The following is a 72,089-nucleotide window of genomic DNA, read 5'->3' as shown; positions in this document are numbered from 1 at the left end:
GCTGCACAATATTGAAAACTCTGCAATGTGCGAATCTTTTTCTTATAGGAAGGTTACATAACAAGGCAGTACAAAATTCTTTGCAAGTTGACATACGGACATGAATAAACTGCTTAAAAGCCAATCTGGTTAGATATTTTCAGATTAAACAAGGCATTACGAAAATATATGTGGAATAAAATCAGGGCATGAATTTACTTCTCAATACCAGATCTGGTAAAATATTTTCAGGTGAAACTGAGGTTATGCAAGTGGAATTGTACACATTATGATATATGGGTACACTTTTGTATTATGATATTCTTGATGAACCCATCCGTATAGGTACACAGTCACTGTGAACGTCAGCACTTTTGTGTGATTAAGTTTTTGCTCTGAGCAGCTCAAAAACATATTCACACGTTGTTAAATTCGTGCTGTGCAATTGTCAACCCAGAAGTAGCGCAAAATACACCAAAATTAATGTACCGCGAAAATTTCTGCGTTTGCAGTAGTTCGGCTGTATAACAGTACACCATTGAGTTCTTCAGTCATGAGGGCATTCAGCCTATTGCCATATGTTTGATTTGCAGTGCAAGTTTCTCCCTGCCTCTTGAATCTGCGAAATCTGGTCACGAGGAAGAGGGATCAGTATGCCACCAACATCATGCGCAAGATGCTGATCCACGACACCACCTTCAATGCCAAGGCGCCCCAGTCGTCATGGAAGCCCAGGGGCCTTCTTGTTGCTCATCTACATGAACACAAAGGAGCTGTGAACAGGTCTGTTATTAATATCACTGTTTCATCATCACTATATTTATTGTCAGCGGCATCATTATCATCATCAACATCATCACCATTGTTGTTATCATCATTAGTTTTGATAGTAACATTAGTGAGAATATCAATGTTAGTTTTATCGTTAGTATATTGCTTCTATTACTGCAACTTCTACTTCCGCTTGCTAATTCAGCTTCTGTAATCTCCATGGTCATAAACCAGGAAAGGTCTTGATCATGTTTGCTTTAATTCTGTCCAACTCTTATCAACTTGTCTGCACTTATTTACTCTACGACCAGAAACATTCATGTGCACGAAAATTTCATGTATTGGAGCCGACAGCCTTTTTCGTGACATGAAGCTTTCACATGTTGATACTAGCAATCAATGCGTTTTGTGGGGAAAACATTTTGCATGCATTTTCCTTTTGCAAACCTTGGCTCTTCGTGAAATTTGCGTAAGTTTCATGCCTGTGAAAATTTGGGGTTTTACAGTAACTGTTGTTCACAGTTGGTTGTACAGACATCTTATCTTCTATAACGTCCATTGTCACAGATTGCAGGTAAGCCACGACCACACCCTCTTCACCACCTGCTCCGACGATGGCACCGTCAAGGTGTGGGACTGCACGAAGCTGCTCGGTAAGGCCAACACCAACAAGTCCCGGCAGACCTACAACCGGCAGGTGGGGAAGATCAAGACCCTGACCTTCTGCCAGTCCAAGCACAGCATTGCTTCTGGGTCAGATGATGGGTCAATACATGTCAACAGGTGATGCACACATATTACCTCTCGTTCCCCAACCAACCCCATGTTTCAAGCATTAGTACATCAGTGGCTTTTACAAGTGTTCCTTCTTGGATGTATGCTTTGGTCCTAATTTACTTGAATTGCAGACCACCTGTATGAGAAACTTTTATGTCAAATGGAGGCCATTTGCTATTTGACTGCAATTGTTGTTTTGTGTGGCCTAGGATGGGGCATTTTCTTTTTTTGTTGTTGTTCATTTATCTATTCTCCACTCATGGAAATGATTGTCCCTTCCGCCATACCTAGGGCTGATTTTCAAAGGGTCCTTATTATAGTAGACATTTGTTATGAAGATGACCTTACAGTCGTGATGTGTTTGTCTTTCAAGAACCAATTTGTCTTTGTGTAATATTCGAAAAATTATCCATGATTACTGCTTCCAAATGAGAAAATTTCTAGTTTGATATGCCAGTATGTCAGATTGACATGCTTGGCTTCATGGATTTCTGTTTTTCTATGTGCTGTGTGACAAAAGTAAATTACTGTGTGTTTGATGAAAGTGTGTTTTTTTCTTAGAAAGGGACACATCAAGAACAACAGTTTGATGAAGTAAATACCAAATGGTACTGCTTCACTGTGCAATGGAAATCACAAATAAAATAAAAAGAAAGGCCCAGGATAATCTAGAGCATAGTTTTTATCAAAATTGAAGTGAGGCGAGATTCATGAAATTAAAATGCACGCAAAAGTTCTTGTCTACTCTATATGCATTGAATGCCATTGGCAATTCGCGAAAATTTCATACCACAAAAATATTGTGCTTTTAACCCTGTAGTTCCAACTCTAAAATCCTTTTAATATACACTGTACAATAATATTTAGAGTTACCAATGAAATGCGGACAAAATTATTTGCTTCGATTTTTGCTGCAAAATTACCTCAGGACCAAAAACCCTCTCAAGCCTGTTCAGGTTTATCAGATATTCAATGCTCTGCCACCAGGTAGGTGAACATCTGCACGTTGTTAACAGACTTGGGATTAATTCCTTTAAATCAATTTTCTTTCCTTGAAACAGGATAGAGTCATCGCCTCATCGCTTTATGCCGCTGGACAAGCGAGAACTTGATATCGCAAAGGAAGGGGTGCCGGTTGACCTTGCCCATTTTGACACAGGTCCGCAGTCCGTCCTAGTCTATGCCACATCCCAGGGCTACCTCGTCGGATGGGATCTTCGCTCGCCGAACGAAGCCTTCCGATTACGTAATGAGCAGAGGCATGGTAAGCTTGACTGCTGATGTAATTAGTTTAAACTAAGATGTGTGCATTGTAGGTGGTTGTAATTCTGCTTTGTGCTTTGGGAGCAAGTTTATATACTTTTTGAAGAAGTCCTCCTTCTGTGCTTGGTACCATTTCTATGCTATGAATTCCAAATAAATCCAATCGGTTCAGTCACATGTAGCACTTATAATCAGCATGACATTATTATTGTGTAAATGTACAGAGCAATTCTCTTTAAATCATCCCAAATCAAGTTCACCAAGTCTCTATGTCTTGATCTTAAATCAAACTCCAGACCTTTGTATTGATCCTTAATTTTTGTTGCATGTCCGCTTATTCTGTTTGACAAATAATCTGTGCATCCCCTTAACTTATGTCGATGCAAAATGACTCAGTCCAGTCCATTCAAATCAAATTAAATCATCTCTTTACAGGTCTGATCACTTCCTTTGTGGTGGACCCCCAGCAGTGCTGGATGGCAGTGGGTACCACCAATGGAAGTCACGTCTGTTGGGACATGAGGTTCCAGCTACCGATCACCACGGTGCAGCACCCATCAGGTGAGTGGGCGTGTCCTTGCTAGGCCTTGATTGTAAAGTGGGAGCGGTGTGGTATAATGAATAAGACTCCCGACTCTCAATTGGAGGACCCGAGTTTGATCCCCGCCCAGTGCTTACATCCTTGGACAAGACGTTTTTACCCACAATGTCCCTCTCGACCCAGGTGTATAAATGGGTACCCGACAACTAGGATAATAATAATGGCAGGGCTTCTGGTAGAGCAGTGGCAACACTGAAGAGGCTACCCTGGATAAAGAAGATGTCATCGTTGTTGTTGTTTGTGGCAATATGTGGCAGGATATTGGTCAATGCGGTAAATGCATGAAATGAGTAACAAAACTTTCAACGTATTTAAAATTTTGGCACAACCAAATTTTGGGTAACTTTTGTGCACCCTCTATGAACAGTGCACAGTTTATGTGCCAACTATTTGTTTGTGTATTATTCAACATCCGGTTGGTCGATTGCCCATCATGTGACATTCAGTTAAAAGTATCATCACACGCTGTGGTGCTATGACCTTTATACATAATGCTTCTTGGTTCAGTCGGTCGCTAGTATTATGTACATGGCATGCTTGATTTCGCATGTGGCATTATTATGTCAGTTGTTCCACAATACAGCCACTGTTGTCCAAATATAAGGTGAAAACACAATTTCTTATCCCTCTTAAAATAGGTGTATCTTGGAAATAATGCTGCGATATCGTCCTTAAAGTGATGTTGCCGCATGTCCTTGTTTGAGTTAATTCTGTGTGTGCCACATTCCCATGCCAGATTCAGTCGATGGCTTGCCATTTTTACTCATATGCACAACCATGTGCAAACTGATCATTAAATCGCAATATGCCACAGTACATTGAAAGCATCATAGTCACATCTTTGTCATGAAATGAACATCACAGCAAAATCTGCAATTTTCTCCACGACTTTGCTATGCTGCATTTCCAGCATAAATGCTTCTATAAAAAGTTACATGACTTTGAAAAACAGAATGTTTTCCAAAAGCACTCATGCATTGCAGCCGCAAAATAATGTGGCACACAGGGGGTTTCAATGGCATGCAAAGAGTTCATGGTGTCAACTGTATCTCGTAACTCTTTGCGTACAGGTGCGTTGGTGAGGAGAGTACGTCTACACCCCAGCCAGCAGTCCTGGGTCATCTCAGCAGTGCAAGGAAACAATGAGGTCTCCATGTGGGATATGGAAACAGGAGCGCGTCAGTTCACCCTCTGGGCCAGCCCACACCCACCCCTGTCTCAGACACAGGTACATACATACAAACACACACACATTCACGCACCCACACACACACATCATACATATCCAATTATGCATGTATGCATACATTTATAAATATACAGTGTGTATTTATTTTCATCAGCACATGCACATATACATTATACACAAAAACATTCATATATACCGTACATACATAAGTATAGACATACATAAATGCATGCACTTATTAATGCACATCTACTTGCAATTTTACTGAGGACCCCCTCATTTCGGAGGTGCAACTGACAGCTAATGAACCAAAGTAAGAAAAAATGTAGATTCTGCTCAATTGTTGGCATTTTCCACTATAGTAGAAACAATCAAGAAGCTAACAATAGTTTACAATTTTTACAGTAGGATTATTATGCCCATCTACTCCGACAGAATTTGTGTAGGCCTACATCATGTTCTTAATGAATTCTTTTGCAGTCTTTGAATAATGCTGAATAATGCTCCCCACGCCAGATATGTTGCTCTGTAGAATTTGTGTGCATGAATGAGATATGAGAACCACCACGAGATGTTTGTTGGTTTTTATACTTTTCAACTTTTCTCTCTCCAAAAAACCCACTCCAGACCTCTCAGCAGGCGATCCATGCCCTCTACTGCATTCCCTCCATCGAATTCCAGCCGTGCTTCTTGACGGCTGGCTCAGACCAGAGGATCAGATACTGGAATCCCAGCAACCCTCAGCAGTCAGGCATCATTGCTGGTTCAATCAACGACCCTGTCACTCAGCCTGTCATCTCATACAAGTAAGACCTCTGTTATAGAGTACCAAAGTGTGATGTCATAGACATTCATCGCCATGGAAACAATTTCTCAACGAGCTCACATTACTTGTTGCTAATGCTCGTACCTGGTTCCAACCCAAGCTGTAACGAAAGACTCTGACATCACCACTTTGGTACTCTATAGTGTAGACAAGGCACATAGACACCCGACCGAATGTACTCAGGACTGCCATAGTCTTCAATAGGTTAAAAGCCTGGTCTTATATGATATGCTTTAACAAACTGAATACTGAAAAAGTGGAAATTATTTTGCCCAAGTAAGTTTTTGCGCTCAGCTGGATAAAATGAATTTTGCATTTTAATAATTCTGTGAAATCAAAGAGATAAAATGTAATTTCATATTACAAGCAAATACATTTGTGTGCTTTTATATTTGCACTAGTTTCATGTCACATGAACTGCATGGAAATTTCCAAGCAGTGAATATTTCCACTTTTACAGTTTTGCAGTATAACTCAACCTAACATGAATTTAGCACCTTGACTATACTCCCATCGCCACCTTTCATTGGGCATCATGACAATTTATGTGTGTGTATGTGCATGTATGTGTTTGGGATATTCAAGTGCAGTTGCAGGTCATCTGCTTCCTGTTTCCTTAGGAGTAGTGCATACCCACAAAATGTTCAAACGTGTTGCTCTAACTCTTGCGCATAATTATGTCTGCTTTCAGTCACCGTGTCATCGATGGGACTGAGGTCATCGTGGAGACCTACGGCAAGCAACGTGGAGCAGCTGTCGCTCCTGCATCGCCATCATCGACGTCGTCAAGCGACGAGAACCAGAGGCGGAGCGCCGAGCAGGTTCCTGTGGGTCACAAGGACGTTATCACGGACATGGGTGTGTTCCAGATCTCGCCCACAAGTAACACCCTCGTCACATGCTCCAGAGACGGTGTCGTCAAGATTTGGAAGTAGAAAAGGGTGCAAGATATGGCGACCGTCGGACATTCACGTCACATAGCAATATGTGTCTATCAATAGCATTCCAGGATATACATAATTTCGAAAATTAGAGTTACAAATATTGAGACATTTCACTGACAATTTCTGTGTTGTTAAATTAATCAAGAAAAAAGCACATGCCCCACCTTAGATTATGCTTCCACTGTAGATGGGACATAGCTCTGAGTGTGCCCACTCTGAGCTTTTGCCAAAATGCATGTGCAATGTTGCTTTCATGAGAGATGTGTAGTTGTAGAAATGCTGATCAAGAGCATAAATCAAAACACACATCAAGCAAGTATAATTCTAATGTTAGAAGAATGTGCTTCACCCTAAACTTAATCACCCATGAATTGTTTGCAGGTCTGCAGGATGGAATTACTCCTGATATGTCCAGCATTCTCTCCTTCTTCTCTGACTGCTAAAAGGGTGTTATGCAAGAGAGAAAAATGGCCAAACAGAAAGTGGTGCAGGATGCAAAACAAATGCAGGCTCAGTTAAGTGTCTCATAGTACAGTACAGCTTTTCCAATTGCATGTACACAATACTTTGACTTTTACCATGAATGTGAGTACCATACACTTGTCATATAATCCCTCTCTTCATGTTGGTCTTTATGGAATATTTTTTGGTTTTAATTTCTTTCTCTTTTTTTTCTTTTCTTTTTTTTTTTTTTTTTTTTTTTTTTTTTTGGGGGGGGTTGCAAATTTCACTCTATTCTGAAATAAGTGCATGAATAAATATGAGGAGACACATTGTATAAACATACACAGGAATGTTCTTATCTGCATAATATATGTGTGCAAAATTGTCCTAATGGGGGGGGGGGGGGGGTGAATAGTACAAAATTTTGCACTTATACAGTATCTGACATTGACATCAAAGTCACACTCTCCTGTTGCATGGTGAGGGGGACAAAAATCAACTACAACAGTGCACAAGTATTGATACTAGGCTTAGGAGTTGCCATGAACATCTGTTGACAAGCTCTCGAAGATGGCAAAGATTTTTACATTGTTTTGAAATGCGCTGGTCGGTCTGTGGCTGTAAACCCAGAAGTGGGATTGTTATAGTATCATTTCTATACACTTGAATGTTTGCTGTATCTCGGGTGAAAGCTTATTATTTTTGCCCAATTTTTTAAATTTATTTATTCAGTCTACATAATTTGCTCAGAGTGCAATTTAAACACATGATAACTTGGCATTCAGGTAATTTCTTCTACTGCATTTTAAAAGGAAAAGACATAAAATTCTAGATTGTCTTAACTGTCTACAAGTCACCATCATCAACTTTGGCCACAGAAGTTTGGTCTTGGTTAAAAGTTTGCTTGTATTTGAGTTAATAAGCACAACAATTCTAATTTGCATAACAGAGTAGACACACATTTTTTTTTTCTTGGTATGAATGAAGATTTGTATTGAATTTCATTATAAGTATGATGCCTCTTGGTGTTTGTTTGACACAGACACAAATCATTGAAGATAAAATCAACATGAATATGCAGTAAATGTATTATACTGTGGGACTTTTGCAACTGATTGACAAATTGCCCTACATCGACATAAATGAGGAAAAAACCACGATTGATTTGTATTTTGAATATATGTAGATGTACGGCACTTTGTCAATCAGTTGTAGTAAAAAAGAACTCGTCTCAAGGATTCTGTTAATTTCAGGGGAACATTTGCAGAAAAGAAAAGGTTAATGCATCTTTGCCACATAGAATACCTTTTCTCCCCCAGTTCTCCAAGTGCACAAGTCTGTTTATTGTATAAAGTTTCTCAAAAGTAGAATTTTATGTACAGTTTCAATAGATGATGTAGCAAGAATATTATGTTTGACCAGAAAATCTATCATCAAATGATGTATGAGAAGACTCAATGTTTTCCAGTGCAATTTGTAAAGAAATTATTATTTCTTTTCTTTTCCTTTCTTTTCTTCTCCTTTTTACATTGATGTACACTTTGATGACTGTTAGCCAAATGTAAGAACGGGGACAATGTGAAAAATTGTCTATTGTTATGGAGTAACTCTGCAGCGCAAAAGTGATGATGTTTGTATTATCCATTATGTTGTGTTGTATTCAGTTTCATCCACGACATTGCATCTTATTAGGATTGTCATAATTTTTGTATAGTCAGATGGTATATATTTCTCTCCCGCTCTCTCTCTCTCTCTCTCTCTCTCTCTCTTACAATATAATTTATCAACTGGGTTTGGTTATGATTTCAAACCATTCACTGCAATTTCCTTTTAATCTTCCCTACATTTGTACATGCATTATTCAGGCACAGTCAAAATGAGTTTTATTTGCTTATGATATAAAATGCTAAACCTGTAGCATCTGATGCACAGAAAGAATTTGAACATGCATACATGTCTTTTATTTGCCTCAAGGTCAAATTGAGAGCTTATAAGGCATATTATATGTAGATCTTGTGAGTGATTGTGTAAATATATGTATGGGTGTTTGTGTGTGTGTATGTGTTATGATGGATGGATATTTGTATGTGTTCAGGTGTATGTGTGTTTATGTGTGTTTACTGTTATGGTGTGTGGTGTTTATATATTGGTGGGGGGTTTTTTTGTGTGTAGGCCTATGTATATGTGTGTGCATTGCTTGCCTGTATTCCAGTTCATTTTACATTAATTTGAAGGAACTTTGTCATTCGCTGTCTAAATATGATGGATATAATCTGTGCAGAAAGGTGCCATACCCTTTCTTTAACCCTAACTAGGCTGGGGGGGGGGGCCTCCGAGGCCCCCCCCCCTGCGACGTTCCGCGCGATGTATCGCAATCGCAAAAAGCTATCGCCGCGACGTTTCATGACTTTTTTCTTTCGAGTCTCCCACATCTTTTGACACCAAATTTGTAACGCCCGGGCGCGCGGTTCCGAAGTTACGCATCAATATGTACATGCATGTCAGAACAAAAATTGTTCAAAAACGTGAATTCGTGTACAATTTCAATGCAAACTGTGTTCACAGGCAAATTTCATAAAAGTGGTGTTTTATTGATTAAAATCAATGAATAACATATTTTCTTGTTCGGAGCGATGTCGCGGACAAATTTCATCGAAAAAGCAATGAAAAACATAAAGTCGAAAAAACAAAGAAATACATAAGAAATTCAAAAAAACAATAAAATACTTAAGAATTTTTTCTGATATCACAATTTTTTTTTACAGCATTTGCTAAGGACACTAAAAAGAACATTTACACAAAAAATGTGCCTCTTTTGAGCTATATTTTGTGATTTATACCAAATAGTCTGATTTCATGCACCATTATGCATAAGTTAGCATAAAGGATAATTTTTTGAAAAATTAACTTCATGGTATTTTAGATTACATCCCCCCCCCCCCCCCCCCCCCCCCCCCGGCCCCCGGCTCTATCAACTACCTAAATAGCCCGGCCTAGTTAGGGTTAAGATCTACAAAATGTATTTAAGGAATTGACATTGGAAAAAAAAACCACACACACACACACACACACACACACAAAATAAGTAATATTCAAAGAGGAGGTAGTATTTTTTTTTTATAGTTAAGATGATGAATAATATACATTTTGTATTGGCAAATAATGTTTATCAAGTTGACAACTATCATCAGAGTTTGGGTCCATGTAGTAGTGAAACTCTGTAGGGGTCAAAGAGTATTTAGTGAAGGCTAGAGAACTAGTGTGACAGAGTGATGATTGATAACAAATGATATCTTCTAAAAGTATGCCACACCACAAATAATGTTTTCTTCATTAAGATTTTTATTTAATTACTACTCGGCAATTTGTTTGATTAGATGGCCAACAATCACTGTTAACAGTTGATATGGTGGTATTCATAATTCTTTTTCTATTGCTGATATATATACACTCAGCAAAAAAAGTAAGTTCCCCCCTAGCATTTGTGGATATATCTCAAAAAGTATTCAACCGATTTTCATAATTCAAACGGAAATGGATGAAGAATTTTATTACTCACAACATGAGTGGCAAATCATTGCCACCAGATATCATTATTGGTGTGAAAAAATGCATTTTATGTCAAAATGCATGGAAACAAAAGTTGCACTTTAGTGATTTGCAATGACTTTTACACAAATAATCAAACAATCACTCATGATTCTGAACATTTAAGCATGGGTTATTGCATATTTCTCTATCTCTTTCTTTTCATGAGCATATAGTGAAGTATTTGATAATTGATATGTCCACCACCCGCAATGACCAGCCGCATCTCCTCCTCATACTGTTAACTAAAGTTTGTACTTGGCGCTGCTCAATGTTGGCCCATGCTCTCTGCAAGATGCGCTGAAATTCTTGCAGTGAAATGTCATCTTTCAACTTCTTGCTCGCTTTCCACTTAATGATATCCCAAAGATTCTCTACTGGATTACAGTCAGGGGATCTTGCAGGCTACTCCATACGTTCGATGCCATTTCCCTCAGCAAACTTATCTACAACTTGAGGGCATGATGCAAAATGCCCACATGCACACTAATGTGATCAACCTAAATTGGAAGTACAAATCACATGGCTTGTACCAATATTTTCATATTGAGAAGGCCTATTGTTCAAAAAGTATGCATAACATCTGTTTAATAGGGAAGCACATTGTACCTGAAGAAATTCCTGAGAATTACACAATTTAAAAAGATCATTTGATAACTTGCATAGGAAATGTATACAATATGCTTCCTATGGCCTAAAGTGCAACTTTTTTTCCCATGCATTTTGACATAAAATGCGATTTTTTACACCAATAATGATATCTGGTGGCAATGATATGCCATTCATGTTATAAGTAATGAAATTCCCTATCCATTCCCGTTCGAATTATGAACATCCATAAAATGCTTTTTGAGATATATCCAAAAATGTTAGGGGGGAACTTACTTTTTTTGCTGAGTGTATATATATATATATATATATATATATATATATATATATACATGTATACATATACAAATCATATGTAATATGTGTGTGTGTATGTATATATACATATGTATACATATGAGAATATATACATATATATATATGTATACATATATATATATATATATATATATATATATATAGAGAGAGAGAGAGAGAGAGAGAGAGAGAGAGAGAGAGAGAGAGAGAGAGAGAGAGAGATACTTTGCTTGTTACTTTGAAATGGCCCGGAGCCACCAAAACTTTTTTTTTTTTGAAAAGACTGTCTCTTGGTGGCCAGGTCGCAGAGGCAGCTAAAATTCAATATAAATTTTGTATATTTCCTTCTATATCGGGCCACTGGGTTTCTTATTTTGGCCACCAAAATTTCAAATTCAAATATTTTAGTGACCTGAACGGGCCACCAGAGAGAAAAAAAAAGTTAGTATCGAGCCCTGTTACATGTGGTGGAGGTAATATTAGCGTAAGAAGGAATAGCAGGAAAGCTTGTTTCCATTTGAAGAGTTTTATCGCAACTGAGGCTAACTCCATTTTTGTTAAGTTGAGATATCTATGATTAAAGCTGATAAGAAAAACAGAAAAAATAAGAAAATACAGGATATATTTAATCACAACTTATATCTAGTGAGACACTGAAGTGAGGTTTACTGGAAAGATTTAATTTTGCTCAATCTGATGATGGACTTACTTTGAAATGTTTAAAATGGCGCTTAGCTTATTTTGCAATAAAACGCTTCATTTGGTTTACTTTGCAACTTAAGAGACAATTATGTCTGTAAATTTAACTTCTGTTCCCTTGCTGGCGAAAAAAAAAGAAAACAAAAACGAAAACAAAAACAGAATGGTTGCATACAATAGGAATGCTTGAAACATTCTGCGGTTTAAATGTTTACGTGTTTATTTGAAACCCGATACACAACAGTCTAATTAAAACATGCTCCGGTGCCCATTTGTCCGCATTTTCAGATAGTAGGGAGCTTTAGATTTGCGACGCGGACGTTTAAAGATGGTTGGCTTGGCCGTTCTCTTCTCTCACTGCGTCGTGTTGAAAAATAACGTTAGATACGCGGAGACGCAACCTATAAAAGTAAAATTGCGCCCCTATATGATTAATGCTTCAAGTAGCTCTCTGCGTCCTGAATTGAGCGGATGCAAAACACACACACACACACACACACACACACACACACACACACACACACACACACACACACACACACACACAAAACAAAAACAAAAAGGCCCAGAACATGTAGTGAAAATTCAGACGAGGCGATATCGATATTGATAAGCAATTCTGCGCATGCCCGGAACAGGTTTCTTTTTTTTTCTCCTCTGAACGTCCACGTCTCGAAAATCTAAAGCTCCTAAAGCCCTGGTCACAACTCGCCGTGCGTGCTTTTCGTCCGTACGTTCTTGGCGGAGGCCACGGCGTTCACGTTTTTTCTAAAAACGTGGGGAGGAAGTGACTAGCGCAGGGAGAAAGTACGTCAACGGACGACACTCGCACGGTTGCGCAGGATGTAAGTACGTGGCCCGCACGCCACGCCTGGCCATAAGGGGTTACGTGCATCGTACGTTGTGCACGAGGTAAGTGAGTTGTACGTGCTTACAACTTACAATCTGCGTGAGATTGCTACGTTCTCTTGCGGAGGCTGTAATTACACGTGCTGCTCACGTAAGGTATTCCTACTCTGTCGCATGTTGTAAGTGCGTGCAAGTGCGATAATTTTTTTTTCTCCCCGTCAGATGCTAGGGGTAGGCCTAATTATAGGACCAGGTTCTTCAGATGTAAAAATATACATCTTCTCCATAGATGTATATGGTAATTTAACCTTCTGTGTGTCGTATTCATTTCATGTCTATAGGTTTTTATATATTCTGTTGAAAGAAATGAGATTGAAATAAATAAACTAAGTGAAATATGTGAAATGTGTGCGTATTTGACTCATTGACAGAGAAAGGGTTAATGGGCTATAACAGGTATATATAGGACCATAGAGCTGTACAGCTCTATGTATAGGACCTAGGTTACATCACGTATAAAATGGCATTGTATACCTGATGTAGGCTAATAGGCTAATGTCAATATCAGGTATACAATGACATTGTATAACATTATTTGGATTAAAACATCCTAACACATTGGCACTTGAGGTGAGATGCGTATCATTTGCTGTTATGAAGTCTGCCATCTTTATACCCAGTTTCAGAGGTGGTAGCATTTCAGACATGGAGGCATTTTTTAGCTGGATTTATCAGCATATTAATATAACAATGAATGTAGGCCTATGGATTTGCAGTTTCATCTGAGACTAAAGGTGTCACGTTTGCAATTAAGGCCCTATGTAAGGTAATACTGTCATAGAAAAATCTTCCTTGCTTAATCTCAAAATATACACATTCTCAATTTCAGAGAATGGTACTGACTTTATCACTGTTCTGCACATACAATGATGATCAATGCCTTTTAACCACGCTTGTGCAGATCAGTAATGTAACATTTTTTTTTTCAAAACTCCAAAAATCTTGTCACTTCATGCATTGACCATTTAGAGCTCAAGATTTCTATATGTTTTGCTTCTTCAAGAAGTTTTTTACTTTGTCTTATGTGCCACAAAATATGGTACAAGTCCGTATGCAATATAATTAATATATATATATATATATGTTACTAATCGCCTACCAGGCAGAAGGGTCCTATAACATAATCATTTTGGTTTGTGACACAATTCGAAAGAGTTTTGAAAGCCCTTTCAAATGATATAACAATCATTTTACTGTGTATGCGATTTTTTCGATCCTATAATCCTTACAGGGAATTTCTGCCCTGTAGGTGAAATAGAACAGTATGAATATAAAATTGCCATCATCATGACATCTTGGAGACGAAAATGATGATACTCGTCCGTCGGCTCGGTTCGTGTACCTTGCAGAGATCACTGCGCACAACTTGCGTTTTAAGTGCGGAGCAGGTGCTTATTCGGCAAATTCGGTACGGTCTGCGCGCTCTATTGAGCAGTTGAAGTCAGGGAAGTGTCGTATAAGCACGGGCTGCGCACTTATTACGTGCTCAACACGTACGTGCTACGTGTGCCGTCAGCCGAGCAAGTGACGGTGGGAACATTTAAAAAACCGTACGGAGTCAGTGCGTTGTACGCACGTTCGCTGTAGAGTGCACGTACGTTGCCCGCACTTAGGGTGAATCCGTAGCCCGAACGCAGCGAAAGTTCCTCGGGTCCTAAAAGTGCTACGGCGTGTCTGCGTGCTCGAAAATTCGTGCGGAGGCGGTACTTACTACGTACGGATCCCCAAATTTTGCCCACGTTTTTGTAAGTAGACAGCACGCACTTGCAAGTACGGCGAGTTGTGACCACGGCTTTATTGATGGCATAAATTAATATGAGAATGATCTCATTTTGACTTGCACGAAGCCCCTCGAAATAAACTATACCATTCACAGCGATGAGAAGGAGAAAGAGATGAAGAGAGAGAGGGAGAGAGAGAGAGAGAGAGAGAGAGAGATGGAAGTGGAGAGAGGGAAGGAGAAGAAAAGAGGAAGAGATGGTCGAACAATGATATATGACAAGCCGTCAAACTGCCCAATCCGGACAGAAACATACAGAGGCCCTGTTTGTCCTATGTGTCTGGGCGCACTCACACGATACTACATCTTGATCTATAGCAATATCAATTTCTATAGCTACGTGGAGCATCTGCCATGTCTTAGGAAATCGTTTGTACGATAGAAGCGCTGATTTGCGAGTTTCACTCATTGTAATCAATGGGAGATCGAACACTCAATAAATGAACAGTTGAAATAGATAGCCCCTTAATAAGTCTATGAATAGCTACACATGTCACAATCTACACGCGACTCGGGGCCGACTCAGGCATGTCAGGAACAAATCTGTGCCGAGTCACGATGGACAAATTCTGAATAGCATCATGGTAATGGACAATTACACCGATTGTCAATCACTATATTGGAGCGACAAAGCATGGAAAGGGTCCTTTTTTAAAGCATCTGTCAAAAATTACTTGACTGAAAACAACGAATCTGGGTAGTCTGAACATAACGCAGACGGAATGAAGTTTGTTATAAGAAAAAGAAATACACTCAAATCACCCGATGTATATCACAAAAGATATAGACTACAATCAACTCTTTTGGGCCATTCTATTTGTTTGTTTGCTTTATCAGTAGGCTTACTTTCTGTTTTCCATGAGCTGGGGTAAAAAGATTGATATGCCCCTATTGTCAAATTCACTGACTTAATATCATGATATATAAATAAAATTATGACGATATTATCATATGATAGCTATATACAGGGCTCGACACTAACGGTGGCCCGGTGGCCCGGGACCACCAAAAATGAAAGTCGGGCCACCAAATTTCAAAAAAGGGCAAATTTGGTGGCCCGCCTCCAATAAATTCGTAACTTTTTGCGCTGGAAATTAGCAGTTAAATTTGTTCAAAGGATGGATGAAAAGGACTGAATGAATGCCTGAGAGTGAGTGTTGCAAGTTTGTTGAAGTTTATTCATGAGTAGATATGTCCAACTTCTAATTCTTACTATCATAAATCTTAAATATTTGACTCATTAAAAATAAAGGACTTTTAATGTTTTTTATTGTTTTTTTTCGGGACACCAAATTTTTCTCTCGGGCCACCAAAAATTTGAAATTTAGGATTTTGGTGGCCCCATCGGGCCACCAAACAAAAAAGTTAGTGTCGAGCCATGCTATATAGGCTGCGTTCATGCGAAACTAGAATTGCGTTTCTAAACACGTTTAGTCGCTAAACGTGTTTAGTTGCGTTGCGTTCATGCGATTTTTCCATTTAAACGCGTTTCAAAACGCCGATCTGAAACGCGGAAAATAGGGCGTTTTGAATCATGATTCTGCCAGAATCACGATCGCAGAAACCGCATGAACGCAACCGTGATTTCAATCATGATTCTATGACGTCATTGTGCGTTGTGCGCATGCGTGTCTCGAGGGGTATCCCACAGCTTCTTGCTCTGTTCGCGCGCTTGTGTACGTCTTATGAATCGTGTGTTTCGGTACCATACTTGCACTTATTTGTTTACATCAACACCATACACCGATTCTACGCTAGTATCTAACGTTAGCTGTTTAATATAATAATACATGTAATTACTCTCCGATTGAGTTGATAAAAGTAATGGCTGCAGCGCTGTGTCTACCTAGGGAAACGATTGGAGAGACGAAGAATTAGGATTATTCCCTTCTGTGGGCAGAGCCTGAATGCCACACCTTAGTATTGGAAAGTATTCACTGAAATTAAAACGTAAAGGCCTATGATAACTGACTGATCAGTTGGCATAAGGAGGTCTGGCTCGAGTTGCAGAAACTGCGCAGTGCGCTGCGCAATGGCAAAGGATGAGCAGAGCCAGAATCAGCATTGCGAAAGCCCGCATGAACGCTCTTCCGCTGAGACCGTGATTTGAAACGCCGTTTTAAATCATGATTCATGTTTGTGATTCTGGCTACGAAATTCGCATGAACGCGGCCATAGATATATCAAATATACGACTATGTTATCATAACAAATATACCACTATATAATTATATCAAATATACGATTATACTATTATATCATATATATTACATGATGTACGACTATATTATAATTACATTACATTTACGACTATATACTTATATTAAAATACACGATATAATTATATTAAATATACGACTATAAGGTTGATGGGCACCGTTAGGTTTAGAGTAAGTGTTGTTCATGGTTGACCATTCCGAGGTAAGTAGAAGAGCTGACACGCTCTTGTGTCGTCGTAGCCCGGGCCGGCGTCCGTCCGCATTGCAAAGTTGAGCTCACACGATTTGTTTGCTTGCCACATGTTTAGCGATCGACACATTCCGTTCAGCGAGAGACAAGCGCTGATGCACCTAACGAGAGTGGCGCCTTCGAGCTTCAGTATCACGTGGTCGCGAAGACAATGTCCCGGATGCATTTCATCTTTGCGGACGTGGAGCGACGTGTACATCAGGTTTGCTTGGGAACAAAAGGTGTGTGAATTGTCAATATTTCCACTTCTATTATAGTTACACACACTGCACACACACACACACACACACACACACACATACATATATATATATATATATATATATATATATAACTATATGTATATATAACAATGAAAATGAAAACATAGATATGAAATTATATGTGATAAAAATTTATTGCCATTTTAGGTTTTTATCACATATAATTTCATATCTATGTTTTCATTTTCTATCAGTTTGCTCTTCCTCAGACAATCTTACCGGAAACGATATCATTCCTTTCGTGACTATTTTGACTGTTTGCAATAGATATAATTATATCTGTCCTTGATAAAGCGATCTTAACAATCGTTAGAAAATTTCAATCCTATTTTGATAAGCAAAAACGACCCTTTGTTCAACACTGTCCCCGTAATCAGGGCCTTGTGCGGTTTTCTTTTTCTCCTCAAGTATATTTGTATGTACAAGACGGAATTTCATGAATCCTGGCTATACACCTTTAATTTCTATCACAAGATTGTCTGAGTTACGTGGCTTTTATCTTTTACGTATATGCCTACAGAGAAAAAAAAACAGTACTCGTTAACAATATTCAATGAACAATTCAATCAATATCCAATATTCAATAACACCAACGTTTATCAGTAGGTTGTTATTATTTCTCACTGTTTAAAAAAACGAAAAAAAGTAATCGGAAATTGTAATTTAACATACCAGGTTTCTCGCAGATTGTCATCCTTTTTCTTGTACACGTTTCGTCGTTGAAATATCCGTCTCTTGACATCTCCACGCAGTTCTCTTTGCCTCCCTGGTTGTTGGGCTCTTTCGATCTCCAGTCTGCCGTGAGGAAAACCGATAAGAACATAAATGGGAGGAGGACCTTAAATGTACGTTCACATCTACATGAGATAGTTCAAAAACTCTAACAAGGCAAAAACAAAAAACAACAAACAACAAACAAAACAAAATAGCTGAACACAACTTGGATTTTCAAGTGATATCAACTGGAATTAACTGGTACAACTGAATTAATTTCAAAGTATCTTAGATCGATGCCAGTTTGTTTAACTAACTAACGACATGGTGAGTTTGTACAAGTCTCTTCCTCGCTTTCTTGTCTTGAACCCTCTCTGTGCCAGGGACTTTGGGCAGTGTGTTCAACATTATGGGGTTTCTTTTCCAATCGGCACTCAAAGCACATAAAGGGATGGTAAACAAGACGACTTGCGACTTTAGACGAAGTCGCCTCAGCTTTTCCCTGCTTTTTTTTTATTTTTCTTTTTGAAGGGCCAAAATAAGACGCCATGCTGGTGAGTTGCAAGTTGCGTCATCCGGGCACTTTTAAGCTTCTACAATAATGATATGCTTAGGCCTATGGTATAGCCTACTTACTCTCAAACATAAGTGGAGTTTCGTTTGGACCGCAAGTCCAAAGACTAGATCCTCCACTCGCCCTCTTACAGTCGAGCCACACACCCCACGATTTATTCGTCGTCACGGTCTTGACCAATTCTTTTGCCAGGCTGTGCACATAGTCGTTCTCCGGTTCCGACGAGATCAGTAGGACCGATGCGTCCATGGCCGAGCACTCCAGATGCGCGTCACTATGAGTCTTCTCTGACGGGAGGACGAAGTAACAGGTGTACGCGTGCCACCTCCAACCAACGTCACAGCCAGCTGAGGAGAGCACGTTTGAAAACCAATGAAACACACAATCAAACAAACAAACAAAATGAATAAGGGAGGATGACACCTCTAGTACATCCACAGGCTGTGAAACAAATTACAGGTTAATGAATACATGTAATAAGGTTTGATCGAAATCGGCAAAGATATTATATTCTTCAAAATTTTATTCAATATTCAATTTGATAAACGCACAAGTCTACTAATTGTTTGGGAATATATTGATAAATCTTAGGAATAACAGCGAAGTTCCGGAAGAGAGAGCATTTGCAATTCATAGTGTACATCGACGCCCGTAACCACATAGGGAATGATGGGTTCTAATAAACATACTAGTACATTGTAGCTGAATAAACGCATACGTGGGCATCAGGATGAATATATATTTGTTTTTTTCTGTTTACAGCGATGCATATCAACCCTGATTTCTTTCTTTTTTTTTAAGCGTAGGCGTAAGCGCAGGGGAAATGTTTTAGATACTGTTGTATATCACCGTTATTTAGCCCGTGGGAGAAAATTCATGCATGGAAGCATATTCTATTGTTATGTTTTTTACTCAATCTCATGGGCAAGATCTGCAGAATATCAACATAGGTGCATAATAATGAAGGGAAGTGAAGACAAAAACCTCTAACAAATAAGATTTGTTAAAATTTAAAAAGCAGTACTCACCGCCTTGCACCATGAACAAAGATCTTCGTGACAGAGATAGGAGGGCGTTTAAAAGCACAAAACCCGTCACACCTTGATTCTTCCTATATGCCATTTCGAGGAAAAGACATCCGACAAGTATACTCCTTTCTAGTCTGATGACAAGGTGATCTTCTACTGATATTAAGAATGAAAAACAAGATTACACTGTCGGTAAAACACAGTTTAATCTGCCGGGCAATCTATGGGGCCTACCATGTTCTGGAGCGTATAGAATATGGCTGGACGAAAGCTACCATTTCTACTTGAGCAGTAGGTCCTCCATCAGGATAATAATTGCTCTTAGCACGGCCTTTGAAGCACGACACCCATGTCCGACAATCTCACATCGCCAATGCACAATCCCAGACACGCACACACGTACGCACACACACACACACACACACACACACACACGCACACACGCACACACGCACACACGCACACACTCACACACACACACACACACACACACACACAGGCAAACACACACAGGCAAACACACACACGACGTCATAGACTGGAAGATTGCAACATAGCCAAACGGAAAAATATCCTTGAATGTCCTTAAGTCAACTAGCTATGTAACAATATAAAATGAAGTACAGTTTCTTTATGAAAACTGCAGATTTTATTCCCTCTCCTTTTTCTTTCGAACCTGAATTCTTTAGCCATCAACACTGAAAGACGGGCAGTGACGGGGCGTGTTCCGGATGGGAAGACAATTCAGTCACATTGATCTTAGGCCTACCTTCGATACACTATAAAAACTAAGAAAACAGAGAGTGTAGGGCCACACATTTCAAGCTTTAAGCTGTCCGTAGACATCACTACGAGTATATTCTTTCTTTTGTTATACATGAAAGAATTGTGCTCATTACGATTACAGGAAATCAGCGTGTTGGCTCAAATAAAATGTCGATATTTTGCAGATGTAGAAACCCATAAATCAAATCAAGTAGTATCTTTCATATTTATAGCGAGATAATCATCAATCATCAATCAACACAGGCATGTACAAAAATTATAATCGCTTATCATGTAAGCCGATAATGTTGTGTGTCTATGTGTTTGTTAAATTGTTTTCTCCTTCTTCTTCTTCTTCTTTCCCTTGTTTTTTTTTTCGTTTGTTTCCTTTTCTTTTTTGCTTCGCAAGTGACTGCATTGCACGTTACCATTTCAACTTGTACGGATATTTCTTTGTAGTCCATTTTCTCTGTTATTATAATTGAAAGGGTGGAAGATTCAATAAAGCCTATGTCAAGGGCTGCGACTCTGATGAAGACCAAGGAGGAAGGAAGAAACTCCGTTTCCAAACGAGATGACAACATAGTAGCTAGGAGGTCGGCAAAACGCCTCCGAGACATCTTCTTAGTCGCGGAGGAACGTCTCCGCGAAGTCTCCGGTAGGTCGCCAATAGTATGGGTCCCTGCATGGTCGCGGAGACGGCTCGGAGACCTCGTGGGCAAAACTGATCTCCGCGACTTAGCCACGACGTTAGGCGACGTCACGGAGACGTCCCAGGAGACGTCTTCGAGACTAGTTGGAGACTGGAAAATGTATCCGAAGGTGTTGAACATGTCTAATTCTTTCGCAATACCCTGGAGACCGGGCTAGTCTAAGAGAGACGTCCCGGAAACGTTGCGGAAACGTCTCCTTGACCACCCCGCAACTAGCAAGACTCTCGAGTTACCCAGGTCTCTACCTATAATATATAGTCTCTAAGCCAATCAGGGCACTCACCAAACCGACAAACGTTCAATTAAAAGTTACGAAGTTATTGTTATTCACCAGTGTTGGATAAGTGTGAATGGAAATCAAATACATTGTAGGCCCTACATCATAAAATGACGCATGATAGCTGAACCATGGAGAGTAGGGTGATGTGTCAGATATCACCTGATTATAGTCAAGGTCAAGGAGGCTGGGGGGTATGTACTTTTGTTTCAATTATTGTATACGCAACGTATACTTTGCAACATTACTAATCTAATGATTATTGAAACTGGCTCACGCTTGTGAGAAGTTTCCTTTCTTTTCCAATAATGTTAACGGCTGAAATTGTGGTATCATAGTTTCACCTCTTTTCCGCTTGTGCATCATGTAGGCCCTGTGTGGCATCATATAGAAATGGACAGAAGAGGAAGCATGTGGGATGGGTATCCCCTCCCATAAATATATGACGCAATTTTAGAACTAAACGTTCTGGTGCACACTTTGAGGGGAGTATTTGGAAAATCGTCAATCTGAAAGAAAAATTTGTATTTCTAAAAGTATCATAGGGATTATATCCAAGCTGAAGTTTTTCTTCTCTCATTCAACTTTATTTCTATTATAATAAATTCCTTCATTCTCCCATGTAGGTTATTGCAATATTGTATGGAGAAATTGTGTCTCTATACCAAATATTCTGTCTTTGAATTACAAAAGAAAGCTATCCTATACGTGTTTGTACTGGATCGCATTACTTAGCTCATACTGCTGATTCTTTATTTCATGAGCTTAAAACACTAAAGATTTCTGATTTGAATATTATTCAAGTATAGCAGTTGTTAATTATGTTTAAATATTTTCATGATCAATCCATCATCTTTCAATAAAATGTTAAGGTTTAATACCTCTGTCCATTCAAACCCTTCTCGTATATGAATGTTAGTACAAGTGTAGAAATTTACATCTTTCGAATCCAAAATTAGTGACACACAAATCTATTAGACATTCGGGTCCGGATATTTGGAATAATCTTCCGGACATCAACAATATTACACAACTATTTATTCTTTGAAAGCTTCACTCAAGCGGTATTTGATATCCACAATCATGCTCCCCACTCATTACGTTAATATAACATTATATTTTAGGTGAATGATTGTTATTTTTATTCAATCTCTATTTTCTTTCTTCGACTGCATACTGTATTGCACTCACACACCTAATTTCCTCGTGTTGTGTCGCCGGAAAGTCTTTTTATAAGGTCCCATCCTTTTCAACCTTAATCGCTCACGATGGTGGTCCCCTGCATTCATTAACAAGTATATGTTTGTTTAATTTTTTTTAAATGAAAAATACTGTATATCTTATCTATCTTAAATTTATTTTGTTTCCGTGTTTACTGCTCAATGCCATTGCTTATGTGTATCTATTTTTCTAGTGTTATATTATCTTTTTTGTATTATTGCACTTGCTATATTCTTTGTCTTTATGCTTTTGAAATTTGTATTCAATTTGTATTTGAATGAATGCGGAAATAAATCAAATCAAAATAAAGATAAAAAATAACTTGAGCATTCAAGGCAAAGTAAATAGCATGATAAGGTATATAATCTGCCATCTCTTCTTCGGCGTACCCAGAAATTCAATCATGATGATGATAATGACTATAATAATGATGATAATAATGATAATAATAATAATAATAATAATAATAATAATAATAATAATAATAATAATAACAATAATGATAATAATAATAATAATGATAAATGATGACGATAATGAGATCCAGAGAGTTAAATCGCATTTGTAGAAGTGTAATTCAACGAACTGGTGCACACTTTTGATTGAAAATTTTGATTTTTTTTTTCAATCAAAAAATTAATTTTAGATTCGAGCTAGGCGTTCAGGGACAAACGTTCGGGGACAATGACGTGAATGGCATCGACCATCTTTATTTTCTTGTTCTACACATGTGCTTCTTTCACTGTCTAAGAAGCCTATGAACTTTGAAAGAAGGGGCAGACTTGAGAGGGAGGGTGTGAGACTCCAGGGGTCTTTTTGAGGACTCGGCTTTTTCATAATCGAGTTATGCACTCTTTTATATCCACGTCCAAAAGGTTTTCTGCAGGTCCTGAAAAAGTCTAAAAGGGTTTTTTATGTTTAATAAACATTTTTATAACGTCCATTTGAAACGTTTTAAATACGTCGAAAACCTTCCACAAAAAGACGTTCTGAAAACATTTTGACAAAACGATCGTTTCAAGAACGTTCAGAAAACGTCCAAATGTTAGCTGGAATGGCATATCATGGTAATTTTTAAACGAAAGATTTTATTGATTTTCATCATAATTTACCCTTCTATCAGGTTAGCATTTACTAAATCGATTAAGAATCCGAAATGCAATCTCGAAAGTACAGTAGTAAAATAAGAATAGGCCCTAGTATGTCAACACGTAGATTGAGAAATTTAGGGGAATGAGTCCCTCTCTCTTCGCTATATGGTACAGTATATAAAAAAGAAAAATAAGAATATGTGAGGGGCTAAGCTTTAAAAATCGAGGGTATGCCCCTCCCTAAATGCTAAATGCCATTATTAGGATCCTATAGGCCTAGGTCTATAGGAAAATACTTCAACTCTTTATAAGAAAAAGGAAAACAAAAAGAAAAAATGAACAACTTGTTCGAATGCCTCACTGCACTAATAACTAAACCCAATTACCTTGACATGTAAAATTTATGACTAAAACTCTTGTTAAAGAAAATCCCCCCCCCCCCAAAAAAAAAAAAAAAAAAAATACTCATGGCTCACTTTATTGAAAAACGTCTTAATGAAAAGACTAGCGTTGTGGGATTCCCACACCAACATTCCCTTCTCTTCTGCCATTGCCACCAAATCAAACAAAAACAATAATGGCTTCTGGTAGTGTTACCACAACCTGGAGCTGGGCTGGGGGAGTCAGCTCGAACAAGAACGTGCACAATTGCTGAACTTTGAACTGAACTGAGCCCTTTTATGTATGCGGAAGACTCGACTCATCAAATTTACTTTGCTTGCACCATGTACCACCGTTGAACATTGTCATTGCATTTAGCATAGCATTTTGGTTGAGTACGTCGGTCTACGGCTGTTATGCGCATGCATGTTGAGTTTGAGATCTGCCTGCCGGTCTAATAAGCTGTTACTACGACTGTGTAAGTATATTAAATTTAGTTTAATGCAAGTGTCTGGTCATCTTCTTTTTCTGCCTCCTTCAATAAGCTGAAAATTCTTGCAGACTTCACGTTCAGGTCAGAAGATACTAGATCTAGATCTAGTGAGTAAATTTACTGTATAGAACACCAGGGGGTAAATTTACAAGTCTAGTAGAGGAACGTCCACTTCACTGGATGTGGATGGGAGTTGAAACTTGTAACTTGTTAGTGAGAGGGTTACTCTGGAGTCTGTATAACCGCAGCAGCTACCCCATACGGACAAATACGTACAGCGCCCCGCGACGGGGTTAGAGTCTGTAGTGCTACTAGTACTAACGTTAGTAGTAAAGAATCCTGAAATAGGGCCTAACGTTGTTAGTTGTCTAGTAGTCAAAGTGGTGTGCACACATTGATCAAACTGGAAGCACAGATGGGCTCTCGGTGCACATGTTTACAGTGAGGTGACATCTAACGTTAGGAATAATTCCCACAGTTTGACTTCCTGTAACGGTTAGGCGTAATAATGCCTTTTGGAAGTCATCAATATCATGGCAATAGACAGAAAGATCTGTCTGTCCAGAGGAGTCTTTTATTTTTTTGATGTTATCGCTCTCCTCCGTAGACAGACGGAAGTTATTAGTACCCATCGCTGTGTGGATGTTTTAACCACGATCTCTATGGAAAATTGGGTGAGGTACCTCACCCTTCTCGATTGCGTCTAATTCACGGCCCTAGGTCGGCAAATTTAAGCTTGTATAGCAAAATCAACATTGCAAGAATGCACTACACTCACCAGATTAACGAATAATCCAACATTTTGGTAGAAAAAAAAAAACATGTAAAACACACATCAACCAACCCGTCGCATCGTCACGTTCAAACTGCAGAAACATATGAATCCGTTAGCCAATCACATGCGAGGTAGTTTCTACGTGTTTTTTTTTTATCAAAACACGTACCGCGGTACCTCGCATGTGATTGGCTAACAGATTCAAGATGGCGACTTACTGGGGTAGCGAACGGCGATGTTGCGATATGGATAAAATTTCTGCGTTATAACCTAGTTACTGTGAGTATTTCGATTGCACAATGTGAGAAATTTACCCCAAATATTGTTACATAATGTGTCATGTCATGTCAAACTTTTTTGAATGTAAAAAAGCTGTCTGAAATTTGGTTTATTGTAACGTTTAATCTGTGCGCGACCGCTGGCAGTGCATCCACACTGGAGCCCGAATCAATGACTTCGGTCTGTATAAGGAGGGGATCCGTGAAGCCAGACGCAGTCTCCGCGAAACATTTCCGCGACGTCCAGATGCAGACCGATCTTTTGGTCATCAATATCAAGTGATGGGAAGTCAGCTGGATCCTCCTTGGTAAAGGATTATCTCTACCAATTTGTGGAAGCCTGTCTGGTTCAAAGAACACTGGTGCGCTGTATTTTTACCAGTAACACTCTCACACAGGTCGCTGTTGCAGTTAGCTCAAAGAAATATCTAAAAGATTTTATGAGTGCACATGATTTTAAGAACTGATTTCAGACCTCTTATTTAATTCATCAAGCATTTTTATTTTTCTTTCCTCTTCTACTTCTTCTATGTTACTGTCCAACACCCAGCACCCCTATGAAGGGACCAACCGGACAGGGGTGCACTGCTGTTGTTTATTGCATGGAGAGAGAAGTTTAATAACTACTTAACCAGTTGCTTTGCTCTTTGATGTAATGGAGCTATAGTGGAGGATTGCTGTTTTGAAGGAGTCTTGTTTGTGATGCCGGTGACTCGACTGTCAGTGGGAGTGCGTTCCAATCTGTGGTAGACCTAGTTCTTGGGATGAATTTACTGAGTAGAACCTACTTAACCGTTTTTGTTTGTGGCAATCGGATCGAATACTCAAATTGTATTATTAATTATAGGGGCTGCTAATGGCCTAACATCTGTTTTGTCATTCTTTTTTCAGTTCACCACTGATGATGCATCTGCTGTCAAAAGGCTTCTATCTATAGACAGTTGTCCTGACCTGGTGTGAAAGAGAATACTGAGGCTATGTAGCACCAATGTCGGTCATCGTAGGGACACGCGTCGTCCGTGGTCCAAACTGGGAGTATGGTGACAAGCTTGCTGAGGAAGGCCATGTTGGGACTGTAATCGAAGTAAAACAAGCGCTCTCGGTCACTGTCATTTGGGACAACGGAAACAGAAATGACTATCGTGCTGGTTCCCAGGGTCGATTCGACCTCTGCGTGTATGACAATGCCCCCACAGGTATGGCCAAATGGATAGCATGTATTTTGTCAAATGTGTAAAGCACTTATAAGTTTAGTTAGATACTGTAAAAAGTGATACAGTACTTGGTAAACCTCACGTAAGTCAGCATAGTACTTGGGACTAACAAAAATCTGTTGGCTTTCATACTTGACTTTCAGCTTTCCCATATGAAGACAAATGTTGACTGACACATGTTCAGAAATTAACAGTATATCGTGAATCACCAGTATAATTGTTTGTGAACATATCTACATTTGGTAATTTGAAATTTACTGCTAATGTAGTGAACCTTAGCAGTTTGAGGTTACTGTAGAGGTGGAATTTTTTGCACATTTCACGTGACATGAAACTACAATAGGGCAAAAATGAAAGCTTGCAAATGTTTGTGCATCTTTAGTATGTAATGATATTCTATATCTTAGATGAAATGCAATGCCTCTTTCCAGGCCCTTTCAAATATGTCGCTAGCATTATTTTTTCTAGATTGAAAATGTATATAATTGTTTGATAATTTGTATTCAGTGCATAACAAAAGTAGCTGATGGGGCTGCAATGCTCAGCAGATACTGAGTAATAACAATAGTTTTTATCCAGATCTGTTAATCAGTCAATGATAATTTTGCATATGTGTTTAGTTTCATTTACTGATAGCATTTTATGTTCATTTGAGCTCTTTTAGAATTTTGATGAAGAGAATTTACTTTGATATTAGATTTTAGATTGCTTTTGACAGCTGCAAGTAAACTTATTGATTCTCATCAAATGAATTCTGTCTTTTATCAATTATGAACATGGTAGCGAAATGGAAATATGTGATGTTCCTTTGATAATCAAATCTTTCATCCATTATGAATTAACCAGTACTTCCAACTTTTAGGTGTACAGTCCTCATAAGTCCATAATTTGTTGAATACCTTAGTTTTTGCATGTAAAGTAAATAGCATGTTATATGTCAAACATGTGAAGCACAGTGTCCTCACTTTTAATAATGTCAGTACTACTATGTTTCTATGTAGAGTGTATCTCTCAAAGCATTGTGCTACTTTTAATTATTCATTATCTTCTGTTTTGTCTTCTGTTTCTATTCATTGTTATGCTGTGTTATATTATTTCATATATGTTTCAATATGAGGTGATTGTTATGGGTGTACTACACATGGTTCAAACAGGGACCAGAAAAAACAAAACAAAACAAACCAGACAGAGCTTGACCTCTGATGAAGCTAACCTGAATTCCTTTGGAAAATGTGAATTTGCATTTATGTGAATTTATAAACAAGTGATCATCCACCATGCAGAGGTATCTTCTCAAACATTAACACCCTCATTCTCTGTCTTGTTTTTTTTACCATCACTCCAAGGTGTTATCCATCAAGGTGTGCACTGCTCTGGTTGTGGGCAAGAAAGCATAAGGGGCATACGGTGGCAGTGTTATCGCTGCTACGATTTTAATCTGTGCCAGCCCTGCTTCAACAGTGGCAGTCATGCGATTGGTCACGAGTTCCTCAGATTGGTCAGCAGCGACTCGCAGGGGTAAGTCAAAGTTGACCCCAAAGCAGCATCATCATACTAAGAGTACCGGTATAGTGAAAGTTTCTAAGGAAAAAAAAAAGAAAAAAAAAAGGAAATGATAAATTCAAAGAATTTAAAGTTTCATTTGATGTCACAAAGCAATGGGTGCTGTTCACAATCACAATCAAATTAGATGAAAAAATAGGGCTTGTCCTCGTATGATTCTCTTTGGCTTGCATATAAAATTCCTGTAATTTTCAGATTTCCATTGGCTGGCTTTAAAATAAGAAATTGTATTTTTCCTATCACATTGCTCATTAGCCAGCAGTTCATTGACAAAGGGAGTTACATAGTCGAATTGTTAATTGATTATCATGTATTTATATGTGCCTGTGCATTTATATGTGATCTGTTTGTTATTCTTGTGTTATGCTCTGTTATCTTGCCAGTGGAGGAAGATTTTCTGTATTTTTTTAAATCAGACAATAAATGATTGAATCTTGAATCTTGAATCTTGAAGTTGTATTATGTTGCTTGAAGAGTTGCATAGTTGTTTGGTTGTTCGTAAAGTGTTTAATACGTCATTTATTATAAAAATTCTCAGAAGGGTGAGATAGTTATCATCACCTTCCCTAGTAATATGCATATCGTCGCTGGGGTGACAAGACCTCGTATCTCAAAAATGTCAATTTTTTATTTGGCTTAATGGTCAAATAATGGGTCAAGTGATGTCTTGGCCAAATCACAACTGTCTTACTCCAAAAATGAAGCCACCATGACATGTCAAAGGAAAGGCTTTCCCATTCACTACAGTGCTTTGGCCGCCATGTTCTTTTGCTCTCCTGAACATTTGACATTTTTAAGATACGAGGTCTTGTCACCCCAGCGAGGATATGATCGTTCGAGTATTGCTGTTTTGTGAATACATGTGGAACTTTCAAATTCCATTCCTGTCACTATTTTATTTACAACACACTACTGAAAGTTTAATATATATCAAAATTTCAAAATTAAAAAACAAAATCAAATTCAATTTAATCATAACGAGTAGTCCTGTAATCAGTTTTCACATAATTCCTGCATGATAAGTGCAATGTGTAGAGTTTGTGTCAATATTTGTCAAGCCTTCCCCTGTTCAGACATCGTGTGCAGGCTGAAAATCTGCCCGTAAGATTCTTGCGATTATTTCATTCACTAATCAATATAAAATTTGTCATAAACAGCCGACCAAAATTTTCATCTGTGGTCCACTTCTGATGTCTTTGTTTTTCTCCTTTGTGCTCACAAACCAATGTATTTTGTGATTTTGAGATGAATTATTAAAGTCATGATAACCCTAAAAACACTTGGGGGAGGGGGGGGGAGAGCCATTGATCATGCCCTCCCCACCCCTCTTTGGAAAATTTGTGATAACTTCCAGAATGTATTCCAAATTATAAGACCTCACCCCGAGACTTCATGACTTTTTTCTTTACAGTCTTGCGCATCTTTTGATACCTAACTTGTGTATACCTGCAGCGGTGATGGTGTTTCGTAACATTTCACGGTCATTATGTCAGTCAAAAATGATGTATTTGTATGTGTTTATGTATAAGATTAATGAGGTTTTGCAAGATTCTAATGTGTTACTTAAAAATTGTTTTTGCAACGGTTTACAGTGTGCAGAAAATGTTTATTAAGTACCATGGCATTTTGTGCAGCCAGATTCTGTGCAACTGTGACTAGTTCCTCATAGGATTAGTAGATTTTTTGTTATTCCTTTGCCTTTGGTTTATATGTGCCTCAAAAAGTTGAGTTCCAAGCAATACTGTGTGCCTACTGGTAATAAAGTGCTGTTATGTGTGTTTTTGCTGTTGTTCAGGACAAAGTTGTACTCTAGAAATTCAGCCCGGCAGGTAGAAGCCCGGGGGCTGTTCCCAGGAGCTCAGGTCCAGCGAGGAAAAGACTGGAGATACGGAGATCAAGATGGTGAGATTGTCCTGTAAAATTTTGTGAAGTTTCTAGACTCTGGTTGTGGTATTCTTTTGAGGCAACTAATCTTAACCATTGTTATATGACAAGTCTTTCTACAAATGCTGGGAATAGACCAACTTCTTAAGACACCTGTAGAGAACTATAATTGTATAAAATAAATCATTGTAAAATGCCTCCAATGACTCTTCAGTATCATATGCTTTGTTTGCAAGTTGATGTAGTTTAGAATGCAGAGAATTTTACTGGTTTTAAGCAGGTTTTGTCATACAATGTTGACAGATTTACCTTTTATTGTGCAGTCAAGCAATGACTAAATCACTGCAACTTCTTTCTGCATTATCAACATGAAAGACAGTATAACAGGAATATGTGACATTGTAAAATGACTTGCATTATTCTGATGTTAATTTAATTGTCTACAACACTTTGAAGGGGGTGATTCGAGGCGCTTAGGTTATGTCATCGATGTCAGGAGCTGGCAGGAGACCGCCTACCGTGGGGCCGTGGCGGTGCGTTGGCCAGGCAAGTACGAGGACAAGATGTATCGCTACAGGGTCGGAGCGGATGGAAAGGTGGACCTCAAGAGCATTCGTGATGGTTCAGATGGATCCTACTACCCAGATATCCTTCCCAAGTTGGGTGAGTGAGCTAGCCAGTAGTTGGTCAGCTCAAGACAGCTACTGTAAAAGTGGAAATTTTCGCAATGTTGAAATTTTTTCGCATTTCGCGCAACAAGAAACTAGCACCAGAATAAAAGCACTCAAATATTTTCGCTTGCCATGTGTTCCATTAGGTGATGTCTTGATTTTGAGGAATTGAAAAAACTTGCGAAACTCATCTTACCTGGCTGAGCGTGAAAAATTACTCTCACGAAAATATCCACTCCTACAGTATTGCCATCATTCACTCCAGTGTTTGGCGTGTATTTGACCATGCAAACACATGGTCAAATTTTCTGCAAACTATGCAGGCATTATTGCAGGTGTGAAAGCAAATATACAAATGGACACCATGCCCCCTTTCCACGAGTCTCCCAAATATGTTATGTTCTTCCTAGTTAGTCTCCAGAATATGTGGAAGGTAAACTTGTGATACTCGGGTGAGTGCTAGACCCACTGGGTCTCCCGTTTCATTCTTCAATGCTTTACATGGCCATTCACATCACATTAATGTGCCAGGCTACATTCGTCAGTATTTAGGAAGCCTTCATTTCTCTTTAGCGTAATGTAAATTAGAGACTTGGGTGTTACAGTGCAGCATGTCCCTCATCAAGAAGTCTCTTGTGAGTCATTATGGACTACAAGGATTAAATAATCCTCATCGAGTTGGTTTCATCGGGGCCTACGTGATACTGAAAAAGTGGAAATTTTCATGGTGTAGAAATTTTCATGCATCAAGAAACCAGCACAAATATAAAGGCATGCGATGTTTTTCGCTTGTATGTAGTACTATTTTGTGTTTTGATTTCATTTTGAATTAAAGACACTCAAAATTCATCTTACCCTGCCGAGCGCAAAAAATCACTTGCACGATGATATCCACTTTCACACAGTAGTAAGCAAACAAAGCATTCCCACTGATATGCTCTCACGGTCACACATGCTTGTTTGCTCCTACTTTTTGAATGAATTGACATTACTGTGAATTATTTCCTTCCCATACAGGAGAGGATGATGACATCCGAGTTCATGATAGTGCCGTCATTGCCCCCAACAAGGAGAGCAAGAATTGTCTGCCACCCCAAAAGACCTCTGCTATTCAAGAGGTAATGATGCTATATCGTCATTTCTATGTTTCAGTGCTGTGCAGTGCAATGATAATTTGTTATACTGTCTGAGCCTTGCTTTACAGTAATAATTGTTTGCCCTTATTTAATGATAGGTACATTTTCAATAAACGATGTTGTGTTTGCTTTCTTGTAAATGCATTGCAATGATACAACTTTCTGAGCTTTGTGGAAATTTACAACCCAGAATGTTTAATTTGTTTATGTCAGAGCATGGTTTTAGTAATTTTTATGTTGTGTCATATTGGCACACAAATTTCCAAACAAGGAAAACAATGTTTGGTTACCTTTTTCTTTATCACAGTCTTTGCATTGTGCAGATACTCTCAAGCATTGTCCCACCTATGCAAATCCATGTGAGATTTAATTATGATTGAAAATACCAACTTGCTTGCATATCCAGATTTCCCAGAGATTTAATAATGCCTTTCAGTAACTCAATTTTGTTATTCATCTTTTAGTCTGTAAGTATCACTCATTACCTTGATTACACTTTTGTTGTTGTAACTACCTTTGTATTTTTTTTTTCAGGTATCGGGGAAAGAGTGCAAAGTTTTGGCCCTAAGTGACAAGGGTATGGTCACTGTTTCTGTCCAGGCCACAAATGAGCCTCGTATTCTGGAGGTCCCCTCTTTTACCCTTCGCAAGGTCAGTACCCTTGCCATCAGCTATGTTTGTGTTTCTTCTGTTAGTAGTGGTTTTGATAGAGCTCATTGGTTTGACCTAATTTGGGTTTGCACTGTCTCATGTCGGTCATTTACTTACTGTATACGCCATATATTTCGCGAGTCTAAATTTTCGCGAATCGGGAATTCCCGACGATTTCGCGAGTGGTTAAATTCGCGATCGTGGAGTCTTGAACTGAACGGAGAAATTTACATGCGTACGTCACATCCACATCGGGATCAGAGTCAATATTTTCGCTTGTCTTTAATTTCGCGAATAGCACCTGACTCATGACATTCGCGAAAATAAAAACCTTGCGAAATATTCGGCGTATACAGTACTTGGTCTGTTGTGTTTTGAAAATGTCACTCCTTCTTTTCCAACTGCTCATGGTAACTTAAACAGGTCGGGAATTTCCCTTTAAACCAGGATCTGAATCTGCTGTTTCTCTAGTACCAATTACACATCCTAGAATGAGTAATCTTCACTTCTGTTGTACTTCCTTTAGGTGCCCAGCTTTCATCAAGGGGATAAAGTGCAAATCGTTGATGACGTTGAAGACTTGGCAAGAATGTTGGATGGAAAGAATGAATTGCAGAGCATTGTGAAAAAGGTAAGATATGATGTTAGCGTCGTTTAGGGGGGGGTGTTGCGACACGGATTGTCGCCCCTACACGGATTGTCGCCCGCTCTCGAAGCACATTTTGCTGGGTAATATCGTTCTGGACATAATCATTGAAATACTAACACATAACTTACATGGCTACATCCATGCAAACATGCCACGTAAAAAGTCATGGTGAGGTTTCAAGGAAGTGTGTATACATGTGCGCGTGCACATGATAATTTAGTGTCCGTTTGTGCGTGTGCTTGTGTGTGTGTGTGTGTGTGTGTGTGTGTGTGTGTGTGTGTGTGTGTGATGGAAGAATGTGTTTATTATGTCAGTTTTTTGCGTATGTGTTTTTTAGCTGCGCGTGGGGAGGGATACCTAGGAAGCTGTTGCTGGCATAAACATTGATATTGATTTTATCAGCAGCTTTGAATTTGATGAGTTTGTTTGGCAGATTTGTATATGAATTCGGAGTGGAGCTTGCGTGCGGGCGGATGCTGCTTTTCTGCATACGGTCCATTATGTCTTATTTATCAACATTGGGAAATCGTTTCATCAGGAAGGATGTGGTATCGGTTCGGGTGTGCGTCGGTATGTGGGAAGGGGGTTACATTTCGTTGTTGCAAAAGTTTGTTATTCTGAAGGCTCATTCGTCCGAAGGCTCATTTGTCCGAAGGGTCATTATTCCGAAGGTACGTTATTCCAAATTTCATTTTTGGATCAACGAACCACTAGGTATAGGGAATTGTGTGTTTCAGATAAATGAAGCTTCGGAAAAAACGAAACTTCGGAATAACGAACCTTCGTGTGTGTGTGTGTGTGTGTGTGTGTGTGTGTGTGTGTGTATGTGTGTATGTATTTGGGTCGGTGAATGTGGGTGTGGGATGATTTAGGTTTTGTCTAATCAGGGGTTGGTGGGTTGGGGATTGGATTTGAAGAAGGATAGTTATAAATGGTATGACGGATGTTGGTAGGATTTAATATTTAGGATAGATGTAGGCCCTAGATTTGTTTCGGTTTGGGAGGGGAGGGGGTGGTGGGGTTTTTTATGACTGATTTCATTGTAGATTTGTGTAATATATTTGTGTTTTTTTTATGTATATGCCCTTGTAAGTAAGAAGGTGTTACATGATCCAAACCAATATATTCAAGGAATATAGGTTTGGTAGGGCCCTATACATGTCAAAACTTTCTCGTGAAGAAATTATTAGTAGGGTTGGTCTATAATCGAGTTATCTATGTTGAAGTGAGATTATTTGTGGTTTGACAAATGGATTTGCTTTTGTTTCGAATTGCCATTTGTAATTTATTTTCTTCATGTTGCACTCAGAATGGGTCGATTTATGAATAATTTGAATGAAATCAATAAATATCAAGGAAAAAAGTGTTGAGTTGGTTTGTTTGCATTATGAGGTTTGTTTGAGTGTTTGTTGGTGTTTGTTTGTATTACGTATGTATTAGCGGTGTGCAATGGCAGTTCGTTTGTGCTAAAATCAAGTAACGATTGACAAATTTTTTTACGGCGTGTGGAAATTATTCGCTCATGCATAAAGCATGCCAAACCTATTCTGGGACAAAGAATAGTGGTATGGACGTTCTAGTTTATAAGACTGATGGAAGAAAATGACTGCAGGGAAAAATGAACAAAGACAAATAACATTTGGGGAGGGTACCTCCCTCGTATTTATTTTCTCTCGGTCTCTCTCTCGCCTAGCCCGCATCACCGCTGCTATTTGGTTGACACACCCATACTATTTTTAGATCAACGCTGGTGTGAATTCTTTAAACACGTGCTCATACACTCTGAAGGCGTTTGTATTGCCACAGTAGCGCCACTATATTCCACATACACACGTAAGCATACAGGCACACGTATACAAACAGACAAACAAACCACTACCACTATGTAACCACCACACATGCACAGTTTCTACATATTGTATTATTATACTCCAAACACACACACAAACACACACACACACACACACACAACAAATCATACACATCACATATCATGCAGCTCACAATACACACACACACACACACACACACACACACATACGCATAACTTACCAGTCATACCCATCCCACCAAAGCTTAACACCGGAGGAACCACCCCGAGCCCGGGGCGACAATCCGTGACGAGGCGACAATCCGTGTCGCAACAAATTTTTTGCCAACACGGATTGTCGCCTTCGAGGTCAAAAACTGGGAACTGCACAAGCGTCACGGATTGTCGCCAGGCGACAATCCGTGACGGGGGCGACAATCCGTGCCGCCAGCGCCGTCACGGATTGTCGCCCCGAGCAGGAGGCGACAATCCGTGTAGGGGTGACAATCCGTGTCGCAACAGGGGGGAGAGAAGGGCTGGGGCCCAACCACATTTTTTGCACAACACATAGGATTACATATGTAACCAATTTGGGCCCCCCACATTTTTTACCCGGAAATGGCACCCAAAAAAAAAGACAAAGCCGCTGAAACCTTGAAGTAGGATTGGAATTTTTTTTGCTTGTTAGCTGATGAAACCTGCAAGTGGCACCAGAAGAAACTGCCCCCCGCTGAAACCTTGAAGTAGGAGTGGAATTTTTTTTTGCTTGTTAGCTGATGAAACCTGCAAGTGGCACCAGAAGAAACTGCCCCCCCCCCCCCCCCCCCCCCCCCCCCCCCCGGAAAACTTGGCGCCGACCACGTTCAGTACACGTAATGATTTTAAAAAAGTACCAAGTAATGGTGATGATGACCAAGTATCATGAATTATAATTGAAACTGTGATGGATGTGTCTGAATGATTGTGTGATATCTGTTTGTCATTGCTGAATAATGATAGTGTATTAACAGTACTAACGTTCAATTCATGGATGTTGTGAGTTCTGGGCTCCATTTCATAACAAGTTCTATATGACAGCAACTTTTGCTGAAATGGCAAGCACCACGGTAAGAATCCTTCTTCCTTATTGGCTGTTGCTCCAAGAAGTTGTCATTCTAGCATGAGTTGCTATCATCATATTATCCTTCATGAAATGAGACCCTAATATATGCTGTAAGCCTGTCTTCACAATGCTGTCCCAGTGTGGCTTATCATAATTTAAGCAAGTAGAAATGAACAGTAATACTCCACATTAAGTTGAAAGAGAGTATCCGCAGCATGTCTACATTTTGATTTTGATTTTTTGCTGTTTTGTTTTGTTTTGTTTTGTTTTTGGTAATGCCAAGCATTTGACACAAGCAATGAAAGTTTACTGGGACTTTAACATGGACATAGACGAGGTAATCAAAGGCTTCATCATTTTTTCTGTTGTTTTTCTCTTCTCGTACTGTTGTCTCAACCAGATCAAGGAAAGGCAATTAAGTAGGCCAGGCATTGTGATGAAAGCTCCGGACAAAGCGCAAAGGTTGCAGGTGAAGATTGGGGACGAAGTGCAAGAACTGCCGCCTGTTTTCCTCAGCCTTGTGGAGACTGGCCAGCGAGACACAGGGGTCCAGTCACACCCCGGAGGTGGGCAGACACTTTTTGACTGTTGGAATGATGCCAAAGGGAGTACAGATAACAGACAACTTATGTTCAGTTTTTGTTGTTGTTGTCCAGTTTACTTCTTGATTGTCTGTCAAGCATTGTCCATCATGTGCCATGTTTTGCCCATTTTCCTTTTCTTGAAAACTGGTGGCTGGATTTTTTACCAAATTTGGCAGGAGTCATGAATGAGCAGAGGGGGATCATAGTTTGTTTAAATGATGTTAGTGTGTGTGTGGGGGGGGGAGGCCTAGGATGGATCCCAAATAGCCCAAAATACCAAATTTTCATTGTTGCTTTTTGTATCTCTGCCTTTTGGAAAACCAGTGATTTGATTTTAACCAAATTTTGCAGGTATGATCAATGGATTTTAGGAGGGGATCATAGCATGAGTGTACAAATGATGGTGGCGCCATATAAGGGAAAAGCGGACAGGCCTTTTTGTGTATCGTATATAACTTGTGTCTCTGATGTGTACCTTACATTTTGATACTAAATTTGTGAGGATTTGATCCACAGTTTTGGTGTCAAATAACAGAAGCCAATCACTTGTCCAAAGTTTTTTTTGTGTGTGTGTTATTCCATGTCAAAACAATGCTTATTTCCATAAATCATAACTATTTGAATTGTTATTAACGCTTTCATTGTTTGATACTACTGTCATTTGATTGAGCATAATATGTGATGCAATATCAAAGTGAAGAAACACCCAAGAAGAATAAGGAAATAAATGAGAAAAATTAAGGAAATTAATAAAACCTGTAAATTGTTACATTAACTTGTTGAGGAAAATTTGCACAACAAAACTAAAAAACCCGTTCTGTATTTGCTAATGACTCCCATTTGACAAGTGATAGTGAAATTTTAGCTCCTATCCCTTTCATTCAATGGAAATAGGCAGCTTTCGAGAAATTGTAAAGTATGCAAAAAAAAAAAAACCACAACAACAACAACAAAAATGCAATCCTTGCTTTTGTATAATGGAGGGGGGGGGGGGGGTAGCTCAGTGATTTAGGTTTCAAGAGGGGTTTCTTGGACATCTCTGGACTGAATGTTAATGTTTACAGCAGACTTGTAAGAACACATATTTCCCTAAGAGATAGTGGCAATGTCCCAAGCCCTAACTTTCACTGATGACCATTTGACTTACTGTGGACTTTTGCAGGTGGGCCCCGGTCCCTTCGTAACACAAGATCGTCAACACAGATGGAGGAACGGAAGCTCAGCCAGGCAGCAGCATGTGGCCACATTAAAGAGATCAGGAAGATTTTGGAAGCAAATCCCAGCTTGGTACGAAAATACCTCATTCAGCAGTCACAATCCTCTCATTTAAAAGAAAAACTGTGGGGGAAACATGTAAATATAACACTAATGAAAGCACATGATATAGATTTCACCTTCAGTGAACAGAAACAGAAAATTTATATTGAAAATAGTGATGGTGACAGTAATGATTGCTGATAGCAGTGATGATAATGATGATGATAGTAATAGTCATAATGATAATACATAGGACCAGGGACTCATTTCAAGATGTTTGCCATGAAGGGAGGTTACAATACTTGTTACTATGGCAACATCCAGGTAACAACGAGTCAGCCTTCAGCATTTATTGTCCCCGCCGAACGAGTTCGAGCAGGGGACTATGAAACGGGCTCCGTACGTGTGTGTGTCCGTGTGTCCGTCCGTCCGTGTGTCCGTCCGTCCGTCCGTGTGTCCGTGTGTGCGTCCGTGTGTGATCAAAATCTTCAATTTGCTACTTCTCTGTCATTTATGAGCCAATTTTGATTCTGTTTGCTTTATATGATAGCACTACATGGGAGCTTTGAAACTTCTACACAGAATTCCAGTCGTGACCTTTGACCTTGACCTTTGACCTATATTGTACATTTTGCTACAAAATGCTACTCCTTCGCCATTTCTAACCCGATTTCGATTCCGTTTGCTTTATATGATGGCACTAGGTGAGGGCTTCAAAACTTCTACACAGAATTTTGACCTTTGACTTCTTTGACCTTTGACCTTGATTTTTGACCTATATTGTACATTTTGCTACAAAATGCTACTCCTTCGCCATTTCTAACCCGATTTCGATTCCGTTTGCTTTATGTGATGGCACTAGGTGAGGGCTTCAAAACTTCTACACAGAATTTTGACCTTTGCCTTCTTTGACCTTTGACCTTGATTTTTTACCTATATTGTACATTTTGCTACAAAATGCTACTCCTTCGCCATTTCTAACGCGATTTCGATTCCGTTTGCTTTATGTGATGGCACTAGGTGAGGGCTTCAAAACTTCTACACAAAATTTTGACCTTTGACTTCTTTGACCTTTGACCTTGATTTTTGACCTATATTGTACATTTTGCTACAAAATGCTACTCCTTCGCCATTTCTAACCCGATTTCGATTCCGTTTGCTTTATGTGATGGCACTAGGTGAGGGCTTCAAAACTTTTACACAAAATTTTGACCTTTGCCTTCTTTGACCTTTGACCTTGATTTTTGACCTATATTGTACATTTTGCTACAAAATGCTACTCCTTCGCCATTTCTAACCCGATTTCGATTCCGTTTGCTTTATGTGATGGCACTAGGTGAGGGCTTCAAAACTTCTACACAGAATTCTGACCTTTGCCTTCTTTGACCTTTGACCTTGATTTTTGACCTGTATTGTACATTGGCTACAAAATGCTACTCCTTCGCCATTTCTAACCCGATTTCGATTCCGTTTGCTTTATGTGATGGCACTAGGTGAGGGCTTCAAAACTTTACACAGAATTTTGACCTTTGACTTCCTTGACCTTTGACCTTGATTTTTGACCTGTATTGTACATTGGCTATAAAATGCTACTCCTTCGCCATTTCTAACCCGATTTCGATTCCGTTTGCTTTATGTGATGGCACTAGGTGAGGGCTTCAAAACTTTTACACAGAATTTTGACCTTTGACTTCTTTGACCTTTGACCTTGATTTTTTACCTATATTGCACATTTTGCTACAAAATGCTACTTCCGGCGGGGACATATATTACGCACCGCGTAATTTCTACTTTTCCTTGTTTTATACTAGTCCTGTGGCATCTGCAACTACCGCATCTGACAAACATCCCTGTGAAACGGGCCTTAGTTTTGGCTCTGCCAAGGAGGCCAGCAGCTTTGAGTTTTGAAACTTTCTCTGTATTTCAGTCTCAAATAAATGGCAATAAGAAAGTCAGGATGACACAGTTTTATGCTTTAACATGTCTAATTTCCCCTATTGTGATGTTATCTGATATGTTGCTTCCTCTAGAATTGAAAAGAAATGGACTTTGTAATTGTAGCTTTTGTATCCATGCTACACCTTACTTGATATCTAAATGTGTCTCTCTGATATCAATACACCAGGTGGACTCTGCATACTCGGGTCGCTCCCCGATGCAGGTTGCTGCTCATCAGGGTCACTTGGAGGCTGTGAAGGTGTTGATGCAGTATAAGCCTTCTCTTGACTACAGAGACAGTGACGGTGATACTGCCCTGCTCTATGCAGCCTACGGGTAAGGTCTTCTCAATCCTGCTTATCAAACTGTGACTTGAATACTATAAAACTAGATTATTCGTGGCATTAGATTTTCGCAAATTGGAGCGGACTGTCTTTTTAACAGCGTGACATTCTTACGTATTGCCACTGGCATTTAATATGTTGTAGACAGGAATTTTCGTGTGCATTTCAATTGCGCAAATCTCGGCTCCTCGCAGAATTTCTCGAAAATTTCTCGAAAATGTCATGCACACAAAAATGTCTAGTTTTACTGTATGATGTATTCCTTGTCTTAGAAAATGTGCTTTTACATAATTTTACTGTAAAAGTACTAGGAGGAAGGGGGCAGATAAGTGCACGTAATTATGCATTGATATTTTTCTGTGATCATAAATATGCTAATGTGAGAAAGAGGTGTGTGACTTAATGACACCTCAAGCGACATTACTAGTTTTAGTGGATGTGGCTTAAAACAATTGTCTAATAAAGACAAGAGCATGTCATTGACAAGTAAACTCTGAAGAATTTAATGACAAAATGAGTTTACTCCCTTCTTGTCAATTTGAGATATTTTCAGTCAAACCAATGAAATAAACAATGAAAATGATTTTAAAAAGTGTATATGTTATTCATAACTTCAAGAATATTCTTTGCTGTGATACAAGTGAAGTACAGTGGACTCCCACATAACCTTGGGACCGGCAGTTTTCTTTTTGTATTTCAAGATTTCGTTATAACCGAACAAATAAACAGTAAAGAACAAAGAGTGAGTAATGTTGCAGCCTGAAATATTTACTCTGTTGTAACTGGAATTTCGTTATAACCGTGTTCATTTTAACAGGAGTGCACTGTATCCGTGGCAAGTTTTTATGTTGCTGTATCTGATGATGGACTTTCTTTACCATGTTCAGAAGTAGTGCTTAACTAGTTATGCAATCAAACTCACCGTTTGCAAACCTTGCCTCCACAGTATGTAGGTCATTGTGCAAGTAGCATGTGAAGGGTTAACCTGTTAATCACATTGGTTCTCCGAGGTAGGTAGTCCCATTCGTAATAAGCATATACCTCCTGGAAACTGTCAAATCTAAAAGAGAGTGCACAAAATTGTGAAAAGTCTATATTTTCCCCCCTTTTCGGCAGGAATAACATGGAAATCCTGAAATACATGATTGACCACTGTGAAGAGGCAGGCGTCAAAGACCGCCAAGCTTTTATCGATGTGCGCCAAAAACAGCAGCGCACCTGCCTACATGTTTCTGCACGCCGCGGCAACCTAGATTGTGTGCAACTCCTCCTGAAGAGAGGATGCAGTTGCAATTTGCAGGTGAGGAGTTGGTTTGCGTCTTACATTTGAGGGACAAGTTATGCATCGTGTTATCTGAAAGCGATGAATGAAATTGGGCAGAGTGTAAGAAACTGCAGAGAAATATTGCCAAGTTTCCTATGATCATGCGATGATTGCACGATCAGTAGAGAATAAGGAAAAAGTGCTGCATACATTCTTGGTATCAACTGAAGTTGGAAGCGCAAGGAAACATGCTCCGCATTTGACAATGAGCTTTTGGATCAGGTTAAGTTCTTGAGCGAGGCATGCCAGTCGCGGAAATATTGTTTCTCAATACAGTGGATACTCATGGGGGATTTAGATTCCTTTGTATGAAATCTGGTATTACATGGAAATCTGGAAAGGTTGAATGCATCATTCAGTGTTATTCTGTGTTTGTTGATGGTACTTCAACCAACTGACTTTTACAAGGTAAAACTACAGAACTGTGTTTAGTGCATCAGTATCGTAATTTAAAGTAAATTTATGAATTTTGTTCAGAATATCACAAGACAGAACAATTGTGGAAACTCTAAACATGTTTGTTTTCCAGGATAAAGCTGGGGATCTTGCCCTCCATGATGCAATACACAAAGACAAACGAGATGTGGTGAAATGCCTGGTGGAGTGGCCTCAATCAGATCTCACCATGTGCAACAAGAAAGGCCTGTCTCCACTCCACTATGCAGCACTGCGGGGAAACAAGTAGTAAGTAACACAAGGAGATTTACCATGTACTCTTTATAATCATATAGAGAGAAACTACACTCTATGTTCCAATTTTATTAAAAATGGCTGTGATTTGGCTCAGTAGGTAGTGCGTCCGCCTCCAGATCCAAAGACCTGCATTTGATTCCCGAGGCAAAGTGAGCAGTGCTGTGGTATGAAGTCATACCATCTCTTCCATATAATAGGCAAAACGTTCTGTCTCTCAGTTAAGGACATGAAATAGAGGTCCCGTGTGCAAGAGAACTGGAACTCGGGCACGTGAAAGATCCCACTTCATTCATTCATCGCAAAGAGCAGGGTGCATAATGCAGTGAAGTGGTCTGATTCACATCCAATTGGACTCCATGGAAGACCAGCAGCCTAGTGCAGTGGAGTATGAGCTGTGCAGCCCTCATCTCAGATGGAAAAATGAATTAAACAAGCAAACAAACAATATTTGAATAGATAAACTTGCATTTAAGTCAAAAGTAGACAAAAAAGCAAGTAGTTTTCAAAATTCCGTGTTCTTTTTGACCCATGGATACAAACAGGTGAGATGATGATCTTTGGATCACTTATGGTACATTAATTAATGGTGATTACTAGTAATCTCTTATTAACATGATTGATGATGATGATGATGCACATGGAATACCTTTAGAATAACGATGGAGTGAAATGAATTTCCCATGACATTGTTTTCCTGGAATGTTTTGTGTTGTGGAAATTTTCAGGAATTATATTGAACTGGTACACAGGTATGAATACACAAGTATTTTTTGAGATATAAAATTTCTATCAAATAGAAGTACTCTCATTCATGGAATTCTGAGCTCATATTGGTTCTGTCTAAAAAAAAAAAAAATAAAATCAACCAAAACTTAAATATTGTTGCTGTTGTGTGTAATCTCTCTGTGAAACCAGATTCAGTGCAGATCAATTGATTTAAAATCACCCCATCTTCCCCCTATCTCCCTATCCCTCTCTCTTTCTTTCTATCTATCTATCTATCTATCTATCTATCTATCTATCTATCTATTTATCTATCTATCTATCTATCTATCTATTTATCAATTTGTCAATCTGTCAATTTTTGTCAATCTATCTATGTGCTTTGTGTCCAACATGTTACTATCAGGGATGCCAGTTTTTAGTCCAGGCTAGAAGGCACCCAACCTTGCTTTTTGATATATACAATGTTTTTTGATGGTTTCTTGTCAATTCGAGGGTGCTGATTCCAAATTCGATTGATGCCACTCGCGTAACCTTGAGCATTTTCGGCAAAATGCAAAAATCCAAAATGGCCGCCAGATATGCTAATTCGGCCGTGCTAAACATAATAGTGTGCATTATATGACAAATTATTCCACCAAACTTTGTACATTTCTGTTCCTAGAGTTACTCCATCTGCATTTGCGAGAGAATTTTCCTTTCATATAGGTTCATTTAGTATTTAAAGCTCATTTTTTTATTCAAAATGGCCGCCATTCCTATGCTTATGTACTATATGAATGGCAAAACACAATGCATAGAATATAGAACGAATTTACTGTATCTCCAGTCCCGTACCTACGCTGTCATAAAGTGTTGCATGTGTAATACAAATATGTTGGGTGTCACTTACAATATAGAGGGCCTACATGTATATTTGAGCATTTAATATTCATAAACCTTACTATGTTTAACACAATTTCTTGTCTATTTAATTTTGTCTCAACAACGAATATAAGTTCACCAAACGTCTCGCAAGAAATCAATATACCATCATTATTTTACACGCAGGTTGAATATGAAAATGTAATACTAACACAATATATTAAGAAGCCTAGATGCATGGTATTTATCAAATAATGTTGAAAATGGAGGGGAAGCTAGAAAGCAAAGCTTCTAATATACATTCCCCTAAAACCATGTTAACAAAGTACAGAAAAAATCCTATACAGGAAGTGCAGAGATACATAGTTGCAGCCAAAAAATACCGGACATTAATGACACAACTAAAAACCCTTTACATTGTAGATTTTTTTCCAGCAAGGAGTTGGGGGGCGAGTTTGAAATGGATCATAACCTCCATCACTTTGGTATGATATAATTTAGAAGTACCGCCTTGATATTATAGAGCAAACTTGATTTTCTACTTGAATTAAAACAACGACAAAAACTGGTGAAGGCATAAACGAAACTGTCTAAACGCAATGCCGTACAAACTATTCATTAAACATCAACCAAGTAGCAATGTGAGATACCTCTTTCAGTTCTCTCACAGTTCCCAGGTGTTGATAATATACACTTTGACATCATGATCTCATTCAGTCTTGTCTTGAAACTAAAACTGTCATTTTTATTGTCTTTAAAGAACCCTTTAATTGGACGTTTGGCAGCAGGTGACATCAGCCCCAAATTTGCAAAATTCTTAGGTTAAAGAGGCATATTAGTCCTGCAATTCCTTTAATTGCAACCACATCTGGTGATGTTCAGCACTTCCTCAGGGGTCAGAGGGCGTTTATTTGGCATTGAAGACATGAAGACTTGCTTGATCACCACCAGTTGAAGCCCTATGGCTTTGTTGCCAGGCCAAAGACAGTGTTGTAGGTAACTTAGGTGGTGTCAGAGATGACATTAGACCAGCATCTTCACCAACCGGTTTTGGGGTCAAAGCTTTCTAGTTACGGGAGGGAAATCTATAGGCTTGTGGGATTTCAGACGCATTGATGGCAGATTGTTCAAGGGGGCATTTCATGAAGCATTTTGTCAGATCTTTTCTTTTTGACTAACTGTTATAAGCTACTAAAATCCTTGCATCTGATTGGCTGAGAGCAAATTTGTCAGACAAATTTGTCAGACAAAACGCTTCATGAAATGCCCCCATTCTATCGCGTTTGGAAGGTCAGGGTATGCGTTGACCGCACTGGTGACACTTGCCATCCTTTCCTTCCAGCGTGATGGAGAGTGATCGAGTGCCAGTGAAGGAGGATAGACTTCCTTAGCCTATGCTTGGAAGGCTTGCCATAGAGGACTACCTTGAACATAGCATTGGCAAGGTGGTTACTAAGATGGACGGATTATAATCTTATAAAGGTTGGAGCAAAGTCTCAAGAACGTGAAGAACTCCTCTATTGTCTTGAGATGGGTCAGTACTCGGCTCATGCCATCCAAGGACTTTCTATGAGACGCAAAGGCAAGATCATCTGGAAACTTCCTAAGTGAAGGGAATGTTATGTCACCATGTATGGTAAAAAGAGCTCTAGTGGAGTTAGTTTACAGCCACCATTAAGGAGGCCATCATTCAGAGTCCTAACACTGCTGGTCTGGTTACCTAGAGCAATCCTGAATCTGCAAGTGCTCAGAGACTCCAATCCCAAGTACCTTCTGATCTGGAGATTCTCCCGCCTGAAACCCCTAGCAAACTGAAGACTCCAAGTTGATGTGCGCGAAGCGCATATTACGAGCGCGAAGTTTCCTGCGGCCGGGGTCCAGGGCCCGCTTGAGCTCTGGAAGCTCTAATAGGGTTCTTAATGTTCTCTTGTGCTATCTCAGGCTTATTTTTCAACATACGAACACACAAAGTAAGATATCATTCCAAGTGGGAGATACAGAGCTAGGGCAGGAGAAATTAAATCTCAAGCGGGAGAACGGGAGATTTTGCAAAACGGGGGCGGGAGATCTCCCGTTGAAAGCTGGAGAGTTGGAGTCTTTGAGTGCTGAAGATTAAAGACAAGCAGTGTGAAGTTGTTATAACACTACTTTCAGAATGAGGCAGCACTGTACAGATCTCAGAGTCTCCCTTGACATCATATACGCAAACACATTCACTCAGAAAAAAAAAATGGAGGTAGAATTCATCTACCATATATCTGGGTTAACATGAAAAACTTTTGGGCATTGTTTTCATTTCAGAGATTTGACAACAGGAAGTGAGGTGGTCCCTTTTTTCCACTTTCCCCTGCCTCATGTTCTTTCTCGGGTGAGGGGACTGAAAAGTTTGTGTAATATCGCTTTTAGATAATGTAGAACAGGGCAGGTAATTGGAAATTTCATTGTGTCATCATCTAGGATTCAGCCTTTTAATTCAGCGTGAATATTATGATGTTGAACATATCAAGGCAAGTAAGTATCAAATTGTTCATGTCTAATAATTCCTGATAAACGATCTTGATCTTGGCGTCAATTGAAGCTTTGGTGGGTTTTTCCAAATTTCTTGGGAAGAATTCAGATTGAGGTAGTAAATCTGGATGTTTGCATCAAAGAATAAAACAGCTTTTGTTAGGAAAAATCCTCTGATTTATAATCAGCACACAAATTGATAAACAGTGTACCTGGGTGACAGAAAAAAAAAAGAAATTTTGGTTTTTTTTCCATGTACACTTTGCCGTTCATATTGTGCAGGGGTATATGAGTGGCATCCATTTTGAGGTTTTGTATTAAGAAGAATATAATAAGCCTAAAAACAATACATTTTCTGTTTGTTTGCTTGTTTGTTTGCTTGTTTGTTTGCTTGTTTTGCTAGTGGCACTCATCAGATTTGCATGGCACATGCAAAATTTGATAAAAGCGTAGGTATGTGACTGAAAATTCGCCTTCTATTTCTATGCATATTTTTTGCCATTCATATAGTACATGAGTATAGGAGTGGCGGCCATTTTGGATTGAAAATAAGCTTAAAATACTAAATGAACCTCTTCAAATGAAAAATTTCTTGCAAGTGCAAGTAGAATTACTCAAGGAACAACAATTTAAAAAACGTTGAGGGAATAATTGGTCATAAAATTGACATAACTGGGATTATCATGGCCAAATTAGCATATCTGGCGGCCATTTTGGATTTTTGCATTTTGCCGAAAATGCTCAAGGTTACGCGAGTGGCATCAATCGGATTTGGAATCAGCACCCTCGAATTGACAAGAAACCATCAAAAAACATTGTATATATCAAAAAACAAGGTTAGGTGCACTTTCTATGGAGCCTAGCCTGGACTATTTCCGGCAATAGCCGGAATTCCGGCTTTTTCATATTTTGGTGTCCAATTTCCGGCTTCGTGATATTATCTCCGTCTGTGTGGGAAAGCCGGAAAACACGAGAAAGAAACAAAGAAAGAAAGAAAGAAAAACAAAAAAATATGATCATCTAAACTTACGGGACATTCACTTTTAGTCCAGTCAAAATATGAAATGACCCACAACTAATTGCAACAGAAACGATTCCACTTGCATTTGACCCGGAATAGCTATTAAAATAACATATTAAAAGTTCCCTAAAATTCGAGTGGTGGATCAGTGTCTAATTTGCATAAATTCAAAATGGCCGCCATACAACCTATTTATGCCTATATCTCGGGATATATAACCCACAGAAAGTAAATTCCGGTGTCTAATCCTATGTTTTTTAGGTCAAGGAATACAAATATGTTATCTTTAGCAACTTTCAAGCATCCCTTTATATAGTTTTTGAATATATTTTGCATATAATTACATACAAAATGGCCGCCATATTGTCTGTGCAAGCCCGTATCTTCGTATATCAGTAATGTAGTACACTCAGGAATAAGTCGCTATATATCTGGACATAAAACCCGCAGAAAATAGATTCTGGTGTCTAAACCTATGGTTTTTTAGGTCAGGGAATACAATTATGATATAAGCAGTAACTTTTAAGCTTCCCTTTATACATTTTCTGCATATATTTGCATTTGATTAAATGCAAATTGGCCGCCATAATGCCTCTACAGGCTTATATCTCTATCTGTAAAAGGTACCCAGTGATGGTGTCTGTGGTCTTAATTTTACTGCTGAGAATCACTGATGTAGAATACGTTCCACTCAGGAATAATTACATATATTTCACTAAAAATTTGCATAGCTATATTTACGCATAAATCTATTTAAATTTTTATCGTGAATATAATTTCAGACATTATACGAATACAAGCTACAGAACTTAATTGTACTGTAATTTCTACATCCAATATTTCAAGGGCAAAATTGTTAGAATTCCATTCACAACATTAATGATTATTATCCTTACACCCAGTTTTATATTCTTGCATTGATCAAAAGTATTGTGTTACATTAAACTCACATTTTCTTGAGATAAAGCCTCACAACAGAAAACAACTGTAAGTAGCATCGAATAGAACATAAAAATCTCAACTTAGCTTCCAAAGTGTGCTCAATAGGTACACAATAGTCTCAAATTATGTAGTAGGAATCGTTGAAAAGATTCTTATGATTGCATGATATTTAATGTATAATATCGTGTAATTTGCCCTCATGTTTACTGCTTATACTTGTGTCTATGTTGCAATACTTTTCTTTCTTTTTTTTTTTGGGGGGGGGGGCAAGGGGGGGGGGGAGGGGGAAAGTCATCAAGATCATGATTATCCATAAGCTACTCTACAAAAGTTTCATGAGTTTGGACATTCGTTCAGAGGATGTTCTTGTCATATTATCTCGACTATAGCTTTCAAAGTGTGCTTCAGGTGTAACCACACAAAGATTGGTCTTAAATCATTCAGCAGATTTTTTCAAACATCTTTTTCCTTACCTGCGATGATTTGCATCCATGTTTAGTCGATACTTGTGTCTTTTGTTGCAAAACTTTTGGCAAAGGCATGTTTATCAATGAGCAGCATATGACCGTGGTAATTTGTATGGAAGTGGATTTTGTCATATTTTGAGCAGTTTCACTCAATGACTTACAGAAAACAGCCAGATACAAAAAAAAAAAGAAAAAGAAAAAGGAAATGCTTTAACATTTCTATTCCTGGTACTCTGGATTCATCAGTCGATCAATACAAACAGCATGGCTTCAAGCTCATAAAACGCTTATAAATTCTGATAAGTGTTACTTTTACCATTTTTCGTGTTGTATCTGCATTTTTATTAAAAGAAATGTTTCCTATTGCATTGAGGCTTCGCACTAATAACATGTTCATAAACACACAATTTTTTTTTCGGAAATTGATTTCAATTTTGCAGGCGAAAAAGCAGTCAGAAGTCAGATAAAAACCAAAGTACATAACATCATTTTCTGTTCCAAACACTTCCAAAAGGTCCCCTTCCTCCACTTCAGCAGCAGCTTTTCTTCGAGTTAAACAGTGGAAGGGAAATTATACAATCATTGGAATTGGGATGATTTGAGGAAGATGTTTAATCAAAAATATGTTCTGATCACTACAGAAAGCTGCAGCTATTAAGGAACTCCTGAAGGAGTCTGATGCAACTGCAAGACAGGCTGTTAGCGACTGGTAGTGTATACACTGTAGTTGCAGGGCAAACAGATTTGACTGCACACGAACCATATAAGTGGCAGATGCGGGCCATTATATATAGATCAGACAATTGTAATGTTGTATTTCTAAAATATGTGAGGGGTCAGATGATGCTGTTCTAATTGGTGACTGAGGAATAAACAGCATTCTTGAAAGACATCAACACAGTTTACAACAAATGTGACACTTACCACTCTTCTTTTCGTCAGTATGAAATGAAGCCAGGATCCTGCTTGCTTTAAATTAATCAACTGCAATTTCACACTATCCTAGTCCAGAGTTTGTGGTAAACGCATAGAACACTTTGAGGGTAAGCGAGTTTACATGTTTTAAACTTTTATCATTGATCTATATTTTCAGAGATGACATTACATACCTTAAGTATCTGTATTATCGAAAGCCAGGAAATGAAAATGATGTAGTTGAAGCGGAAGAAAGTTTTCTTGAAATCCAATGACTTTGATTCATTAGATTTTAAATTCATCTTCGCCAAAAGATGACGAATTAGGGTGGTAATGAATTTCAGTCCAACAGTGCTATTTAGTCAAACCAAATTTTCGACGAATACATTCGTCTTTCTTCAGAATTGCAATTGTCGACCTTAAAGACAAATGTATTCGTCGAAAATTTGGTCTGAATAAATAGCACTGTTGGACTGAAATGCATTACCAGCCTACTTTGTCATTATATATATATATATATATATATATATATATATATATATATATATATATATGTACGAATATATATATATGTATATATATAATATATATCTTTTTTTTACGTGTGGGCACTAATGTCCCCCTCTCTATCTAGAGTTGCTGCTTTTATAAAACCAGAAGAGCATTGAGTAAATACATCAGTGAGTGTATCAGCATACTTTCAAGATTATTGTGGCAGATGCAGGGGTGACCTCCTTGGGGCTAGTGCCAAATAGGGGCAAATTTTCACTCTTTCATCTTAAAAAAAAACCTGGTAGAATATTGGTAAAATGGGAACCAACCCCCCCCCCCCCCCCCCCCCCCCGGCCACAGGATGCCCAAAGGCACCTCAAATCTGATCTAGGTGCGGCCGCCTTTGGGCTGGGACCAAATTATTGGAGGCCACTTTTGATTTTTGATCCTCCTTTTGAAAACACGTCATGGTCAAATTTACAACAAACTTAGTACTGTAGGTGCATTTATCACTAGTGTCATGCATATATGGACATCATGCCTCCCTGGGCCGTGGAGGTCCCTAAAGGCTTCAAGATATGGCCCTACAGGTTCCCAAAGTTTTCCAATTTCCTTTCTCCCAAGTAATAGTCTGTAAACATGCAAGGAAGGGGAACTTGAGATACTCGGATGAGGGCTGGACCCCTGGGTCTTTTATTCAGAAAGTGAGTGAGTGACATGGTACCCTGATATGACAAGATCGTCATCTAATGTCCAAACTCATGAAACTTTTGTAGAGAAGCTTATGGATTTAAGCTACTCTTAATTTGAATAGATTTATGTATAAATATATGCAAATTTTTAGTGAAATATAGGTAATTATTCCTGAGTGGAACGTTTTCTACATCAGTGATTCTCAGCAGTAAAATTAAGACCACAGACACCATCACTGGGTACCTTTTACAGATAGAGGTATAAGCCTGTAGAGGCATTGTGGCGGCCATTTTGCATTTAGTTAAATGCAAATATATGCAGAAAATGTATGAAGGGAAGCTTAAAAGTTACTGCTTAATATATCATAATTGTATTCCTTGACCTAAAAAGACAAAGATATAGACACCAGAATCTATCTTCTGCGGGTTTTATGTCCAGATACTGTATATAGCGACTTATTCCTGAGTGTACTACATTACTGATATACGATATCAATATGGCGGCCATTTTGTATGTAATTATATGCAAAATATATGCAAAAACTATATAAAGGGATGCTTGAAAGTTGCTAAAGATTACATATTTGTATTCCTTGACCTAAAAAACATAGGATTAGACACCGGAATTTACTTTTTGTGGGTTATATATCCCGAGATGTAGGTATAGATAGGTTGTATGGCGGCCATTTTGAATTTATGCAAATTAGACACTGATCCACCACTCGAATTTTAGGGAACTTTTAATATGTTATTTTAATAGCTATTCCGGGTCAAATGCAAGTGGAATCGTTTCTGTTGCAATTAGTTGTGGGTTAACCCACTTTTTGTCGTATTTTGACTGGACTATTTCACGATTTCCGTAGTATGTTTCGCATATACTTGGGCATGAGAATATCACAAAACGACTGTCATGCAAAACTAGCGCGATGTTGCTGCTGGCTGGGACATGCAACACGTGCGATGATAGCGATCGAACAGTGTGTGGTGTTTCTATGCGATTGTATGTGTGGTCGCGGTGCATGAATCATACTGCGCTCTCGCTATAGCTACAGCGCCGAGACGGTGTGGTGAGTCGATTGAGTCAGCTGAACGAAGCAAAACTACGGATTTTACGGCACTAGGACTTCTTTATTTTTGCTGCAAATTCCTTTTTTTTTCTAGAATACGACCACATTATTGTCGGGAAAGCGTTATACCAGCACGTGCGATCGCGATCGAACAACGTGTGGTGTTTCTAGGCGATGTACTATATGTGCGGTGCATGGATCATGCTGCGCTCTCGCTATAGCTACAGCGCTGAGAGAGTATGGTGAGTCGATCGAGTCAGCTGAACGAAGCAAAACTACGGAGTTTACGGCACTAGGACTTCTTTATTTTTGCTACAAATTCATTTCTCTGGATTAGATTTGAGGGAAGAAGAGCCCTCAGAAATGCTCAGATTGCACCAGAGAGCATCTAAGAACCCCAGAGCTTCCAGGGCCCTTGAGCGGGCCCTGGACCCCGGCTGAAGGGACTTCGCGCTTCGCGCTCGTGATGTGCGCGACGTTCACAAAAAAAAAAATTCCGGCCCAAGAGCAATTTGCCTCTGGCATCCCTGTACTATACATTTGCACATCCATTGTCTGTCTCTACACATGTTAATTTATTGTTTGCTTTAAATGTATGTTTGTTTGTTATTTTTGTAGTGCCACAACTTGTCTGGTCACACATGAACCGTCCTTGATCAACATGCTGAGTGGATATGATGGTCAGACTGCCCTCCACATTGCCGTCAGCAACAACTTTGAGGACGTGGTTGGAGAACTCATCAAAGTTAGTGTGACCTCATGTCAACCCCATGATCAGTGTGATCAACTTGCTTACCAATGGACTTGTTAGGGTGATGGAATAATTTGTCAGGAATGTATATTCCTGGGAGGGGGAGAGGAGGTGATAAGATAACTGGAAAGGAAACTTGCACTATTTACAGCACCTTGTAAAGTAAATTTCATACTTATCCCTTTGTGTGTCCAGACATTGGGCTTAACCTGCCAAGCTTTTCTACAAGCATTCAGTAATCTTTCCAAACTTAACCTAGTACTTGATTAGCAAGCCAAACTTAGGTGTAGCAATGTGCCTCAGTCAAACAAGAAGACCATGATGACACTTATGAGATTAGAGGGATTAAGTAATCTCTATTTGTTTAAATAGTTGCCAGATATCTGCACCAGTTTTCAAAGAAAGCACTTCAACATGCATGCCAATCATTTTACAGATCACAGAAGGTTAGATGTAACTGTATAATTTTATTTGACAATTAGCTTCTCAAAAAGGTAGAAAATGAGGGCATCTTGTTGCAATCATCTTTACGGATCAAAGACTGTTCTTCAAATACATTAATTCTTGCATTGGGCAGCTTTTATTACAATTGATGAACAAATTACCCTACATAGACATAAATAAGCACTGAGTATTCAGTGTTGTAGTAATGACCATGGAAAAAAAAAATAGATCATTAGCATGCACTGTACATGCTATGGTTGGATCTGAACCAATGATCTCTTGATTATAAGACAGGCATTGTATCCACTTGATCGCTGAGCTCCTGCCCGAAAGCCAGTGCTGGTTCTAATCCGTATAGCATGCAGTAGGTACTGCTTATTTGTTCAAACAGATGATTGTTGCATTGACTTGTTTTTGATTGCAGCCAATTGACTTACTACCCTATATCAACATAACTAATAAAACCATCGTTAGGGCAATGTTGCGTAATGGGTAATACTCCCGACTCCCAATCGGAGGACCCGCGTTCGATCCCTGCCCAGAGCTTACGTCCATGGACAAGATGTTTTTACCCACAACATCCTTCTCGACCCAGGTGTATAAATGGGTACCTGACAATGCTGGGGTGATAATAATTGCAGGGTCCTCTGGTAGAGCAGTGGCAACACTTAAGAGGCTACCCTGGATAAAATAAGAGATAGAATGTAATTGTCATTATTGTTATTACTATTATCATTATTATTATTATTATTATTATTATTATTATTATTATTATTATTATTATTATTATTATTATTATTATTATTATAATTATTATTATTATTATTATTATTATTATTATTATTATTATTATTATTATTATTGTTGTCGTTATTATTATTGTTGTTGTTGTCGTCGTTGTTGTTGTTTTCGTTGTTGTCGTCGTCATTATCAACATCACTCTTTGTGATTCCCTGACAGGGCAAGTGTGATTTGGAGGTGACCAACTACCAGGGTAACACACCACTCCTCCAAGCCCTCTCAGGGGGGCACATCAGGATTGTCATCCAGCTGGTGGAAGCGGGTGCAAGACTGTCGGCGGTCAACCAGGACGGAGAGACGTGCCTCCATCTTGCGGCTGTGAGGTCAAGACATTTCCATTCTCCGGAGGGGGAGAGCAGCATTCTTCGTCTGGTACTTTTTTTCTAAATTCCAGAAGCTGATTTTTCTTTCATTTGATTTAAAGGACAAGTTTACCTTCATGTTTGTGTGGATTGGGATGATGCAACAATATGAGTAGAACACATCAGTGAAAGTTTGAGGAAAATCAGACAATCTGTTCAAAAGTTATGAATATTCAAAGTTTCTGTGCAGTCACTGCTGGATGAGAAGGTTACTACAGTTGATGATGTCACATGCATAGAACGATATCAGGAAAATATAAAGTCAATTCCACGAAATTTCATTTTTTGAAAAAAGTACACATTCCCTCAACTTGTAACTGATATTTGTCAAGGGTAGTAGTACTCCTCCAGCCTTCTGAAAGACACAAGTCATGTGCTCTTTTATAATTCGAGAAAAGTGAAAATATGCTGAATTTTCTTTGTATTTTCTTCATATCGTTCTACACATATGACATCATTAGCTGTAGTAGTCTTTACATCCAGCAATCGCAGAGCTGAAACTTCAAAAATTCATAACTTTTGAAAGGATTGTGTGATTTTACTCAAACTTTTAGGTGTTCTACTAATATTGCTGCATTCTCTCAATGCACATGTTATGAAGAAGAACTTCTCCTTTGCATGCTGAATATTTTTGTGGTAGATATTACAATATAATTGATTGTTCAGAGTTTTCTGTGAGTATTTTTCCAGCACCATAGACCCATGTTACATGCTTTTCAATGATGCGTCAATCTCCCCCTTTTTTTACATTGTTATTATTATTGTTATTTATTCATTTTTTTTTGGGGGGGGGGGGGGAGGGAGGGGTCAAACTGGCATTCTTAAAATGCAGTAGGCTTTTAAATGTCATGGTTTGTGGACATATATCAGATAATGTTATTTCAACTCAGCCTGTGTGTCATTATGCCAAGAGCATCATCCTCCGTCAAAATGGATGTTCAGGGATTCATATATTCATATATTGATAATGGTTACAAGTAGATTTCTTAGTCATTCTGTAGTGACCTTGTATGATAGGGCTACTTTAAATGACTAATGAATCTGTAAAGAAATTTGGTAGGCACAGCAATTTCCTATGACTAGCATGATATCTTCATCATGCCTGAAGTCATTTTTTTTTTCAATCGTTGTGACAGCTTTCCAAGGAAATAGATAAGTCCCTCCTTGACAAACCGGGGGCAAACCTGCTCTTCTACCTGATAAAGAAAGGTGCTAAGATCGCACAGGAGAACGATGCTGGTGACAACCCCCTGCAGTACCTGAGGGATTCGGCGCTCAAGGATGGCCTTTTAAAGTTCTCCCAACGTCGGCAAACAAGGTCAGTGTCCGCATTATGTCACCATGGTGATGGAGAATAATGTCAAGAATATTTAGATGTGTGTATATAATGTGTTGGTTCCAAAGTGTCACATTTTTTCATCTTATGGCAGAAAGCTGTATGTGCCAACATACAGACTTTATACATGCCCTTATGTGAAACTTTGTCAATGGTCTGCCACTGGTGCGGTGAGGTCGTATATCAACCATACAGGTTGTATATAACTTTGAAGGGGAACTTGACTTTCTTGAATTCATTAAGTCAAACGTGTGGCATGATTTCACAATTCATTGATCTTTCATCTGCCGCTTTTAGTCACTTTAAGTGTATGTTTAGCTTTTTCTGTGTAAGTGCGGTTTGATTATGTTGAAAGGAGAGTGGTGAATGGGGCTGATTGTTTTGTCAACCAGGGAAGTGATTTAAGTAGATTAAAATAATGTTGATTATGTTCCAAGATACTGCACCTCTCCAACTCAAGGTCTAGTGAGAAGGCCTTGTAGCCTTCTAGAAGGCTAAAATGTCCAGAAAACTGAAATAAAGATATGTAGACGCAATTGTGTGATATCTAAATGCTACCACCTTTTAGCGCAAATTATAACGTTGGAAGGGACAATGTACTTAATTGTATCTGTTATGTAACAGTGAATACTTTTCAGTATGTTGATCGTGATTGATGAGCTGTGAATGATTATTGGAGGGACGTCACCAAAAAGAGAGAAATGCTACTTCAGGTGCTTCAGAGAAGCTAGAGGGGAACTCTGCTCTGTGATCAACATGAGAGCTTGCAGTCATGCAAAAATTTGATCTCTTTGATACAGTGTGGAAGACACAAGCGATTGGGGCGAGCAGCAGCGGGTTTTCAATCTTCCGCAGGAGAAGATTGGTGAGGAAAAACCGGTGTCTCCTGAACCAATGGACGATACTCCAGCACATTTCGGTGAGAGAAATTCTGCATGTTTCTTACTGGAAAGTTTCTCTAGTCAAAAAGATAAAAACAAATACGAAGGTTGAGTGTGACAGACCTTCCAACCATTCTGAATTTGGAGGAAGGAATTTGATTTTTGACCATTCTCAGCTCTTGTTTCAAAAAGATTTACCTATTTTTTTCGATAATTTTGCTATACACTCCAATGAAAATTGCTCTTTCTTTCCTACTTTTGAGCCGAATCATCCCTATTTTTTAGTTAGAAACATTGGAGGTCTATGCCCCGTCGCTAGAAACTTTGCATTTTAACACAACTCGAAAAATTGAACGCAAGTCCCTCAAATTACACTCTACTTTGCATTTAAACAAAAGCGCATTGCTGAAGTGACTTGTGTTTGATTTCCTACGTAAATATCAAATGTAACTTTGATGAATCAAACGCAACTTTGCATTTGACTTGTAACGGTCAATAAAACTGCCCACATTGTAGCAAAAACCGGCATTGTTACCACCAGTATATTGATATCTTGTTCAGCAAAACTTTATTTAACTGTGTGAAGTAAAAGCAGCAGCTGAGACAATGCAAAAATTCATCTCAAGGTCTGTTTTCAGCAAGTGCGTTGTCTCACATCCATCCCGTTTTGTTCATGATGGCCAGAAGTGTGATTGCCATAAGCTCCCAGGAACATGGTGTAAACGTAGTATTAATCACGTTCAGTGAAATTTTGCCTAATTTTAAATAGCTATTGTTTTATTTCCATTCATGACAGTATTTGTGCTGAGTGCTTGAAGCGCAAGTATAAAACTCTTCTCTCAAAACTGCCATTAGTATAAAAATGCCGCTAAATCATAAGGGATTGTTTTCCAAGAATAAGGTTCAATGTGTTCAGCATGCCTTTTTTTTTTGTATTTCAGACTTTGAAGGAGTGCATCGAGTGGACTATAATGAACTGGACCTGCACGAGTCTCTTGGGAAAGGTTCATTTGGACAGGTCTATAGAGGGCGCTGGAGGGGAACCCAGGTGGCTATCAAGAAGCTGCCCCTAGAGGGCAGCAGTAGATCCCAGGTGGAAAAAGAGGTTGCCATTCACAAGTAAGTCGATAGATGCAGCCAGATGCCTAATTTAGTACCATGGCTGCATAATATTCACTTGGGGTGGCGGTAATCCAGAGGCCCCAAAGACCCCATATTAGAGAATCTATAGAAACTTCATTTATAAAACCAGAAATGCTCTGAGTAAATATAGTACATACTGTCAAGTTCGTTTACGGCAGATCCAGGGGATGGCCCCCTTTGGGCGGGGACCTAAGTGTGGGCCAGTTTTCCTATTTTGATATTCCATTTGAAGATGTGCGATCAAATTTTCTGCAAATCCGGCAGGTGGTGTTTTTTGCAAGTGTGCTTGAATATATACTAATAGACACTATACCCCCCCTGGGCCCTGAAGGCCCCATAAAGTGGCCCCACCAAGTTTGCTATGGTTTTCTGGAGTAACAGTCTCCAAGATTGTGTGAAAGGGGAACTTGCAGTACTCCGGTGAATGCTACACCCACTAGGTCTCTTGTTCAGATTAATATTGGCAATAATGATTGTAATGATAGTATTTGATAAAGTAAGAAAGGTTTACAAACGGTTTTGGCAAAAATTATGCGCTTTCCAGATACCCACATGTGCCATTCACGAGACATGGTGATCTGTTTGCTATTTCAGGCAAGCCACTCATCCAAACATTGTGCAGCTGATGGCTCTAGGCTACAATGAGACAAATGCCTTCCTGGTAATGGCCTTCATTAAAGGTCCAACTCTACACGAAGCCATTTTTTCCAAAACGGGCAAGGTAAGGTGCAGACTCCGTGTGTTACAGGGTTTTTTATGCCTCCACCACGAAGTGTTGGGGGAGGCATTATGTTTTTGGGTCGCCCGTCCTGTCTGTAATCAATTTTGTGGACAGCGTAACTTTAAAAACAAAATCAGAAAAGGTTTGAGGTATCCTAATGAAACTTGGCATGTATATGTATGAGTGGGAAAAGTTGTGCCTATCAGCTTATGGGTGCACATCCTAAAGGTCAAGGTCAAATGCTCAAAATTTCACTATTTCCCCCATAACTATGCAATACCTGGAGATATTTTCTTGAAACTTAGTCTATGCATAAAGTGAACACTGAACACATTTGTGACAAACATGTCATTTTAATATTTTGCCAATTATGTGAAACTGTCGTCACGCATCGTCAAGACTTACTATAGACCTACTGGGAGAACCATGCATCATGGCAGAGGCATACCGATTTCTAGTTGGCTTATAGCTCAGTGAGCTCAGCTGAGCGATGCTGTGTGGTATTATGTAGTTACATTTTTTAAAGAAAAATGCCATCCTGATAAAATGATTGGGGGGCTTTTAATCGGTAGCAGCTAAGGGCAACACTTCTACAATTTCCTCAGAGCTTGAAGCAGGACCCTCTGAAATCCATTCATTTTCTTGACTTTGTGTTATTTTACCTTTTATTATTCAGCCAACAACAGCCCCCAAAAGTGCACTATGAAGTCTTAGTTTATGAAGGGGTTTTTATTTCGGACGTGTGGTATAATATGGTTGTATAAAATCTGCAATTAGAATCTTACTTGAAATACAGGATGGTAAGGAGGTGCTTACCTATTTCTATGCCGGACTCAGTCAAAGCGTGCCAAGTTTGCATATTTTGCTCAAAGGCAGAAACTCGCCAAAACCGATTGATAAATCGCTAAATGCCACTGTACAATGTAACTTTCACTCAAGATCCCATTCTTCTCACATGTATCTTGCATGGTGTGATAAATGAATATCAAGCAGTGTTCCCTATTGGCTTTTCAAGTAAGTTCTGAGGGTTTCTGTCTCTGTTTTGTATGCAAAAGTCATGCATTGACAATGATGTAGTTATTGGTCATTTGTATGAAAGGTGATCGTAGATTTGTCGTAAAATTTACATCAAATCAGTGCTTGGAATTTTCTCTACATCTTTGCTCATTGCATGTCCAGCAAAACAAAAATCTATAAAAAGTTACTATGAGAGGAAAAAAAGAATGTTTCACAAAGCATGCTTGCGTTGCAGTCTCAGAATAATGTGGAACACTGGCAGTTACACCGAAGCGCATAATGAGTGTCCACCTGTTTGTGGACACAAGTTGTATTTTGATATTTAGGTAAGAATATTTTTATGCCTCCGCCACGAAGTGGTGCCGGAGGCATTATGTTTTCGGGTTGTCCGTCCGTCCATACGTCCGTCCGTACGTCCGTCCGCTTTCGTTTACGCGATAACTTGAGTAATATTTATTGGAATTTTACCAAACTTGGTCCAAGTATGAAGTATGATGGGGCAATTATTTGATAAGATTTTGGGTGAAATCGGCTAAAGGTCAAGGGTCAAAGGTCAAGGTAAAATCATGAAATTGTATCCGTTTACGCGATAACTCAAGACTGGATGGAGCAAATTTCACCAAACTGTTGGAGGATGATGTATGATGGGACAATTACTTGATTAGTTTTTCAGTGAAATCGGACAGAGGTCAAAGGTCAAAGATCAAGGTCAAATTCTAAAATTTATCTGTTTACGTGATAACTCAAAACTGGATGAAGCAGCTTTCACCAAACTTGGTCCAAGGATGATGTATGATGGGACAATTAGTTGAGTAGATTTTAGTGACATTGGCAAGAGGTCAAAGGTCAAAAGGTCAAGGTCAAATGCTACAAATGTTGCAATTTCCCCCATATCTAAGCAATGCCCGAAGGTATTTTCTTGAAACTTGGTGTGAACATGTACTACTGCGTTAAGATTCTCCAGTGAGAGTTTCATGTCATAAGGTCAAAGGTCAAAAGGGCAAAGTTTAGGTGAAAATGTTGCAATATCACTTTTCTTGCAAATGGTTCAATGTATCTTCGTGGAACTAGGTACACACGCATGTACTGACTGGCAGGGATTATCTAGAGAATTTAGGGGTCAGGGGTCAATAGTCAGAGGTCAAAGGTCAAGGTCAACTCCTCAAAATTTTACTATTTCCCTCATATACTAGGATATGCAATGCTTGCATTATTAGTTTCAAAACTTAATACATGCATTACCTAATGGAGATTCTCTGGGAAATTTCCAGCCAAAAGGTCAAAGGCCAGGTTTCAATGCCCCCCCCCCCCCAAAAAAAAAAAATAAATAAATAAATAAATAATAATAATAATAATAATAATAATAATTATAATAATATTTTTTTAAAATGAAATAAAAAAATGAAGAAATAAAAAATATATTTTGTACTGTCATTACACTCTTTCTTCATACCTTGGAAATTAATCAATGCATAAACTTATAAAAAGGTCTGTCAGAATTCAAGTAAAAATTCTCAATTCCCCAAATATGTGTGCCTGCACTCTTAGAAGATTATAGCAAACCCAGTTCAAGACATTTCTGACAAACCTGTCATTTCAATATTTTGCCAGTTATGTGAAACTGTCATATGGATCACACATTGTGAAGACATTGTACTATACGCCTATTGAGAGAATCATGCATTATGGCGGAGGCATCAGTCGCCATAGCGACATTTCTAGTTTGTTGTATTTTGATATATGTTCAAGAGAGCAAATGTTTTTAGGTGTGGTACACTCTAAACCATAGTAAAGTATTTTTGTATTGTTTTTTAAGGAAATTGGTGATGTTGCCTTGTCTCTTTTTTCCCCTTCTATGTTCATCTCCCTCTATTTCTTTCCAAAACCCTCCCCTCTCTATCCCTTCATCCATCTCTTTATCTCTCTCTCTCTCTCTCTCTCTCTCTCTCTCTCTTACCCTCTTCATGCACCTTTCTCTCTATATATCTCCATTTATATCTCTCTTTTTTTCCATCCATATCTCCATCTCTCTCTCTTGGCCTGTCTATCAATTTCTCTCTCATTCAATTTATCCATCTTTCTGTCTCTCTTTCCATCTCTCTCTTTAGATCCATCTATATGTCTCTCCATATTTCCATCTTACTCTGTCTGTCTCTCTCTCTGTTTATATCTCTGTCTCTTTCTTATTTTTTTTATTTGTATCATTATTTCTTCTTCTTTTTTTTTGCAGAAGCTAAAGCTGACAACGACCCAAAAGAACACCATGTCACGTGATATCTTGTCAGCTGTGGCATTCATGCATTCTACCAAGCTGATTCACCTGGATATCAAACCAGGCAACATTTTGGTATGTTTTTATTCTGCTGGAGCATTGCGACTTTCCATCTTTCAAATTTTGATGTCTGTGGATGATGTTTAACCCATTGAAGATGAGTCCCGAGTATATGTGGATTGAGTGAATGCAGCAATATCAGTAGAACACATCAGTGAAAGTTTGAGGAAGATGAGACAATTCATTCAAAAGTTATGAATTTTTAAAGTCTTGGTGCTGTCAGTGCTGGATAAGGAGACTACTACACTTCATGATGTCATAATGGACAATGGTATGAAGAAAATGTAAAGAAAATTCAACATATTGTAACTTTTGTGGCATGATAAAAGAGCACTTGACTTATCTGTTCCAGAAAGCAATTGAATGCAGTTGAAAGCAGTATGCCCATGATTTTTTGTCATCCCTACTACTAAAACACTGATAGATTCAGTGCTTATTTACGTCGATGTTGGGCAATTTGTCAATCATTCAAATTCAGGAAATTCTTCCATTTAGATGTTTTTATGCAAGGGATTGACAAATTGCCCTACATTGACGCAAACAAGCACTGAGTTGATCAATTTATCGCAATAAACACAACTTGACACTAAAATTGTATTTATTTGAAGAGGAAAATCATTAAGATATGAAATCCATGTCAGAGGTGACAAACATGATTGGATGTGTCTGGCATGGAAACTACAATCTATGTCTTGCATCCCCTGAATTTACTATGCATTGCACTCCCTGTCTCTTGTTTATGGGGGGGGGGGGGGGGGGGATTTGCCAATGTCTTGTCCTCGTTTGGTTGTGTGTTTATTTGTTTGCTTGTTTGCTTGTTTTGTTTTGTTTTGTTTTTGCTTGTTGGCCCTTTTAAAGTATGTGTTTGTTTGGGGTTTGGGTGGGGATCGGATGATGGTGATATTCTTTGCCTACATTATAAAGGGTTTAATATATATGAAAAACAGTTTGTAATTCATGACATTGCTCTCTGTTTTGTCATCCTCTTTACGTCAACACCGGCCTGTGACCATCTCCCAACATCTTTACAGCTGGAGCATCTAACTCTCAAGCCCTACCTATGTGACCTCGGGCTGTCTCACTTGAAACAGCAAGCGGAGATGTCCTCCTCTACCATGATCACCGGTGCTCGTGGTACCTATATGTACATGGCACCAGAACTTGTTTTGGAAGAAGAACGCGGTGGCTCTTTCACAGGTGCCCAGGATGTATGGTCGGTGGCATCCACACTAGTGGAACTCTTTGGGGAAACCCAGATGTACGATGACAAAATGAGACCTGTACACCTCATCAGGAGATTTATGCACGGCAAGTTTGAACCGGAGTCACTTAAGAGTGTGGAGCCAGCCCATCGCAAAATCCTCACGCCTTGTTTTAGTGGAAAATCTAAAGACAGACCCAGTGCTATGGAACTACTTGAACAATTTGAAGAGCTCTGTGAAGATTCATGACGAAGGCAGTAAAGGCTGTTCCTTGTGACTGAATTCCAAATCTGCCATGAAAGGCATCAACTTTTGATATGGTCTGCATTCAGAGGAGGCTTGACAATGCCTGTAAGACGATTTTAACATTCAAAGGACCAACGATACCCTTCACTGATTGTAGCTACTGAAAACCAGTCACACATCTGACATGGCTTACATGTAGTTGCACAGGAAGTTGCGAAAAATATATATTTCTCTCAGTGAAGGTCTATCAAAAGCAAAGATGAGGATTTCGTATCGTAGTAGGAGGAGGAAGCATTCACTCACCATGGATGCCACTTCTGCCAAAGTATGTCATGACTAACATGAAATTGAGGTTAGGGAGCACTTGGGACAAGTGAAGTGACTGCAGAAACCGTTTCCCACAATCTTGATTACAGGAAGGAATTGAGCTTCATCTTTGCATCACTGTCATTTAGACAGGACTCACTTAATGTATTGTGACTGCATTCATGTGTACAGATGTGCTGCATGAGAGTTGGAAGCATCTAAATGAGTGGTGTAAAGTTGTGCAATGAGTTGGTCTTACTTTCTTTTATACAAATAATGAATTTTTGTGAGTGCAATGGACAGAATATTTCATGAGGTGAAAGATGAAATGATCCATTCAAAGAGGTACAGCCAAGTTGAATGGATCAAACATTTCATCTTTCACCGAATGAAATATTCTGTCCATTGCACGAATGAAAATCATTTATTATTTGTTTTATATAATGCCTAAAATAGATCCTTGTCATTTGATGTTTTAATTTAGAAACAGAGAATCTGAAATCGAGAGAGTGCTCACTGAACGCTTAACGCTATAGCGCCCTGTCGCATACATACACTGCAAACGCAAGCGTTTTACATGCGTGGTGTTTTTAGGCTCTCAACGAGCGTGCAATGGAGCAGATTGTATGGATCCAAAATTGCACATATGATGACGTCATGACGTCATAGTGAAATGGGCCGAATGATCAATATCAAACAACCAATCAAATGACAAGGATCTCTTCAGGCATTATATAAACGCTTTTGATGACATTTCCTCGGTACCAGAAAACCTGGAAAGACTGGCTGAAAGAGTGGCGGTTTTGTGAATTTTTTTTTCCTTCTTCTTCTTTTGTTTGAACTTTGAAAGTCATGTGTAAATAGAAAACAAAAGATTTATTTTGTTGAAATTTTGTCAATGTATAATTTCCAGAGACATTTGTTACATGTTTAGATTATGAAGTAATACATGTAATGTATTTTTCATGCTGCCACACTGTCTAGTTCGTATGATGTTGCAGAAATGATTTGTTACCTTTTTTTTTTTTCGTGGCTCTTAACTCTTAACACTGAATAATGAATTTATCAATCAGTTTTGATAAAAACAACTCAATGCGAGAATCTTTAATTTGAATACCGGTAGATACGCACTATCCAGCTTCCACAAGGTATTAACGTCATCGCTGCTTATCGGATGGAAGCTCAGTAGTGAGTGTAGTGAATATGGCGCTTGTCTGACAACCAATAGGAGTCCGTGGAGTGTGTATGGTCATGATTTTTATTGTTGCTGCTACTCAAACACTGTATAATCATTGTGTATTTACGGTGATGAAGGACAGTATGTCAATCAATTGCAGAAATACGTCCCCATATTTTTTAATCTTACCATTTTTTAAATCCTGAAAAGTCATAAAAGTCAATTCATTAGAAGGTGCAGAAAATCTGTTTTGATTCCAGTGGGACTGGAATGGACAGAGATGTCATAATAGCCAAAGATTCCTATGGCACTTGTTTTTATTTAAGATTCCAGTCAGTTTATTGCTACTCAGTTCAAAGAACTTTGATCTAATTTCCTCAGCTCTTTTTAGAGCTACCCGTAACAAATCCAAATATTCATCAGCATTATCATATTGTGACTCAACAGACACTTTAAAGTTCTTTGTTATGAACTTGTATAGGCCACATTATTCTTGCCTGAACAAAATCATGAGAGTGTAAAATACCAGTACCACAATAATACATAAAGTACCCCGATTTTCTTTATGTACTCGTATGTATCAAGATCCATTGTGTTGGAAGTATTTATGCACATTATGTGGTCAGGTACTATATATATTGTGTTGGTGTTGGTTATTGTGAATGTGTAAGACACATGTTTTTATTTTGAATATGAATTTTTGTAACTGTTTCAGAAAACAAATACATTCAAATATGTCATTACAGGCATTTAAATGGAACTATAAGAGGTGACCGTCGTAGACAGGTTGATAGTCAATTTGCTTCTACGACTGTAACTGTAATGACAGGCACGTACATGCCTCTTTTACACAAATGAGTACAAAAAAGTCATGAAACACAACTTACTCATATTAATTCGTATCTCGAATATGAATGAGGGCAAAACTTCAAGGTAATGCGGCATTTTCGGGAGTATTTCCACTCAAAAACTTGGTGAAACACTCCTACAGGGTGATTAGCAACACTGCTCGTTAGAGCACTGACAAATAGACTTTACATGGAGTCCAGTCTGCAAGCCCATGGCTGCCAAGCCACATTGAAATATTTCCCAGGAGGGGCAAATTATGTAAAGAGAATCCTCGTTCTAAGAAGATCTAAAAACTATGGCAATTACCTTGTTATATCTTTTTCTTGCTGTATCAGGGTATGTACAAACACAAAGAAATGTTCCAAGAGTTAGGACCTGCAAAATCACATTGTGATGATACAGTTTTGTTACGTCCAACCTCTTTAAAAAAGAGGTCCCACGGTATATAGCTGGTATATCCTAGGCCTTAATTTCATGATGACTATTAATGGCTGGGCCCTCCAGTAGAGCAGTGGCAACACTGAAGTGGCTGCCATGCATATAGAAGCCCATATTATTATTGTCATGTATGTTCTGAATTTCCTCTAGTGAAACAAACTAATGGTATGTTCCCTGTATGTTTAAAGCATCCTTGCCGCACTACTTGTAGGAAGATGAAAGCTACAGCATTCAGCTAGAAACACAGCTGAGGGATTGGCGTAATATTGTTGAAGATTTTTACTCCGATGGTGTTACATGACTCTGATATGATGAACTTCTTAGAGTTATTAAATATGTCAATTTTTATACATCTATATACCTAAATGCCATTTATGACCATCTGTGTAGCACTCCCAACCTTGGTAGAAACCAAATATACTATTTATTTATTGTGGGTCACTTCTCTGCCAATATTAATTTTTCTCTGTAAAGACTATTTACTCATCAAAGAAAATAGAAAAACTGTTACAAGGCAAAAACGACAAGGCATTTGGTGAATAGTTTATTAGGACCATGTAGATATTCCTCCAATCATTGCCATCCTTGTACCTCGTGTCGTCAGCTGACGTTATCTATCCTGGATGCATCCAAAACCGGAACCTGCTGTAAATTGATATTACCTGCACAGTGCTCACACGTTTTATGTACATGAACCGCCGCCAATTTTCCGTGAGAGGTTTAAAGGAATAGTATTGTATTGGTAGAGACGAGCATTGAGCGTTTACCTTTTTGCGAGATACTAAGAAACCACTTAGGCAAAAGTGCAGAGGATACCATTTAAGAGGAATTTTAAAGGTTATTTGATGAAAATCGGTTTGGGAAGGACTGAGACATCCAAAAACAAAGTAGAACAAAGCGATTATGATAAAAGGTGGGTCCCACATTTTATTAGGTTTGCTTTGTTTTGGATATCTCAGCCATTTCAAAACCAATTTTCATCAAATGAATATTGAATACCTTTTGAAATTACATGCTCTTTCACATTTCATTTAAGGTTTCTCATTATCTCACCAAAAAATGTTAGATGTCTGAAGTTAGGTCTCATCCAAAATTATACCATCCCTTTAAGGTTGGTTATTCGACATTCAAGTTGACTTTATGAATACAGGAAAATCAAAACAGAGAAATTTTGACTCAAATGGGACAGGAGATTTAAAAAAAAGTTTAGGGTATCAACAGTTCATACATATTTTTCACAGAATAGTGACCATTGGACAAAGTCCAATCAGTGCAAATTAGCAGAAGTAATGATGTTGTAGCCTTACAAGACTACGTTTTCTTGGGCTCCAATATTTAGTGCATTTTCTGTATTGTCGTGAATTAAGAAGAAAAATTGCATCCTCTGATTTAAAACAGAGGACCTTGCAAATGGAAGTATAGTTGCTGAATTATTCATCTAAAGAGTGGTATCATTTCATTTTCTTGTAAAACCTTATTGGAGACTTGTAAGGGGATAACAATTGCATTACATAATTTCTGAGTCTGCATATTACACACTATGTATGCGAATTCAGTGAATTTTACCGTTTTGCGAAAAGTGTTTTAAATTTAGCAATGCATAACTTTTTGTATACCTGTTGTTTTAGTGACTTTTTTTTACTGTTGTAATTGTTTAATTTGTCTTGTATCATTGTTAACTTTGAGTAACATCTCCCTTTGAAAAGTCGATGAGGTTTGTCCTCGACTTTGCTCAAAATGTATCCAGGATATTGATTTTTGTTGCATCTTTTAAGAAATATGATGTCTAGAATCTCATTGTTTATGTGACACATGTACCAATAATCATTCTTGAAAATCAATCCATGAATTTACATTCAGTAATCCCAATGACTATAAGACATTGATAGAAATACATTTCTCTTTTCAGGATTATGCTATTTACAGTGCACTCCCATTTTAACAAACAGTTGAAGCAAAATATCTTGTTACAATGAAATCAAAATTCAGGGCCCAGACTTGCTATTTATATATCTTTATAATATATTGTTCAGTCGTAGAGTAATTGCAATACAGTGCACTCCCATTATAACAAACACGGTCATAACAAAATCTCGTGACAAAGAAGTAAACATCCAGGTTCCCAAAATTATCATCTATAATTATATCTCAATGTACATTACTGTTCGACTATAAAGAAATTTTGAAATAACGGAACAGACCGCCGGTCCCGAGGACTTTGTTATAACGAGAATGCTTGTAGTATACTAAAAGAAAACTGCCCGTTCTGAGGACTTCGTTATAACGGGAGTCACATTTACTAAATTCATGTTTAATACATGTCCATGTGCATATTGAGTCAGAGTTCATGATTTATGTTGTTGCTGTGTAGTTTTCTCAAATTTGTGGAGTGCATTGTATAGTCTATTGCATCAATCGTGTGAATCAGTACTTACATTATGGTACCTTCGAGGTTACACTCTTTGAGAATATCGGTAAAATTTCATCTCTTTCAGTTTTTCATCACTGTATTTCAATATACATGTAGAAATCAGCATGTAATTTGCTAGTGTGCTTGTGACCATGAGGTCACTGAGATCCTCCCATTTGCTCTGTGAATGTGAAAAAATCATAATTTTTCATTTTTTCGGTTATTGGTGTACTTTGGGTTTTTAAATGTTATAGATCACATTGTATAGTCTTACATGTGTCACCCACACTTCAATTCCATACATAAAGTGTGGTATTTTATGCAATAAATTCGAGATATTTCTAGGTATGAAAATTATGTTTCTAGACTACTGTATGCAAAACTCTTTTGCAAACACATTTTATTTTTTTTTAAATTTACCTTGTTGATTTGATATTTCATGTTTAATGCTGATCTCTGTCTAGAAAAGAAAAAGACGCAATTTCAACATACAGCTGTAATTAGAATAAGAGATGATGGTTACCCCTTTAAAATTATTGAACGCTTGGCTCCCGTCATTACAATAGGGATATATATATATATATATATATATATATATATATATATATATACATATACATATATTGACAAACTTGTTAGCGTATTTGTGTCTCACCAACTCGAAACCTTCCTATAAAATGCACATCCATTATTGCTATATCAAATTGAGATACTTCGCTTCAAAATGTACACAACAAATTTTAGATTAGCGAAAGCCTGAAATTGAAATCTGCCGATAAGTTACATCTTTGTTAAAGAATTGTTAAGTTGAGAAAAAAAAAAGTGCAGGTCCTATAACATAGAGCCCTGTGTCACACCACAAGGTAACTTTTTACGAGAGTTTATTCTCCACCATACATTGAAAATTGGGATCTATGCCGTTAATAAAAACGAATAAGCCATTGGAGATATATTTCCCTCCATAATTTTTGCAAGGCAACAGTGACAAGCTAATTTGTAGGCCAACTGCAAGCCTTTGTATGTTTGTTTGTCTGTATGTCCTCTCGTTTGCTTGTCTTTCTATAATGTAGAAGTGAACCAATAAGAAGGGGTAGGTAAGAGAGGGGAGAGAGAGAGAGAGAGAGAGTTTGAATCCATTTACGTTTTATGGAGTATATAATTCTATAAATATGTTGGAAGCTTCCGGAGCTAATCACCCTATTCTCCCGATCTGTTTGGTTAGTTAACAACCCTGATTATCAAATCACTGTTACCCCATTAACGATCCATAGTTTGCCCTACCCACTTGTATTGTGTTCCGTAATCACGTACCTATTTGTGGTTAAAAGCCGTTTAAAAAAGACCTTATAAAATGAAATGACTAGATTATTGAGGAGACTCCGTGCCTCACAGCATGTGACACGCTCGTGACATGCGAACAGCGTGAGCTCCGGTGATCCTCAATTTTGGCGTGTTCTCAGGTGTAGTAGCTTCCGAACAAATCTGATGACAAGATTATGGTATGTCATCCACTGGAAACGACAGTTTGTAAGTTGAGATTCATATAACACAACCTGACAATAGGCGTTTTCACATCAGCCCGATGTTTCGAAATAGCGCGCTAGTTTCTGAAAGGGGAAATTGAAAAATATCTCGAGCTTGGATTTTTATCGGGCTGATGTGAAAACGCCTGTTGTGAGCAGACGATCAATGGCTACATAACACAATTCTAAATCGACCCCCCCCCCCCCTCTCCGCAGAAAGTGGCTAATAGAAAGCGTCAAAACAGATATATTCGCATGCGTTTCTGTGTAAGATATTTCGCCAGTGTTCATGCTGCCATTAATTTACCCTTTCTGTGCTTATGAGTCAAACGTACACAAATTCCACACACATCTATATGGGCAAGAAATGAATGTGGCGTGTGGATGGTTAAGGGCAGTTCATATTATCATGCTGTCCAGTGACCTGTGCACTGGCATGACATCACAATGGAAAAGCTTCCTTAACCCGTTGAGGACGAGTCCCAAGTATACTCGGGCAGGTGTCTAGCGGGGAAATGCGTGTTGAAGCAAAATCAGTCCGTCCTCAACGGGTTAAAGGGGTGTAATTCTGGACCAGTGGAAATTTGATCCATAGGGAAAGATACCGGATTGTTTTATGAACCTTTCACAAAATGCTCCTTGAACAATCAAGATGGATATGCAAATGAACTGATGTCATCGCCTCACAACTTGCCATATATCTATACACCAAATCTTCAAATTTCCATTGTGTTATTGTTACTATCATTATATTTTCAGACACAATTAGGCGTATACTCTAATTTCATATCCTAATATATCTGACTGATCATTATGATGAAGTCGTTCAGCTGGGAATAACTTCATGTTTTACTCATTCATAGCAGAGAATGGAATTTTCGTCAGTTTGTTTGTTTGTTTGTTTGTTTTTAACATGATCACTGAAAATGTGTGACGCGATGAAATGATATATCAATCACACTTGTACAATCATAATAACTAACTGTTCAGGAACTGTTTTTGCATGAATTAGTGAAATTTTTCAGTTTCATGGCTTCCATGCTTTCTTGTCCGATTTTTATCAAATTTTCATAATTGGTGCTTATTAGTTTTCAATCTTTTTTTTCAAAGCAACTTTCAACTGATCGGAATTTTCACTTTAATATACAAATACATATAATGTGCATATATAGGCCTATAGGTATGAATAATACTGTTCTGTCTCGGAATTGTTTTGGGGTTTTTTTTTCGGGAAACCATGCACTTGATAAATATAATAGCTAGCCAATGTCATTGTTTCCTAAGTTTATTGCTATCCAAGACTTGTTCTTGTCAAATCTCCTGTTCAATGGTTGATCCTAAAATACCATGGTAATGACTGTACACTTACGCGTATATGTGGTACCCAGAGCTGTGAAGCTGCTCAAAAACGGGAGAATTCAGTTAATGCAGAAGTATTAGAACAGGGCAGTCAAAATTGAGGAAACTCTGACAAGCCAGTCCAAAGTTATGAAAGTTTTGGCTAAATCCATGTGCATGGAGACAATTCGTGATGCCACAGTAGTGAAATGATTTGAAAGAATTTGTACAATGTATAAAGAGAATTCCACTTTTTTCATGAAAAGTGGACATTCCACCATTTGTTTCATTAAATTCGTACAGTGTAATATCATTCCGCCTGTCTTCTCGAGGGAGGTAGGCCTAAGTCAAAACTTTCTTCCATTATGCTACAAAATGCAGATAAGCAATTAGAAATTGAAACTCAAAATAAGATTAAAGGACTTTTTTTCATTATGAATTTAACCCGGAAACGTAATTAGTCTTATCCAAGGATGTGTGATGGATAACCATGAAACGAGTCAGAAATCTGTCAGCGTTTTTATTTCCTAAAAGAACTGAACTATTCATCAAAATGACGGTACAGGAAACCAGGGGACATGTC

At 38.5% G+C, this 72,089-nt stretch overlaps 2 protein-coding genes across 2 annotated transcripts in view; both read left to right on the top strand.

Moving 5' to 3' along the window:
• Positions 1–6,695, top strand: part of LOC139727403 (phosphoinositide 3-kinase regulatory subunit 4-like) — a gene marked incomplete at its 5' end in the record, with an annotated part of 19,862 nt that extends 13,167 nt beyond the window's left edge. Inside the window, 7 exons of the mRNA XM_071638359.1 lie at positions 573–762; positions 1,318–1,533; positions 2,589–2,791; positions 3,226–3,351; positions 4,462–4,619; positions 5,208–5,386; positions 6,098–6,695. Of these exons, the coding sequence (XP_071494460.1) occupies positions 573–762; positions 1,318–1,533; positions 2,589–2,791; positions 3,226–3,351; positions 4,462–4,619; positions 5,208–5,386; positions 6,098–6,341 (1,316 nt within the window). The remainder of the gene's footprint in view (positions 1–572; positions 763–1,317; positions 1,534–2,588; positions 2,792–3,225; positions 3,352–4,461; positions 4,620–5,207; positions 5,387–6,097) is intronic.
• Positions 6,696–24,531: 17,836 nt separating this feature from the next.
• LOC139727402 (uncharacterized) lies at positions 24,532–64,565 on the top strand. Its single transcript, XM_071638358.1, has 21 exons — positions 24,532–24,650; positions 26,610–26,914; positions 28,279–28,450; positions 30,291–30,397; positions 30,836–31,042; positions 32,068–32,168; positions 32,721–32,837; positions 33,364–33,468; positions 36,799–36,964; positions 38,145–38,269; positions 40,365–40,513; positions 41,638–41,821; positions 42,375–42,529; positions 52,848–52,974; positions 54,385–54,597; positions 55,724–55,905; positions 56,724–56,842; positions 57,746–57,923; positions 58,542–58,668; positions 61,916–62,032; positions 63,049–64,565. The coding sequence occupies exons 2-21, from the start codon at positions 26,707–26,709 to the stop codon at positions 63,466–63,468; spliced, it is 3,279 nt and encodes a 1,092-aa protein (XP_071494459.1). The 5' UTR covers positions 24,532–24,650; positions 26,610–26,706; the 3' UTR covers positions 63,469–64,565.
• Positions 64,566–72,089: the final 7,524 nt, after the last annotated feature.

The sequence above is a fragment of the Diadema antillarum genome, unplaced genomic scaffold (assembly GCF_040938485.1).
Source record: "Diadema antillarum isolate AM-2024a unplaced genomic scaffold, OU_Dant_1.0 seq00000130_RagTag, whole genome shotgun sequence".
Classification (NCBI taxonomy): domain Eukaryota; kingdom Metazoa; phylum Echinodermata; class Echinoidea; order Diadematoida; family Diadematidae; genus Diadema; species Diadema antillarum.
The sequence above is the reverse complement of the archived record's forward strand: the minus strand, read 5'-3'. Positions and strand labels throughout refer to the sequence as shown.

Bases quoted from the DNA above. Each gene is read 5' to 3' on its own strand.
- LOC139727402 (XM_071638358.1), top strand. From the start codon at position 26,707: ATGTCGGTCATCGTAGGGACACGCGTCGTCCGTGGTCCAAACTGGGAG. The intron at 26,915-28,278 runs GTATGGCCAAAT...CATCACTCCAAG, and splicing joins GTATGACAATGCCCCCACAG to GTGTTATCCATCAAGGTGTG. The intron at 38,270-40,364 runs GTACGAAAATAC...TCAATACACCAG, and splicing joins TGGAAGCAAATCCCAGCTTG to GTGGACTCTGCATACTCGGG.